The 72,089-nt window shown below is 40.2% G+C and overlaps 3 protein-coding genes across 5 annotated transcripts in view; 2 read left to right on the top strand and 1 right to left on the bottom strand.

Annotated features, from left to right (window-relative positions):
- The window catches only part of med13a (mediator complex subunit 13a), a 229,515-nt gene extending 224,034 nt beyond the window's left edge, over positions 1-5,481 (top strand). The window contains exon 30 of the mRNA XM_039757031.1: positions 1,828-5,481. Within this exon, the coding sequence (XP_039612965.1) occupies positions 1,828-1,960 (133 nt within the window). The 3' untranslated portion in view covers positions 1,961-5,481. The remainder of the gene's footprint in view (positions 1-1,827) is intronic.
- Positions 5,482-15,597: 10,116 nt separating this feature from the next.
- On the top strand, positions 15,598-56,681 carry ints2 (integrator complex subunit 2). Its single transcript, XM_039757032.1, has 25 exons — positions 15,598-15,915; positions 29,006-29,311; positions 30,792-30,930; positions 31,981-32,083; positions 33,360-33,473; positions 33,723-33,853; positions 39,578-39,751; positions 40,059-40,282; positions 41,041-41,166; positions 41,717-41,788; positions 43,492-43,606; positions 43,987-44,055; positions 44,151-44,285; positions 44,635-44,811; positions 44,979-45,087; positions 45,203-45,307; positions 46,229-46,393; positions 48,614-48,815; positions 53,574-53,699; positions 53,882-54,086; positions 54,813-55,079; positions 55,206-55,313; positions 55,627-55,732; positions 56,059-56,235; positions 56,486-56,681. Exons 2-25 carry the CDS (start codon positions 29,019-29,021, stop codon positions 56,647-56,649), a joined length of 3,606 nt encoding a protein of 1,201 aa, XP_039612966.1. The 5' UTR covers positions 15,598-15,915; positions 29,006-29,018; the 3' UTR covers positions 56,650-56,681.
- Positions 56,682-66,198: 9,517 nt separating this feature from the next.
- Positions 66,199-72,089, bottom strand: part of akap10 (A kinase (PRKA) anchor protein 10) — a 54,802-nt gene continuing 48,911 nt past the window's right edge. For 2 of the 3 annotated variants that reach the window (XM_039757033.1, XM_039757034.1), the window contains exons 10-14: positions 69,447-69,611; positions 68,822-68,931; positions 68,546-68,628; positions 68,232-68,284; positions 66,199-67,947 (exon numbers count right to left, since the gene is read on the bottom strand). In XM_039757033.1, coding sequence (XP_039612967.1) covers positions 67,822-67,947; positions 68,232-68,284; positions 68,546-68,628; positions 68,822-68,931; positions 69,447-69,611 — 537 coding nt within the window. In that variant the 3' untranslated portion in view covers positions 66,199-67,821. The remainder of the gene's footprint in view (positions 67,948-68,231; positions 68,285-68,545; positions 68,629-68,821; positions 68,932-69,446; positions 69,612-72,089) is intronic. The other variant, XM_039757035.1, reaches the window with a different exon arrangement.

The following is a 72,089-nucleotide window of genomic DNA, read 5'->3' on the forward strand; positions in this document are numbered from 1 at the left end:
GCACTGTGATCATCTCACAACTTTTGGTTTCTTCTTGTTTCTTATTAACATAGTGAACCATGGACTTATTCATGCCATATTCACAGCCCATAAATGCAAAGGAATGCCCTGAGCTTTCTCCTTTTGTCTGCTGGTTCACTAGCTGTAGAACTTTGAACTAGTCTAAGAAAATAGCACTGCAGACTTTGCTTAATTTGCTTTACTGGCAGATGTGGAAACCTAAAAGGGCACTTTGCATACAACTAACATTTGCTAAATAATCTATCAATCACATCTATTGACCGTAAACAGTGTGCCTCCAATCTGTTACCAATGAACAAGTGCATCATTTAATTATAGATTTTCATTAGATTGCCAGTTCCTTATTATATTTCCTATTGAGAGGTTTCTTAAAGTATCTGGTTTGTATCTGTTTTCTTGGTAACCAACCTTTTTTGCATAATAAAAAAAAATTTGATCTTAAAAAAAATAAAACATGCAAATATTCAGTTAAAGTTTAAAATATAATCTTTATATAAAGCATATAAGCTCAATATAGTCAGAACATACATGTCAAAAGGTTTTCCTGAATAGAAATGACATTTGCTGTAAAATTCATAATTCAAAATTATTTAAAAGTGTACAGTACAGAAAGTAAATGAAGGAAACGTATCAACAAGAAATGATGCATCATGAGTGCCACCTTCTGGTCATTTTTTTAGCAAACTCATAATGTGGTATCTTGTGTGATATACTGGCCCTTTTTTTCATATGACTCTGTTTGTGTATATCTATGTATGTATCTGTCTCTCCCTTTTTTATTTATTTATGTGTGTGTGTCCACCTCATAAGATTAAATAAACTTGAATATTCTTACACGGTAGTCTTAAGTATTTGTTCTGCCTTTATTTTCATACTACAGAAGTTTTTAGTAAATTTCCATGTCATTATATACATGATCTGTGCAAAAATCTTTCATTTTGTTGTCTCCTGTTAAAGAACTGTATAGTGTCAGTATAGTCTTGTACACTACAGCCTTTGACAAGTAAGAAGATTGATTTGCTTGATGCACCTTACAAAGATACAATTTTATTTTTCATTGTAGGTGATTTTGTAGCAAGTATGTTGTAAAACATTCCTGCAATTACTGATTTTAAATAATTTAAGGTAACTTAGCTGGTTATGGTTTTTTTGTTGGTCTCTTTGTGGAAAATAATGCTAAATTTACTATCATACAAAGCTTATCTTATTGTATCATTACTGTAATATAAGCATTAAATATGTCCATTATGTTTTGCATACGGATAAATTATTTTCTGTGAATATTTTTGAAACTATTGACAATAGAGACAGCACTTCCTGCAGTAGTAGCTTCTATAACAATTTATCAGGAATTATGGCACTTAAGTGATATATAATGTATTTGCATACTGGCACATTTCATAAATTCTGAAACCAATGCTTCAGCCTCATTAAACCCCCTCAGTTTAAATTTCTCCTCTTATCCTGTTCCTTTTTGAGCAGGATGTTGGAAGAAACCCTGCATAATCTGAAATTATACACCCTACACCCTGTTCTTTCCATAAGTGCTGTATGAGCATGAAGTACATCTTCTCAATCTATCCAGTATGTTTTCACTTGCACTTCTAAGCACAGCATAGTTCAAAGGAATCCATAAGTAGGAATCCAATACAAAATACATTAAAAAAGAAACTTGCATTCATTATTTGGGAACAAACCTCACTATAAAGCAGTGTGGATGTTGTGTATTCCGTGTGCACTCTTCCCTTGTGTCTTGTATGAAGATGCTCAATAAGCCATTAATGTATTTCTTTATTTTTTCTACAGGTTTGTCTTGGAACAGTACAATGCCCTGTCTTGGTTGACCTGTGACCCAGCTACCCAGGACAGAAGATCCTGTCTACCCATTCACTTTGTGGTGCTCAATCAGATGTACAACTTCATCATGAATATGCTGTAAATCACATTAGCCCCAGTTCATCCACAGTTGAAAAATATTCAAAAGGGATTTTGTTTTGTTTATCTTCACTATTATTACCCCAATGCCTATTTATTGTACTATTTTTATTGCCATTCTTTTCACAATGATAACTACTTTGCTGGACTTTATAAGAATTTGGAAAAGTTAATCTCCCATTGCAAGTGAAGGAGGTGCAATTTATTTTCTACCACTGAAATAGTCTTTACATATTTTCATGTAAAAGATTGTTTGTTTTTTTTTTTTGGTTTTTTTTTTGTGGTGGGATGGAAATTTAGCTGAGGAAAAAATGTTCGTTGTGGGTTTTTCATATGTAGCCATCTCCTACTCTAGTTCATAATGTCTGCAATCAGAAATGTTACAAGTAAAGGGACGCTCTGTCTGCAAAAGTTGGATTATCTTCTCCATAAATTTATGTAAAAAAAATCTTTTTGGATGGTAGCTCCTTAGCACCAGTATCCAAATTAAATGCCTGCATCTATCTATTTATTAAGTTTTTAAATGTATAAATTGTCATATATTTCTTAACCTCTTTTATATTAAAAAAAATCCTAGAAGGTTTATACCACCTTCTTGCTTTAAAGCAGTTGGTCTAAAAATCTATGTAATCGTCTTAATTAAAAACAAAACTACAAAAAAAATTGCAGTAGATTGCTTTTAGAATATTATTTTTTGTAAGGGGATGACATATTTGTAATGTTATGATGTACAAATAACTCTGGGCTGGGTGATTACGGTTTAATGGATGCACCTCTGTGGGTGGGTGGGGGATGGACCATGGCTGAAGAGTATTTGTATAGCTATGAACTTCACTGTGTTTATTCTTGTGAGGGTGGGTGGGTACAGTTGTTCAATATACTATTTTATACCACATGTTTAAAGACACAAGCAAAACAATTATGTATACAGATAGTTATATACAAGAAATCTGGAGTTTTGCTAAACAGAGATGTGGCTTTACTCTTAAATTATAAACCTGTATGTTCAGTTTTTGCTACTGTGATTATGATCGCCTGGAGAATGGAGGGGAAACTAACTACACTCAAAAGCTTTTGGGGCTCAAGATTGTGAGGAAAAACCCCAGTTACACTATTTATTTTTATAATGGGAGTTAATATAAAGCAAAAAGATTGTCATAAAAGCTGTTTATTTTAAATAGATATTTGTTTTTTAAATATCCCTAGTTGGCAAGTGGATTACACTTTTCAAAATGAACTGATAAATTTCCATTTTTCATATTGTCCAGGCTGGGTCAAACACAGTTTGATACATTATAACAGACAGAAAAAGGTTTGTGTACACAAATGTGAGGTATAAAATTGTAAAACAAATCCTGTGGTGCAAACTAGATACCAGCATGAGGAGATGATTCCTCCTGTTCTGGTTTAATGGGAGAGCATAGCCATTGCTGTTATTATTTATTTTGTTTTGTTTTTTTTTTTTCTAACTCCCTCTGCAGAACTTGAAAATGTTCACAATCCTCATAAGACTATTTCAAGTTGTAAAGAATCTTGTCAAAGCAGGTTTAAATGGCTAGGGGGTGTGCGGGCGGGCGTGTGTGTGTGTATATTTATACATAGACACACAGACATGGATATAAGCATTGCTGTCAGGTCAGACGTTGTCCACTTTTATTTGTGTAAATATATATATATAAATAATAAAATGATGTCAACAGATTTTATTTGCTTCTACTGTACAAAAAGTCGTGCAAAGTTGCAACCAAATTGTTTTGTAGCAGTTAATGTTTCTCCAGAATGCACATTTTAAGAAAATTCTTCCTTAGAAAGGAGTGTTGAAGTTAGGATTTGAGCTTTTGAGACTGTTGGAGGGCAGTCCAGTAGCGTGCAGACTTTGAATACGACCGCTTTCACTGCTGCTGTTTTTCCTTTTTTTTTTTTTTTTTTCTTTTTTTTTCTTACTTATTGCAAAAATCATGTTCCATAACCTTTATTACATTTGCCTTTCCTACACTTAGAAGCAAACCCTGGTGCCTCGAATCATGTTTTTTGGACATCTTACATCACCTGTTTGTTTTGTTACTTTAAGGAAATTAGCCTGGTGCCTCTTTCAGAACAAAAACAGCCTGGTGACAAGCTTAGAGTGATACCAGAAAAAATGTCATCATTATGCACCAGTCAGTCCCTTGAAATGGACTCTTTAAAGCCAAGAGGCACATCTTCTGCCATTTGAGTTACTCGGAAGAAAGCTTGTGATGCTACCATTGCCTTTACTGAGGTAATAGCACATCTTTTTCTATAAAGAGTGCCCACTGACTTCATTACATCAAACAAGGTAATTTCCAAGTGTTGACTCTTTGAAAAGAATCAATGGTCCTAGTTTTTAATAATTTCTAATACATCATTGGAGCACTCCATGCTGCTTTGCCTGTAAAGCAGGCTCTATTGCTCATCCCAGTAAAGCACCAACTCCTTCATTTAGAGCTAGTCAGACTGAAATAGAACGCCTTAATAATTACATCCCTGAACACCCCCATTTCCCCACCTATGCTATGTATTTCTAAAACAGGCCTTTATACGTTTAGGGCCATGCCTGTATTTTAATAAAAACAATCAGGTGAGCAAACCAAATGTTCAACTCTTGAATACACACAGCTTTCATTTTTGTTTGTCTCTTTATATACATATTTTAATCACAGCAAAGGAACAAAGCACATCTTGTGAATATTTCTGCATTTTGTCTCCCTTACCAAATGTGCTTATTTCAAGACCATGAAATAAAAGGCTATATAGGTCCAAGTAAGCGGTCTGTAGAAAAATCTGAACCGATTTATTTTTTATTTAAAAGAGAGAGAGAGAGAACAGAAAACTACTAATTTATTTCAGGGCAATTAAATAAATTATTTTTATATTACTGTCATGTATTCCATTGTTGATTCAGAAATATTTAGAGGAAAATATGCAGAGTGTTTAAAAGTATTAAGGAATTATTTATCTGTGATGTTGGAAATGGGTAACACAATTGGCAGTTTTATGGCCATCTTAAAGGTGCTCCAGCTTCAGCTTTGCAGTGATCAGAATTAGTGTGGAACTTTTAATATTCTAATTTAAAAGGTGCAGATTTCACCCCAATTCTGAACAAGGCGGCGCTGATCTATCTTCCCTTGGAAGTACTTGGACCTCCTAGAGCCTTTGTTTTCAGGTTTTATACTTTCTGCCATATATGTGTAATGTTGTGAAAATGTGTCTTAAACTTGCTTTAATTAGGAGTGAATAAAAAAAAGGAATAAAAATCCAGCTTAATTTTGAGGGTGAGGGTGGGGAAAGGACATGCAATTTTTTGTGTGGAATATTTTTTTTTTTTTTTTTTTTTTTTAATCTGACCACAATCAAATTGTAGTCTAAGGGGTTTTATGGAGAAACACTAAAGCTGCTCTCTGGCCTGGAAGCTGAGAATTGTACAAATTGTGGTTAGAAGATATTAAAGTTCATACTTTTTAAACAGTTTCGGATGAAAAAAATAAAATAATTTATTCATAAATATTGCAGTCTCTGTGTGTTTCCTCTAATTTTCAGTGTTCCTACTCATCATCAAAACCACCTTTATGGACATTCATTACACAATCCACCCAAAGAGGGTGTCAAAGATAAGTATTTGTGTTTGAGCATTTTTAAACCAGTAGTCATGAGGATCATAAGACAAAGTATGCAAGTACACCGGTCAGCCATAACATTAAAACCATCTGACTAATATTGTGTAGGCTACCCTTGTACCACCAAAACAGCAATGACTTTTTGAGGCGTGAACTCCATAAGACCTATGAAGGTCTCCTGTGAAATCTGGTGTCAAGATGTTAGAAGCAGATCCTTTGTCCTGAAAGTTGTGAGGTGGTGCCTCCATGGATTGGACTTGCTCTTCCATTATATTCCACACATGCTCAGTCGGATTGAGATCTGGGGGAATCTGGAGACCAAGTTAACTCCTTGAATACCTTTTGTCATTATACCTCAAACCATTTCTGATCCCTGCCTAAAGGGAGGGGCCACTGCCATCAGGAAGTAATGTTGCCAGGGGTGTATGTGATCTTTATCAATCTCAAGGTACTGTAGGTTGGCATGAGTCAAAGTAATATCCACATGAAAGCCAAGGCTCAATGTGTCTGCTGGCTTGCCTTCTTCCCATATGGCATCCTGCTGCCAACTCCCCCCCAATAAAGAACACAGTCATCTGTCCATCTACATGATCTGAAAGAAAATGTGATGCATCAGACCAGGCCACCTTCTTCTATTACTCCATAATCCATTACAGATGCTAGCATGCCCACTGGGGGTCAGCATAGCACTCTCAACTGGTCTGCAGCTATATACAGTAGTCCCATACACAGCACGTTGCAATGCACTGTGTGTTCTGACACCTTTCATTGCCAGCGTGAAGTTTTTCATCAATTTGTGCTGAAGTAGGTTTTCTGTGGAGTAGCTGCCTTCATTCCTTACTTGCATTAATGAGCTTTGAGTATCCATGACCCTCTCGCCAGTTCACGGGTTGTCCTTCTGTGGACCACTTTTGGTAGGTACTAACTACAGCATAACAGGAACGCCCCTCAAGGCCTGATATTTTGGTGATGTTCTGACCCAATTGTCTAGCCATTACAAATTGGCTGTTGTAAAAGTCACAGTGAATCTTATGCTTGCCCTTTCCCCCCAAACCCCACCTCCCCACCCCCTGCTTCCAACACATCACCTGGGGTCTCATGCATAATACCGTGCATAGAATTCATACTCTAACATGGCGTACGGACAAAAGTGAAAATGTGCTTACGCACAAAAAAATCCAGATGCATAAATCTGTGCGTTCGCCAACTTCCACGTTCTTCCACTACATAAATCCCGGTCAGCATGAAAATTAATGCATGTGTATGCGCCTGCTGTCCCACCCCGCCTTCTCCCAGACTTAGTCTACTTTGAATTTTCAAATCAATATAAATCACTCTTAAGCTCAGCATTCAGTGAAAAGGCAATGGCAAAAGCAAGAGAGAAAATAGAATTTCAGCGAATACCAAGTGGAGGCAAGGAAAAACAGACTATTTGTTGATTTAAACAGTGGTATAAACAACAAAAGGAAGTTGATCGAGTGACATAGTGTCGGAGAAACTCAAAAGCTCAAGTTCACAAAGTCGCACAGTGCCCAAAATAAAAAAGAAGTTGTCAGATATCAAAGTCGCTGTAAAAAAGGAGAGTTGTAGCCCACCGTCTGAGTGTCATATGAAAGCTTATTAGAGTACAGAGGAAAAAAGCACGGAATGTAAACTTTAATCTTGAAACTTCCACTTTAATCACGTAGATTATTTTGTCATTAAAGTAGAACATCATAACCTTCATTTTTAAATCATTCAAATTACCAGTTTCTCAAATCCCATCGTAACTAAAGTAGCACGTTAAATGCTTTGTTTTGTATTTGATCTTCTATGTGCTCTGTACGTGTGAATCACTACATGCTTCTTAAATGGGCTTTCTCTTCCACCGACAGGACACAGAATCCATTACATTTGTGATATTACAGCTCTCTGAATAATTAAAATACTGAGATGTATACTTGATATCATTTTCATGATGATAAGAGTTAAAGCATGTTATTAAACATGGGAACACGGTGGTGCAGTGATTGTTCATGCCTCATGCAAGATGCTTGCTGCGCCGTCCGCGACTTTTGATGAAATACTTCATTGTAGCTGTATTGTCTCTTTCAAACGTACTAACCTCCAATTCCTGTCCTTACTTTTCTTTCTCCAAATACCCAATCGCCACACAATCAGCTCTGTAACAGACGTTAAGCCATCTGTAAGTACGCTAGAACGCTGATTCTTCAAAACTTTTAAGGAACATTGAAATATCTTTGTAGTACATGTTTAATTATTCTATCCTTCCAGTGTTGCGCCAGCACAAGTAAGAATAAAGCGTGAGGCAGGAACAATCCATGAATGGAGCGCCAGTGCCTCACTAGCGCTGCAGCACAGTGTCCTCACATGTTTATTTATTAACAATATAGGTTATTTAAATGAAGTTAGTTTTATGTTGCTGCATTTCATTTTAAAAATATCGTCATCATATGTAAATACGTGCTTTATAAAGTGGCTCAGGTTGTGCGATATTATAACTGTATCGCAAGTTTACAGTGAGGTTCTCAGCTCTCCGCAGCGCGCCTGTGGAAACTGAGAATAATAAAGTGCTCATAATTGGCGATTCCATAGTGCGGAATGTTAGAATTCCAAACTATGTTAAACCAGCAGTTAATGTTAAGTGCCTTGCAGGGGCCAAGATTTCTGGCATAAAGGCTGCATTGGACCGTGTTGCCGACGATGAAGTATCTACCTTATTGCTGCATGTCGGCACTAATGATATTTATTTACAGCAATCTGAGGTATTAAAGCGGAACTTCATCTCTCTATGCACCAAAGCTAAAACAAAATGTCGGAATTTAATTGTATCTGGTCCCTTACCAAGATTGTATAGAGGGGATGTGATTTATAGCAGATTGCATTCCTTTCACTGCTGGCTAGAAACCTGGTGTGCAAATAAAAGCATAGCATTTGTGAACAATTGGGATGATTTTTGGGAAAGGCCTGGATTTTTCAGAAGAGATGGTCTTCATCCTAACTGGAGGGATCTTATGTATTATCCCAAAATATGGCAGCAAAACTGCCTGGTTGACTGATTAGAGCACCATCCAGGCCGCAGTCATGTGATCTTAAATCACAGGCTGTTGTTTATCCCACCTGTTATTTTCCTGAAGCTGTTACCCATAATCCCTGTTGTGGGGCATCCAGTAAATTTAGTCTTGAAACAAACCATAAATTAATTGATAACCAAAAAATAAGGTGTATAATTAGACCAAGGGATAAAACCAGACACTCCACCAGGGGCATCTGTAATAGAAATTTAATTCAAATTAAAACAAAAAATATATCAGCAGTTCAGAAAGAACCATGCAGTTTTAAATGCTGTTTATTGAACATTCGCTCTCTTGGCACTAAAGCTGTTTTGGTAAATGATATAATATTAAGTACAAAATCTGATCTGTGTCTTCTTACTGAAACCTGGCTTAGTAAATGTGACACTGTTCCCTAGCTGAGGCGTCACCAGATGGATACTCGTTCCTTCATAAGTCTAGAGATTCTGGTCGAGGAGGAGGCCTTGGAATAATTCATTGTAACAAAATGCAAATCACTCCTAAAAATTTAGGCAACTTTACATCCTTTGAGGCATTCATTTTAAATATTAAAACAGATTCCAACACAATTATAGTGCTAGTCTACAGACCACCAGGGCCATATTCATTGTTCATGACTGAATTTAGCAACCTTCTGTCTGATTTGGCTATAAATTATGATCACGTAGTTCTGATGGGGATTTTAATGTACACATTGATGTGGAAACTGACACTTTTAGCAAATGTTTTACTTATTTGTTAAATTCAGTAGGATTTTGTCAGATTGTCAAAGGTCCAACTCATAATCATAACCATACATTAGATTTAATTATAACTTACAAAGTTGAAATTCAAAATTTAAATATTACTCCATTAAATGTAGTTATTTCCGATCACTTCTTAATTACGTTTGATTTAGTTCTGCCCATGCCAGCGCACTCGCAGATTAAAACAAAGACAGTGCGACATCTAGATTGTAATTCTGCTTCAAAATTTATAGATACCTTGAGTAAGTCGAGTGTAATTGTGGAAAACCATTTAGATCAGTTAACATCAAATGTAAACGTGGAAAACAATTTAGATCAGCTAATATCACATTATAATGTGACCTTGAGAGATGCTCTGGACACAGTGGCTCCCCTAAAACAAAAGTGATCAAAGCACATAGAAACTCTCCCTGGTTTAATGAAAATACTCGAGCTCTTAAATTAGAGTGTCGAAAACTGGAGCAGATGGAGAACAACAAAGCTACATGTCTTTCAAATTGCATGGACAGAGAGTGTTAATAATATAAAAAAGCCCTCTTTAAAGCTCGCTCAGAATACTATTCTACATTAATAGATAGCAATAATAAAAATCCTAGGGTACTTTTTAGAGCAGTGGCTAAATTAACAAATGGGAATTCAGATCAACAGTGCAAAATACCAACAGATATTAGCAGTACAGACTTTATGAACTTCTTCAATGAGAAAATTAAAAATATAAGATCCCAGATCTCAGCATCACAGTACAAACCAAATACTAGCTTAGCAGACCCTGCTCACATTGCATTCAGCACTTTAATAATTTTAATCCTGTAACTGAGCAGGAAGTCTTAACTTTAATTTAAAATGAAGCCCACTACTTGTTCCCTAGATCCAGTGCCAACAAAACTAGTAAAAGTGCAATGGATGTTCTTGTAGCACCTATTCTAAACATTATCAATAGTTCATTATTGCATGGCACAGTACCTGATGCACTAAAAGTGTCAGTCATTAAACCTTTACTTAAAAAGTCAGACCTAGACCCACACATACTAAATAACTATAGGCCTATTTCAAATTTACCATTTCTCTCTAAAATACTAGAAAAGTAGTCGCCAGTCAGCTTCAGTCACACCTTACGCATTACAATTTATTTGAGAAATTCCAGTCTGGCTTTCGCACTGGTCATAGTACAGAAACGGCACTAACACGGGTTGTAAATGACATTCTGATATCCTCTGATGAAGGAAATTCCACTGTAATTATGTTGTTGGACTTAAGTGCAGCATTTGACACCATTGACCATTCTATTTTACTGCACAGGCTAGAAAACGATGTTGGGCTTACAGGCCCGTGCTCGCTTGGTTCAGTTCTTATTTATCAAATCGATTCCAGTATGTACAGAAATGTGCTGACAGTACTCCATCATTATACACAGAAGTTCAATATGGTGTCCCGCAGGGCTCAGTACTGGGACCTTTACTGTTTTCACTTTACATGCTTCCACTGGGATCTCTCATTAGGAAACATAATGTTAATTTTCACTCGTATGCAGATGACACCCAGTTATACCTTTCATTTAAATCAAATGAAGTTTCTCCGATGTTGTCTTTAATTAGTTGTGTTAGTGAATTAAAGGAATGGATGAATGAGAACTACTTGTCTTTAAATACAGATAAAACAGAGATGTTAATTGTTGGAGGGAATGACGCTGATCACAGCAATATTTTGTCGTCATTTAACTCAGTTGGAATCCCAATTAATTTTACTGAATCAGCCCGCAATCTAGGAGTTATCTTTGACTCTAGCATGTCATTTAAAGCATATTACAAAGTCGTCCAAAACATGTTTTTCCATCTTAAAAATATTAGGAAATTAAGGCGCTTTCTAAATAAACAGGATTGTGAGAAATTAATTCATGCATTTATCTCTAGTAGGATTGACTACTGCAATGCGGTGTTCACTGGCTGTTCAAACTGTTCTCTATACAGCCTCCAGTTAATCCAAAATGCGCTGCAAGAATTATTACAAGAACAAGAAAATATGAACACATAACCCCAGTTCTTAAATCTTTACACTGGCTCCCAGTTAAATTTAGGGCAGATTTCAAAATCCTCCTTTTAACATATAAAGCATTAAATGGCCAAGGTCCGCTTACTTGTCTGAACTTATCATGACTTACAAACCTGAGCACATTAAGATCTCAAGATGCCGGTCTGCTTAGGATTCCAAGGATTAATAAAATAACAGTGGGAGGTCGAGCTTTTAGTTACAGGGCCCCTAAACTGTGGAATGGTCTTCCTGCTTCCATAAGAGATGCCCCCTCGGTCTCAGCCTTTAAATCCCGGCTGAAGACTCACTACTTCAGTTTAGCATATCCTGACTAGAGCTGCTGATTAACTGTACATACTGCATCTCTGTTGTTAGTCATTAGCACTATAACATAAGTAACATGATAATTATATTTGAATACTAACCCTCACCTATTCTGTTTCTTTTCTCGGTACCCAAATGTGGCCATTGGTGCCACGCCCACCTGCCAAGTTGTTTGCCTGCCTATGGTAAAGTCATCCCTGATGGAGGATCACAGGAATCATGGGAAAGAGAGGTCCTTTCATCGGAGCAATGTTTCAGCCGTGGCATGGCCAAATGGAGATGCAGCTAGATGGATGAGGTCTCCAGGACTCTAAAAATATCCAAACCTAATTATGTCATATCATCTACTGTTAAACCGTAATTCTAAAATTTTTATTATGCTGTCTTAAGGAATTGTTCTGTTGTGTATATTGTATTGTATTGACCCCCTACTTTTGACACCTACTGCACGCCCAACCTACCTGGAAAGGGGTCTCTCTTTGAACTGCCTTTCCGAGGTTTCTTCCATTTTCCCTACAAGGTTTTATTGGGAGTTTTTCCTTGTCTTCTCAGAGAGTCAAGGCTGGGGGGCTGTCAAAAGGCAGGGCCTGTTAAAGCCCATTGCGGCACTTCCTGTGTGATTTTGGGCTATACAAAAATAAACTGTATTGTATTGTATAGGTAATTGCACTAATAAGTACAAACAGTTCTACAAGGAGCACTTGATGGACTAAATGAGTATGTTTAGAGATCTTGGGATGAAACTGTTTCTGAATCACAAGGAAAGGCTCTGAAGTGTTTGCTGTGTGAGAGCAGTTCAATAGACAGCATGGCCGAGGCAGCGTGTGCCGGATGCTGTATACTGATAATTCTCTTTCCGATCAGCTGCAGTAGAGCTGTAATTCCCCACTCAGATACAGCGATATAAATATTCCGAGTGGTGCAGTGAGAGTAATATGGAAAAAGATGATCTGCTGTGGCAACCCTTAAAGGGAGCAGCTGAAAGAAGAAGGTGCAATGAGAGTAACAACGCTAAAGCAGCTATGGTATTTAGAATAGTTTGACCATTGTGTGGACCATTATATTGTTACAGGTTAATTATAATCAGATGCATTAAACTAATAAACAATATGCAGTTAATTTCAGTGTATTTATAAAGCCGTGTCAGGGATGTGGATCTAAAAAAGAAAAGGAAACCACACTGGAACAGTAGCACTGCTTTGACGCTGGGTGCCACCAGTCTGCTAAACTGAGCGCAGAACTTGCGTACAACAGGGTATGAGCTACTGTTGAAAAGTGTGTGGCTTTACTCCAAGTTTAGGTTTTACACATCGCGATTTGAGCGTGGAATTGTTCATACGTAACATTTTTGTGCATACGCACCATTTATACATGAGGCCACTGCTCACTTGTTGACTAATATACCCCACCCCTTGACAGACACCATCAGTGTCCTTGTCAGTGGTTTTAATGTTGTGGCTGACGAGTCTGTACTGACTGTTTAGGCCTTACAATCAGTTTACACAATTATGGTGTAACCCTTCAAACAATATAGCAATTTCTGACTCATAATTTGAAAGATGAGCATTAGATGCACATATAAAAAAAAAGTAATGCTAGAAACCATTTTTAGGAACAACTACATGTATTTCATGTGAACTAAAAAATATTTGCTTTTGATTGGTGATTCCAAATGTGATGGGGTGGGGGCCGTTTTCCTGTCTTGCATCCAGTGCTGCCTGTTTATATCACAGTAGACTGGTGTTTCTTTCCACACTGATAAACAGAAAAAGATGCTGTGATGTTAAAGTGAAAACATCTCAAATCCATCTCCTAAATATTCACCCCCTTTAAGTCAGTATTATGTAGATGCACCTTTGAAAACCATGACAGTCTTCGGTCTGTGTGCACAGGTCCCTGTCAGCTTTGCATGTCCAGACATTGCCATTTTTTCCCCATTCTTCTTTACAAAACTGCTCAAGCTCTCTCAGTTTATATGGACATCGTGAGTGAACTGCCTCAAGCCATTAGTTCTCAGTTGGATTGAAATCTAGACTCTGAAATGGCCATTTCAGGTGTCTTATTTATTTAAGAAAATGGATAAAACCTGATATATGTACATTTCTACACAATTTATAAATCAATAATCATCTTGTAAATGTGTGTATGTGAGTTCACCTTCAACACCGCCCTGAAACATCCCAATTGAGCATGCTTATCAACCACATACATATGCAGTCACGATGGCGCTTTGGCTGGTAGTGCAGCTCCCTACTGATGCATTGAGACCCCGCTATCTACATTCAAGGGCATCTGGCTATTCTCCACAACTGAGCGTGCAGGATCACATGCACTCTGCTCCAGCAAAGGCATAAGGTGCCACCATCTGAGCAGGTAACCACGATCGTCTGGCACATGTAATGACATAAGCCATATGAAACACTGAGGATTTCACCACTTACCTTACCACCTCGTTCAGAACAGTCTCAAAGTAGGCAATGCTACATTGCTTCAAAAAAAAGAATCATGGGTTGACCAAGACCACTGAACCACAACTTTTATCAAACCTCATCTTGGCATCACGGGTGACTTAATGTCACTGCTTACAGTTAACAAAAGCAGCTTCACTCTTGCTAGGTGCCCTTATTGAAATATGAGTGCAGTAAAGTGCTGCCAATTATGTTAGGAGAACCAGACATATTGCAGATTGACTTATGTTGGCTAAAACATATGAAAACTGAATTTGTTGCTTTGTCAGTTAGCTCCAGGTTGGATGAGATATTCCTGACAGGTCTGCTCACTCCCGGATGGAGAACTGACTGATGAATAACCAAAAACGTTCTTCACTGCAACTCTGTAACATTGGTTCTTGTAAAAGAGAACTACTGTGCATCACATATGTCACTTTTGCGATGTGATGTTTGTCACGTCAGTTCGCATTCTAATAATGACACGGTGATCTGATTTATTATCCACGTGAGTTGGCATTTATCTGATTGGCTGCCTTTCCAAGTTTCTCCGAAATGTTGTATAAACAATCAGAGTTGACATAAGTATACGCATGATACCCCGTCAAATTTTCTTACATAAATGCCGACGTTTCCGTGGGAAGTTGCATATACACATTTCAAGACTCTGTTGTGCCCACGCAAGTTTTATAAATGAGGCTTCCAGGGGATACTCTGTGACTTGGAAATTTTCTTGTCTCCGTCTCTTGCGCCTTTCGGTCACATTTTGCCTAAACTGCATGGAGTGTTTTTTTCTCTTAAGATTATTCCACGCTACTGCTCATCACAAGTCGGACCTTCTGATGAAGTGCACTTACAATGCCATCTGACACCCCAGACAGAAGAGCTCCCTTGGCCTAATGATGTGATTTCTAAAACCAGTTGGCTATATCAGAGATGGTTTAGGTGCGTCATGCTCATGAGACGAAATACATGCGCAATCAATTTTAGTGCTTTATATTTATATAATGAATTTATTCCACTTGACAGAGATCTTTTTTCTGGTGATCAGTGTCAAAAAATCCCAATCAAATCACTGCGATTCAATGTTGTACAACAATAAACTGTGAAAACTTCCAAGGGGCGCATACTTTTTAAAGGTACTGTATAACAAGAAAGAAAAAAGACAAACGTCTTCTAATATACCTGAATACGCGGATGTTATATGTCGCCCGTCCGAAGCAAAACACCACACTGAGATGCTTGAGAGGTGTAGCACGGCGCTACATGGTCTTCCATATACTGTAATACTACTTTTTGAAGTTAAAGAGCGGCGGATGAATTTGTTCGCGGGTGGCGGGTATTCAAGCTCAGGCCGTGTTGCCTGGCGCCCTCTAGAGGCGGCTTCGCAACGCGTTGCTAATGAATGTCGCTCCAGCCCAGTTTGCAAGCTACTGAAGTAAGGAAGCCTCTGTGTTTGGGAGATACTCTGTTCAGACTTTAAGCAAGTAAAACAAGGAACCCTCTTCGTCTGGCACAAATATAAGACTGCCAATGATGTTTGATTTTTATTTTTTGTCCAAAAGATATGATTATTCCGGCAGTTCCATATTCAGAGGGCTGTGAACGAATCCGTCCATGAGAATAAGGAGTGACGGAGAAGGACAACGCGAGGCCGGGGATTCACACTTTTTGCAGGCCGCTGTGTAAAACGGCGTGCTTATAGGTGAGCCAAGTTTATAAATGTAAAATTCGTGACGATAATATGTCGCTAATATGATAATGTGAAAGTTGTTGGACGTTTATGTACTGAATGCGAGTACGAAGGAAACTGGGCAAACAATAAAACGCAAAGGAAGGGAGGCGTTAAAACGCAGTGAAAGCCAAGCCGCACGCAAAGTTAAAGGCCGTCCGAGACATCTCGTTTTTACGAAGGAGCCCACCAAAGAAGTGCCCCTGTCTCTCTAGCTTCGAGTGTTATTATTTTTAAATCATTTTATGGGCGGGCAGAAAGATTATGCGGGGTTTCTACAAGAACAGATCGGCTGCAGATGCACTTTTCGTTTCTCCGTATGCTGAGGTTCAAATAAGTGCCGTAGAAATCGGCAAGCGGTCGGCTCGCAGCTTCATGTGCCGCACAAGCAGGCGTTCCATTAGCCGCTGTACCTGTCATCTTACTGCCCTTCTCGGAGGGGAATTAGACGGTGACGGCTGTTACTGCATCTCGCTTTTAAGAAACCTAAAGTTCCTCGGGTTATGTACTTGTTCTCTGCACGTCTTCCAGATGATGTCCTTTTGACGCTCGGATTTGAACCCCTTCAGGATGCGCAGAGCACAAGGACATTCGCACTTGCCCGTCTTCCGAGACACCAATGAGGTATGCAAAATATAACTGAGAAGATGTGTTAACGTATGCTACATATTCTTACCTTCAAATTGTTTGACGAGTAAAACCAGATTTATTGGCTTGATGTAGAAACGTGTCACTTGCTTCAATCCCAGATTTTGTAGCGCCCTCGCAGTAAAACAGGCAGACAACGGATCGAAAGCATACATTAAATGCAACAGACCCAAAAAATAAAACCCTCAAAAATCACAGGCAGGGCAGATATGATTGAACAGTTTTGCAGGTGTCAGCATGAATATGGCTACTCCGGCCACCAGGGTAAAAACGGACTCTGCATCTCTTGCTGCCCATGCAAGTGGCTGTGAAGGATTTCTGAGGTCTTTAGCCATTGGGGTGGTCTCGGGTCTCACTTTTATTGGGGGGATCCACAAATTTGACCAAAAAAGTCACTTAATAACATTCTGGCACACTATAATTCAAAGTCTCACATAAATAATATATATTACAGAATGCTGTTTTGAAGTTGATGTTGTAACCACGCCACATGCCACCCTGCTTGAAAACGGGTAAGCCAAAAAAACACAAGAGAGGAATGGCTGTCTCATTCTCTTTACTACAGCTTTGATTCCAGTCACATTTATGTGATTCAAAACAACAAACTGGTTAAAGCTGCAGGGACAAAGTGGATGAAGAAGAGCAAAGCGACAAGGGGGAAAGATTTGGATTGTCTGATGAGGAAAGAATCCTTGCAGGTAACACAGAAAACGGTTTAAACTTTAATAAGGGGAAAAAGACAGTATCTGTGGCCCATGGCGAAATTAGCACCCTCGTTCAGGCTTAATAATCAAGAAAGCAAGTCCACCGACGGCACGGCTTCTAAAAATCGGATGCTAACCTCTGGTGTCATAACAGCTTTTATCGATTACCAGTAACGGCATACTGTACGATAACGTGCAGTGAATCCACTTGACGTGAGCATTCCTAGTTTTCATAGTCTTTCTCTGTTTAGCATTTGTTTGCTCAGAGGCTGATGCGCTTGCTGCTTCCTGAGCGGCTCTTCTTTTCTCCACCTTAGCGGCCCGCTGCTTCTCTTCTTTCGCCGGCATCTTTACACGTTAAAACTGATTAAGTTAGTTTTTGTGTTGCAATTACTTAGTACGTACTTACAATTACTTTTACAATTACGTACAATTACTAGTACTTAGTTTTCTTTAAATTTTCACTTAAGCTGGCATTTAAGTCTTCAATCTGAGTCTTGAATGATTAGCGAAGCTGGTAGGGAATGAGAACGGCGCTCATACGCATGCGCCGCCCTGCTGCACCCTGCCGAGAGTTGATTCTACAATGAAATAAAATAAAAATAAAAAGAGTAATACAAATCATCACCCTGAAAGCAGATAGGAGACATCACGTAGTAGATGTGTACCAAATTTCAAATCAATAGGTGAAACGGTTTTTGAGCTACAGGTGATTTAAAATCCTGGACAGACAACAAACAGCCACGGTAGCGTATTATAGAAGACGTGTTGTGTGCCAAGCATGCATTACGATAAGGAGAGCCCACTAAGGAGACTGTCCCCCGAGCCCAGTAACCGTGAACTGCCACAGGCCCTTAATAATGCAGTAAACTGAACAGAGTTGTGTTGCAGTAATAGTGCTAAGCTGACCGAGTGCCATCCCAGGGTGGTGTTATGCCGGCGAATACGTGCTTGGCCGTGCACTTAAAGAAACAGATGACCATAGATGGAGACATCCAGGCTGTCCAGATGATGATGACGCGTTGCCTTATCGATAGGTTTGTAGTGTCAACATCGTCCTGTAGTACTTGTATGTCCAACCAACATTTAACCAGTGCTTGAAGTGGGCCAGTACGCAGCAGAATTAATTCCATACTCGCACTTCGCCGTTCTTGCCTTATGAGAGCCGTCAGTTAATGAATACATACCGGCATTTTGCCCAACATTAGCAACCCGGGCGTTTGTATGTTAAAGGGGAGCGCTCCACATTAACCCCGGATCTCGGCATGCCTTTGAACCTCCAAGGATACATTACCCCACAACACCCTTCCCCTTTTCCCTTTAATTATTCATTGCGCACATCGTGAAGTACCAGCACTTGGTTCGTTTTGTTTTTTTTCTTCACTGCTTCAACCACTGAATGCCATAAATCGATACAATGCACCATTTCTGCAAATATTAAAGGTGAGATTGTTGTCCTGGTACCATCAAGTCCTCATGTAAACCTCTTCCCTCTAAGCCATCTCATCATTGTTTGGTGATTAGGCTTATGATGCTGGTGTCACTAGTCAATTTTAATGATGGAGTTTGGGCTGTGAGTCAGAGACTTACCAAGGAGTACAGAAGGGAGTTCTGCGCACTACTCTGTGGAGGGCCTGTGCCAAGGTTCGGTTTAGAGGACATGACACGGCCCGTGTGCACAAGCTGGTCTGTTGGTTAGGAATTCCAAAATCCATTTGCAGAAGGTAGCACTGAGTCCCAAGTTCAGAAGTTTAGTGATCAGCTTTGTCGGTAGAACAATGTTAATGCTGTAAACAGGGCTCTAGTGTAATAGTTTTTATTATAAAGATGTGTCAGGATGGCATGAAGCACAAGGGATACGGCATCCTCTGTGGACCAGCTATAGAGAAATACAAACTGAAGGCAGTGCAGGCTATCTAGAATATTTCATTAAATGTGTCCTGTCACCTGTCTCTCAAAGTGATTCTCAAAAATGGAAGTGTATGGTGTATTGTACTCTTGTCAGTGATTGTTCCTAAATATTCTTATAGCAACACCAACGCGGCACTCTGCCCTTTCATTTTGATGAGAGAGGGAACTATCAAATGTATATCTTTATCCTTGGTGTTACAATTAGCTGTTCAAAGAAAAGCCACTTAAGAAAATCATCAAAAATAGGTCGGTGACTGTCATCCTTAACATGTAAAGACCAACAATTGCATAGGCCCAAATTGATCTTGGGCATCTTGGCTCTTTCTCTGTCTTTTGCAAACCTCAAGTCCACAATCTTGGTGTTATCTTTGACAGTAACCTCTCTTTTGAATAACAAGTTAATTCTGTAGTCAAGAGTTGCTTTTTTCAGCTTCGTCTATTAGGTAAGATCAAGTCTTTATTATCTTCTAGGGATCTTGAGAAAGCTACTCATGCTTTTATCTTTTCTCACCTTGATTACTGCAACAAGCTGTATTATGGGATTAGCAAATCCGTGATATGCAGGTTACAGTTGGTCCAGAATGCTGCCGCTCGCTTTCTGGTTGGGGCAAGAAAGTCTGGTTCTGTTTCTCCAATATTAGCTTCTTTACACTGGCTGCCTGTCAGTTTTTGAATCAATTTTAAAATCTTGTTGCTAGTTTTTAAATCTTTACATGAGCTTGCTCCTGCCTATTTATCTGAATTGTGTGTTTTCCACCAGCCATCTAGAGTGCTTAGATCTTCTGGTCAGTTGTCTCTTGTTGTCCCTCATACCAAGTGTAAAACTAAAGGGGACAGACCGGGCTTTTGCAGCTGCTGCTCCTCACCCGTGGAACTCTTTACCTCATCACATAAAGGAGTCGTCTACACTCACCTAAAGGATTATTAGGAACACCATACTAATGCGGTGTTTGACCCCCTTTCACCTTTAGAACTGCCTTAATTCTACGTGGCATTGATTCAACAAGGTGCTGAAAGCATTCTTTAGAAATGTTGGCCCATATTGATAGGATAGCATCTTGCACTTGATGGAGATTTGTGGGATGCACATCCAGGGCACGAAGCTCCCGTTCCACCACATCGCAAAGATGCTCTATTGGGTTGAGATCTGGTGACTGTGGGGGCCATTTTAGTACAGTGAACTCATTGTCATGTTCAAGAAACCAATTTGAAATGATTCGAGCTTTGTGACATGGTGCATTATCCTGCTGGAAGTAGCCGTCAGAGGATGGGTACATGGTGGTCATAAAGGGATGGACATGGTCAGAAACAATGCTCAGGTAGCCCGTGGCATTTAAACGATGCCCAATTGGCACTAAGGGGCCTAAAGTGTGCCAAGGAAACATCCCCCACACCATTACACCACCACCACCACCAGCCTGCACAGTGGTAACAAGGCATGATGGATCCATGTTCTCATTCTGTTTATGCCAAATTCTGACTCTACCATTTGAATGTCTCAACAGAAATCGAGACTCATCAGACCAGGCAACATTTTTCCAGTCTTCAACTGTCCAATTTTGGTGAGCTCGTGCAAATTGTAGCCTCTTTTTCCTATTTGTAGTGGAGATGAGTGGTACCCGGTGGGGTCTTCTGCTGTTGTAGCCCATCCGCCTCAAGGTTGTGCGTGTTGTGGCTTCACAAATGCTTTGCTGCATACCTCGGTTGTAGCGAGTGGTTATTTCAGTCAAAGTTGCTCTTCTATCAGCTTGAATCAGTCGGCCCATTCTCCTCTGACCTCTAGCATCAACAAGGCATTTTCGCCCACAGGGCTGCCGCATACTAGATGTTTTTCCCTTTTCACACCATTCTTTGTAAACCCTAGAAATGGTTGTGCGTGAAAATCCCAGTAACTGAGCAGATTGTGAAATACTCAGACCGGCCAGTCTGGCACCAACAACCATGCCACGCTCAAAATTGCTTAAATCACCTTTCTTTCCCATTCTGACATTCAGTTTGGAGTTCAGGAGATTGTCTTGACCAGGACCACACCCCCAAATGCATTGAAGCAACTGCCATGTGATTGGTTGATTAGATAATTGCATTAATGAGAAATTGAACAGGTGTTCCTAGTAATCCTTTAGGTGAGTGTACAATTGAACTGTTCAAAACTAGATTAAAGAATCATTTCTATTCACTTGCATTCCGTGACCTTCAGTAATACTGATGGTTTCCTCATTGTGATTATGTCACCTAACTTCTATTTATTATTTATTTTATTTATGTTCTTCTATTTTACAGTATTTCTATTTATGTTAATTGTATGTTTTTTTCTTCCTTTATTGTAAAGCACTTTGGCCACAGCATTCCTATGTTCTTTAAATGTGCTATATAAATAAATTGACATTGACAGTCATCCTCAGATTTTAAGATATGTTTGTCCTTGTGTGAACTCTGGCATCCAACAGTATGGAGAATAGACAGAAGATGAGGCCGACAGCAACATTGAGGTGACCCAGTGACTGAAGGTTGCCATGTACAGTATATACTGTTAAGGGTTGCTTTAATGATAAAATAGTTAATTATGACTTTCATTGGATATAATAGCAGATAATAATTTAGTAAATAGCAATTGCAAGTAGCTTATGGAACCTTCAAAGTGCTCATACAGTGGATGCAGAAGTGTATCTGTGGTGTCCTCCACCTACTTCTTGGCTCTGATTGTCAAGTTTGCAGTGGTCCGGGTAGGCCAGAGTTTTGTTCACTAGCTTTCCCTTAAAAAGTTTTAAAAATAGTTTCATGATCCAGTAATATAAGGCAACCAGTTAGATGCACAGTTTTGGTGAATGGTGTAACACTGGCCAGTTTCCAGAGTTTGGGCATCTGTTGCAATTCCAGAGACAGTAGTAGCAGCAGATTGAATGGAGTTGTTCTGTGCAGTAGCGTCCAGGTTTTCTGTTTAATTAACAGCTTTTTGGTTTTAGCTTGTTGGAGAAAAACGTTGACAACCACTTGAATAAGAAAGTGCTGACTCCTAGCTCCAGTCCTTAGTTTAGCCTTTTTCTCCATAATCTCACATGTAAAATCCTTTGTTTCAAACCTTTAGTATAATTCACTGAATTTCCGAGGCAGGTGGTAATCCATACTCATCCCTAGAAGTTCCACTCTGTTATTGTTTTCTTGTGAACGCCCGTCATCATTGTATACCAGTTCAAAATGAATCCAAGTTGCCAGTTAGCTAGTCCTGGTCTTGTTACATCAGCTTTTCAGCCTTGTTAAACTTTATCCATTTTTTCTGTATAACTCTCTCTGTTCTGCTACTATTCATTGCTATTCTTATTTATCTGTTCCTGTAAATCTTCAATCAGTCATGATTTGTCCTTCAAAGGTAGCTTGACAGATCATACTTTGAAATTATGCCATCCTTGTACAATGAGAAGTATTACTCCTAATGGCTGTCAGTTCATTGATATCCACACACAACCGTTTAAAAGACATTCCAGTGAGTGCATTTGAAACGGCTTCACCAGCACTCATCTCCACACTTTTCATGCCACATTTTGATTTATTGAATTATTTGTTTTTCTCTCTGAAAGACTTTCATGCATATAGGTGTGAGTATAATCCCAGTGGGAGGTTAGCTCTAGATTTATATACACTATTAATGCTCCCTTAGCATTGGTCAGGATAATATTTTGATGAGTAGGAAGTGTGACATACTGTAAAAAAATTAGCAACAATTTCTTCAGTGAGCACAAATTAAAGTCTCTCAAAATAAAACTTGAATTTAAGTTTTTGTAGTACTCTGATGATGTGAGTTGATTGTGTTGCTGAAGCAGCCAGATGTATAATATATACATCTGGAGACAATCGTGTGAATTTTGCTTAAAAGCTGGGTGGGAAAAATAAGACGGTTCACTGAATGTGACATTTCTAAAACAATCCAATGCCTTGTGAAAGTAGATATGGTGATCAGAGGTGCTCTCACAAGCCTGGTCCAATAGACAGCAAGCTTCTGTTTACAATGAACCATCTACAATTAAAAACCTTACTGTAGCATCAGTTTATACATTGGCATTCGACAGCATCAGTAGATGAATGGTGAACGTGAATTATACATTGTCGCAGGTGCTTAGTGTGCTCTCTGTTATTCAGTGTTGCAACAATTGTGTAGGAGTCGATGCAGGATGAAAAGAATTGGCAGCTATATTCATGAAAATATGAAATGCAAAATATGCATTTGAAGTAAACCGTGTGTCACACTCCATTAGAAGTACTTTGCTGTTAAGAGAGCTGATGATGAAGAGCCCTGGAGATGCAGATTTCAGTACTCAAAACACCTGAATCACCAAATCTGCCTAACGACGTCAGTAAAATAAGGAGAAGGCTGCACTGCATCCACTATTCTTCCTGCACATTTTACCTAAATAATAATGTAATACTAGGGGGCTTCGCCTGCCAAGCCCCCGGCCTGCTCTATGTGCCAGCCACTTTGCATCACTGCCATTCGCGTGTGTGGATTTCACTTCCACTTTCACGCCTTATCATTGGGAAGAAACACTACTTTTCTCTGATGGCAACACAAATTAGACCACGGGTGGGCAGATTCAGTCCAGGAGGGCCGCAGTGGTTGCAGGTTTAATTATTTCATTTCACGGCTTGTTTGTGCTTTAACTCTGCTATGTCAGGTAATTCTCATATCCTAGATTTTTTTTTCCTTTCTAAGGATATCATCCAAATGATTTGCAGTCTAAAACAGACAAGTTAATCTCAGTCCTTCACTTTTCTTCCAAGTATTTCATTAAACCCAATAGTGCATGATAAATATACACGGGTGTAAATGGAAACAAGCTAAATGGAGAAATGCTGGTTTCTTTTGTCATTTGCATCTTATTGATAATAAGGAGCAATTAAAAACCAAGACTACAGCTGTTTAAGACTAAAATAAGCAATAAGGGTTCAAAATCTTAACGAGCGAGACAACTAAAGTGAAGCAGAAGTTTTACTTGTGCAATAAGTGCTTCTTATTAAGCAACTGGCTTGGAACAAAAACCTGCAGCCACTGCGGCCCTCCAGGACTGAATCTGCCAACCCCTGAATTAGACGATCTACAAGTCTCTGACTTAAAGTTTAAAGCCAAACAATATCTACATACTTCTGTCATATCACCTATGTCCATATATTCAATCTCTTTTCGGTGTTGTGTTATTTCACCGAGTAATAATTTTTGTTTGTTTGCGCTAATGCGATCTTTGCTATCATTTTTTTTGAGACTTTTGAATTGTAGTACTTTCATTATCTCTAACCTATTCTGCTTGTGTATTGCACCATTTTCTGAACCTCTTTACGACGTTGTACTTTGTCAGCCACTCTATCTCTTATTTCTGGCCCCAGGTGTGGTTAAATCCCTTGGCACAAAGTCTCATCTCGTGGGACATGAAATTATCTCTCTGAAAAAGTCTTGTCTTGTCCCAGGCTAAAAAGTCTCATCTCATCCCAGGATTTTTTTATATAATAGAGAGAAATATAATAATAACTAAAGAAATGTAATATTACTACCTAATTAAAAATGCAAACATGCCATGACAAAATAGCTGCAGTGTTTTAACACATTGTATATCCTTAGATCACAATGCTTATCTGCACTGTGCTTGCTGCTGTTATGTCATATAGTGATGCAATAGTCAAAATGACATAAAGATACCATTGCAGAAGAGGCAATTCTTGTGTGTATGTCTGTCTGTCTTCTGTCACAGCTCTCATTACAACATGAAAATTAATTAAGCCTTAGTTACCTTGTGTTACTGAGCTCCTTATCTAATCTAATTTATCTTTTTATTTTCTCTCCACATCATCTGTTGTTCAGTATCTTTTGCTTTCTCCCTGAAGCCCATGTAGCAGTTTAAAATGCATGGACTGAAGAAATTGGAAGCGGGTGTTTTAGGAAGAAGTCCTGTAGACTTTCCAGCTCAGGATTTTTCCGCTATTTACTACACACTTAAATGGGTTGTCCCCAGGTATGTAGTCTCGTTTGAGAATCTCATCCAGCACCCACTCTTGAGTGACCACTCATGACTGTAATAAAAATTTGGTGAAGGTTCTTTTTGCAAGTTGAGTGCAGCAAGGGTGCCAGCAGTTGGTTATCCTTAATGCTCAATTTTTCTTTGTCTGTTACTGATTTACATCATGGTTTATTTATACAAAGGCAAAACACCACTGTCATACAAGTTGGTGCATCAAACCCATTAATACAGTACAATCCTTCTTAACTGGCCTCACATTAACCGGCCGACGGATTAACCAGCCTGTTAAAATAAAAAAAAATAAAAAAATGTAATCCTGAGTTCTTTATATGTATGCACTTCCTTCTTTCCTAGAAGGTGAGAGGTATTTTGAAACGAGCAAACAACAAAACAGTGTTCAAATTAAAGTGCAGTGTATCGCATGAATTAGTGGAAGTTAAAATCCATTAGTATAAAAACAAGTCCTTTAAAAGCAACACAAACGAGGTTAAAACAATGGATAGAGGCAGTCTCTTAAAATCCAAAGCGCGGTGTCTTATTCTTTCTACCTCGTGGCTCACCTGCTTCTCCCATCGGGCTTCACAACAGGGGAGTCACCCTACCTGCAGGTGCAGCTGCCTTCCACACTGGTCCGGTAGCCCTCCGATCCCCGGCTACGTCGGGCTCCATCTGGACAGAGACTTGAGTTCTTTCCCCAGCGGCCAGGGCGCTCACACTGGTGCTAAACCAGCCCAAAGCCTCCACGACGTCCGCTGCCTTTCGACGGCGTCTTCAATACCGATCACTCCAGCTCCGTGATGGCTCAGCTGGAGCGACCGCTTTCTTTAGCCCCACCGAGTGTCAGCCAAACACTCCTCTGCAGGGGTTCACCTCCCAGCTACCTGTCTTTGCTCCATTGAATCTGCTCTTTCTAGCTCGCTGTCCTGCACCGGCTTTCCTCTACCTGATTTCTTCTCTATTAACCTCCCGTTCTTTCCTGTTCTCCCCCCTAGCCGCCTCGTGCTTCTATTTATCACAGTGATGTGGATCAGATGTGGCAATTAGCAGTTCCCAGGAACAATTACGGATGCGGACGACTCCTCACCTGTGCACTTAAGCTAGCATCACCCACATTATGAATTCCCCGGGAACCGATCAGCCACACATACCATGCCCCCTCGCTAAGCTGCAATTATTTATTTAAAAAGTGGCCTTTTTTACTTGGGCTGTGGACCCGCTACACCACACTGTCCAGTCGTTGCACGAGAAAAGAAATGGTTTCTTCAGGAACATCGAAGAGGTACAGTACATACCTTAGAAATATTTTTCTACATGAAAATAGGTATGCGTCGGATTAATCAGCCAAAATGGCAATAGACCATGGGTCCAGTCCTGAGGTGGCCGGTTAAGAGGGATTGTACTGTAACCATTTCATTATAAATATAAGTTTCAGTCAGCCAGTGTTCTGTAAGTTGCCATAACAGATGCATCTCTGTAATTGGATTGAAGGCACACATGTGCCTGAATGTCATTCAGTTTATTCTGTAAAGACTGAACATTTGCCACAGGAAACATCAATGAGGATGGTAGTGTTCACCTTCACTTTTCTCAGTCTGTTTCAAATACTTCCTTTTTTCTCTTTGTTTTGTGGTCTTTCTGATTACACATTCATTAGGACAAATGAATTAATTAAAAATAGCAGCGTGATATACTAAATAGTTGGGTAGTAGATATAAAATTGAAGCCATTTCTATTAAAACAGGTAATGTCTGCAGTTTGTAGTTTATGTGGGCTGGTTAGGACAGGTGAAAAGAAATGCAAATCATAAGAATAAACAAATCATCTTGAACTTGCTTGCTTGTCTGCAAAACACTTAGAATTAGGACTTGGGCAACAATACTGAAGTGCTAATATATATATATGTTGTGGCACGTGGCTGGGGGCGCCCAGGAGGACCAGAGGAGGGCTTGTGCCTCCTCCAGACCACGAGGGGGTGACCGCCCTGGTTGTGTTATGGGCCACGGGTAGAGGGCTTGAAAGCCCAACCCTGTAGGAGCCCGTGGCCACCGCCAGGGGGCGCCCCAATGCCTTGGGAGCCCTGGACCTCAGCACTTCCGGCTGCACAGCTGGTGCTTTCGCCACACCAGTGGAGGCTCCTCAGGAAGCACCTGGAGCCCATCCGGGGGTGTATAAAAGGGGCCGCCTCCCTCCCTTTGATGGCTGGAGTCGGGTGGAAGAGGACGAAGCTCGGAGGAGAGGAGTGGAGGTGGTCTGAAGACTGTGAAAGGCATTGTGTTGGCCAGGACTTAAAGGGGTGATTGGTGCTGAGGCACTGGGAATGTGCACTGAACTAATATACATATATAGTATATATAGTTTCAGTATCGGTTTAATCTACAGTGATACTTAGCCTAATGTGATGCTGAAATACTTAAAAGCAAAGCTTGCTGTTCTCCAAATAAAGACTGTCACAGTTTGAAAACCCACTACATCTGACTGATATGCACAACGACACTAGTGAGAATGGAGGATTAACAACGATCATGATCTGTAATGCAAGAGAGAAGTGGTGATTTCTGTTGCAACCTGACAAGTCTCACAATCAAAGTTCCAAAGATTAGGAGGTGCTAAGTTGTAATAATGCTGTTCAATTAATTGAAAATGTCTTTGGAATAATGAGTAACCTCGCATCAAAAGATTGTGGGTATATAGTGGATCAAATGGGTTAAGCAGCAGTGAAATGTGTGACAGTAAAGTTATGTGTTCAGTACCCCACTCTACTTCATGCAACAAAGCAGTGTATCTTTTCATTGTCACTTAGAATTTTTTAAAGATTCTCATCTTTGTGAACTGAATGTTAAGCCCATTAGGTGAAGTCTGTAATAAACATTAGCTAACAGTGTTATATACATCTTTTGAGGACTTGTGGAAATTTACCCACTTAAAACGTTAATCCAAGATGCACTAATCTTTCAGCTTGTGAATGGAACTAGCTGACTTTAGTTCTTAATGCGTGATCAACTAGTAGTATTAGAACTTCCCAATTTTATGTAGAAAATGTGAATACTAGCCTTGAATGCATTACAGCATTGTGGCATTTAATTAAAGTACTGCTACAGCTTTTTAAACTGGGCAAGTCTGTCTTGCTCTCCAATGCTTGCTTTCTGCCACACATTACGTAGCTTGAATATGCTGATAATGTATGACAACATCCTGAAAGTGGTCAGCACTATCCCTGCTATGTGAAGAGTCTATAAGAAACCAAAAGTATGAGCATTCATGTTTTTGTAGCAAACTCGTTATATGCAAAGCTCCTTAAAACACATTAACAGCCCTGTCTATTGGTTTCCATTATCAATAGTCTGTAGTTTTTAGGGAAGTCAACAAGCAATACTACTAACTGAAAAAACAAATTGTGCTTAAAGTTGCAAAATCAGTCATTGGTTTCAAGTTGGCCCATTGGTCTTCAATATTAGGGTCTTGTTTGATCTACCCTTTTAAACCAGGACATTCTTATCAATTAATCCAACCTGTTTTTGTCCCTCACTGCATTATCTATTGCTTTTAATAATGGTAAAGAACAAGAAATAGAAAATCCATTGTAGCTGAATGTATCACATCTGCTAAACTGTTACCATCATTTTGATATTAAAGGTTCAATATTATTTTTTGTGCTGTTAACTTGATTTTTGTGTGTGGAATAAAATGTGTAGGCCAAACAGTACTCAAGCTTTACTCTCACATGGTTGTACATCTTGTTGAGCAAATACCAACTCAAGATGCTCTTTTATTTATTGTTTGATTTTGTTTCTCTCTCAGATTCTGAGCAGATATGTCGGACTGCGAGGGATTTCAGTTTGTCAGCCCCTTTGCTTTTGAAGCCATGCAGGAGGTCAATGTGGTGCGACTAGCAGCCCTTAGCGATCCTGAGTTAAGGCTGCTGCTTCCATGTCTGGTCAGAATGGCTCTGTGTGCACCTGCGGACCAGAGCCAGACCTGGGCACAAGATAAGAAACTCATCCTTCGTCTACTGTCAGGAGTAGAGGCCGTCAATTCCATTGTGGCCCTGTTGTCGGTTGATTTTCATGCCTTGGAACAAGATGCCCGAAAGGAACAGCAGCTCAGGTACTGGTATATGTTAGTGAAAATTAGTGCTTTAGTGGGTAGTGGATGTGTAAGCTTATGTAATTATTCATACAATGCATTTTCTGAAGAGTCAGCACACATTTTATTATTTTACTTTGTGATATCTATTTGTCAGAGGAATCTGTGAGCAAAGTGACACACCATCTATGGTCTAGTGACCCACGTCCTGCTTATAGAGGAATCAAAGCATTATGCACATCCAAATATGTTCCTCAGGTAGTTGCGGTCAGGGTGGCTGATGGAATGGTCCTTGAGGATTACACTGCAGTTATGATCCACTGGGCTGGCTACTTTGAGGAGCTGTTTAAAGCTGATTCTCATGCTAGAATGTTGGATGTCTCTGGGTCCACGGTTCTTCAGGCTGATCCTCAAGTTAGCTGTGAACCACCCAGTCTTACTGAGATTGCACAGGTAGTGAACCAGCTTAGGGTAGGGAAAGCTGTGAGGATCTGTGGTATCCGGGATGAACTTCTCCAGGCTGGTGGTAAGGCTGTCCTCCTGGCATTGCAAGCAATCTTTGCTTTCATTTGGGAGATGGGCCTCATCCCAGCTGACTGGCAAACGGGACTGTGGGGCATCTGTTAGTGAAGAAAGATTCACTAATCTTCTTGGAGTCAATGAAGGTTCTGATCAGGGCTGTTGAGAAACTGAGTGAGGAGTCTGAGTGTCTGGGCTTGCAAGTGTCCTGGATAAAAACCAAGATCCAGGCCTTTAATGACCTCTTAGGCACAGCCATCAGCAGTGTGTCTATCTGCAGAGAGGTTGTCTGTCCTTGTTGATAGGTTTACTTACCTTAGCAGTGACATTCATGTCTCTGGTGCTTCTTCCTATGAAGTCAGTAGATGGATTGGGAGCGCATGGGATGTGGTGCTCCCAATATCTATGCAAAAGTGTTAGTCTTTAGAGTCCTGGTGCTTCCCGTTTTGCTATATGGTTGCGAGACATGGATGCTATCCAGTGTCCTGAGATGAAGACTTGACTCCTTTGGTGTACTGCATCTCTACAGAGAATCCTTGGGTACCGTTGGTTTGACTTTGTGTCGAATGAGCGGTTGCTCATGGAGTCCCAAATGAGGCACATACCTGCATTGTGAGTGAGCATCAGTTATGGCACTACGGCCATGTGGAACGCAACAGATATATGGTAATTTCTGGGGAGTGGGGACTGGACTAGGTCTGCCTGGGGGTGTTGCCAACCAAGATCCTGAGGTGTTTCATCGTGTGGTGGGTGCAGCAACGCGCTGTACCAGTACATGCTCCCCAACCTGAACCTGACATATAAGGACTCGGAAGTAATGCAGTGGAGAGTTCTGTTTGATTTGGAGAAGGCTTTTATGGTGTCATTCATGCTGTGTAATTTTCATTGCAAGTAATAATTGTGTATGGCAGGCAGATGAGTTATTTAACACTTCCATTTCTTCTTCTGACATGCTCAAAGTATATTATTTCCTCATTTCTAGACACAAACCTGGTGTTTCCAATGGAGATGGCATCTTGGTCTCTCAACTTCAGCATGGCTTGACTTTGGAATTTGAGCATAGTGATCCACTTCGCAGGCTGAGATTGGTTCTTAGTGAGCTGTTGGCCATTATGAATAAGGTTGGTGTCTCTATAGTCTTGTTCTTTGTAAATCATTTCAGTGAAAACATCCACCAGGACCCTAGACTTTATCTACACTGAATTATGTCATGTTAAGGCATTCAGTGTTTTGAGAAGAACAGGTGGACATATTGGTTTATGTTTAAGAGAAGCTCTAAGGAGATTATGAACGCAGTGTGGAAAATCATTTTTAAGGGTGATGCAGTGGCATTAATAGAAAACAGAACATGTTTAATATAAATAGAACTGTCACTCTTTTACTGGTGTCTGACAGAACTGTGGAAGGTGATGTGTGTTAATGGTTAAGGCAGTGGTGTTTACACCACAAGACTGACCTTGAACAGGTCATAACCCACCTGCACTCAACTAACTTAGTCCTTGTATGTCACCTGGAATAAAGTGTTTGCCAGATATTCAGTAATGCACACATTCATGTTTTCCTCATGTGCACTCAGTCCAGTTCAATGTCACATTGTGGCAGCATTGGGTGCATAGTATGAAACAGCTATGGACCAGATACCAGACCATTGAAAGCCAAGTATATAATTATAATAATAACAATATTCACATTTCAGTCTTTAGCAGTGTCTTGTAAGCCATCTTTTGAGAGGATCAAAGTGAAGTGCTTGGCAATTTAGTGGTTAGTGTTGCATCCGGACAGCTTCAGGAGTCCAGATTTCAGTCCCGGCTCAATTCCTGATTATGTGGAGTTAGCAAATTATTCCATGTCAGTTTGAGTTTTTCATCTAGTTAATCTAGATTTCTCCCACAACCTAAAGATATGCAGATTAGTGTGATCGATGACTTTCGCTAGGGGTAAATATGTGTGTTTGTGCAAGCGCATCCTATCCAGAGTTGCATTCTGCTTTACACCTGAGAAAGTTTTCATCTCCCAGTGATGCTGAATTGGATTAAACATGATCCAGAAATAAAGAAATGAATAATAAAGTGCTTTTATTACTTTCAGTTTAGTTCACCCTGTAAAGACGGGCCTCATACATCTGCCCAGACAGTAGTAGTAGTATGTTGATTTTATACTCCTTTTGGCAGGTGTCTGACTCAAATGGAGAGTTTTTCTTGAAGTCTTCTGAGCTTTTTGAAAGCCCAGTCTACCTTGAAGAAGTAGCAGATGTGCTTTGCATTTTGCAGGCAGGTAAGAGAAAATTAAGACATTAATCTTAATAATTGAGCTTCTGTCCATACTTGACCATATCTGCTTAATGTCTAAAGAATGTTCTGTAAGACAGTTAATCTAGAATTCGCCACTGGTCTTTTACTTCAGTTTGCTTATATGGTGGTGTATGTGTTCTCTGTTGTATCATGAAGTTGAACATTTCTGCTTTAATTTAGAAAACCAGTGCAGAATGCAGATGTCCACTGAAGCTAATCTTCGTTTAGCACACTTTGTATTTCAGTTTATGGTTATGAAGATTTTTGATGAACATTACTTTTATCCTGTCTTTTACCATTTTAAAATGTAATCCTGCCAAAGAGAATACTGTGAAAAATACAATGAATGTATTTTTTGTAACTCACACTGTGGTCTTTTCCTGCTTGGATGCTCTGTGTTGTTTTGTAATTGGAAGTTTGCAGTTCCACTTTGTGTTGCTAGATGGTGCTGTATACAGTAAATCCCTGTGTTGGTAACTTTACAGTATGCTTCTAGAACTCATTGTTGGAGCATGACAGACATTTCATATGAATGTCAGCCAAGCATCCAGTGGCTGAAATGTAATGGAATCCAAAGATAGCTCCATGGTTGTATACCACTGGCCTAGTCATGACTTTAAAGAGAAGTTCTCTTTCTGCACTGAGCATAGGTAGCTCTTGTTGAATGAATTCAGTAAATATCGTGCTTGCCACCACTAGCTGCCTTAAAAGGAATCTGAAATCAAGCTTTACCTCAGTGTTTTGTTTATTTTACTATATGTTACAGTAGCTATCCTATAATGATAATAAATCACTTGTATTTAATTTAGCTGTTAAGGCTATACTTAGAGCCACTTTAAGTCTGGCAGCAGTGGGCAGGGTTGTTGCCTCATTGATCTGGCGTCCTACATCCAGTCGCTGTCCTTGTAAAGTTTCCAGTTCTGCCCTATGTCACCATGTTTTTTTTTTTTTTTTGGGGTAGTCTGGTTTTTATTCCGCCTCCAAAAGGTGTGCATGTTAGATCAATTGGTTGTTCTTTATTACACATGTGGGTTTTTGTGCAAGTGAGCCTGTAATTGCTTGGTATTCTGTCCAGAACTGGCTCCCACCTTGTGCCTGATACATTCGGAGTAAACTCCAGATGTTAGAATGTTATCAAAATTCTAAATTGTGTTAGTACTTCCACTTGTGCAGACACCTGAAAAAAAAAAAATCTATTGTCCTGACATACTGCTGTTTACCCAACCAATAATGCTCACAACAGTTTTTATTTCTTTCAGAGTTACCTTCACTGCTGCCTATTGTGGATGTTGCAGAGGCCTTGCTGCATGTTCGAAATGGAGAGTGGTTCCTTTGCCTTTTAGTGTCAAATGTTCCTGACAGTTTTAATGAAGGTGCATTGCAAAATAAACACAAACATTTTATGGTGAATGCAACTCGGGATGAACATAAATGTAGTTGCCATCCAGCAGTCTAATTGTAGTCCTTCTGTAGTGCTATCCACCTTTATTTTGCCATATACAGTAATTAAAATATAATTACTAAAGATACTCGTGACTGGTTTGTTTTAGGATAAAGTGGATTTTCCTCTTATCAGAGAAATCAACACCTGATTCAGCATTACTAAATTTAAATGTCTTTAGTTTGTAGAGGATTAATCAAAAATGGGGAGCGTCAAGATGAAGAAAGCCCAGGAGGACGGCGGAGGACAGAGGCTTTGCGGCAGCTGTGTCGAATGAACCCTTCACAAGCCCTGAATGTCCGTGCAATGGTGGTAATGTATCTTTTAAGATTATTTAATGAAATGTTTCTAATATGTTGATAACACCTTCAAGGTTTTGAAGAAGCATGTATTATTAGTTTGAAGAAAGTTGTTTTTTTTAATACAGTGTATATATATATATATATATATATATATATATATATATGTATATATATATATATATGTGTATATATATATATATGTGTATATATATATATATATATATATATATATATATATATATATATATATATATATATATATATATATATATATATATATATATATATATATATATATATATATATATATATATATATATATATATATATATATATATATATATATATATATATATATATATATATATATATATATATATATATATATATATATATATATATATATATGTATATATATATATATATATATATATATATATATATATATATATATATGTATATATATATATATATATATATATATATATATATATATATATATATATATATATATATATATATATATGTATATATATATATATATGTGTATATATATGTGTATATATATATATATGTGTATATATATGTGTATATATATATATATATATATATATATATGTGTATATATATATATATATATATGTGTGTATATATATATATATATATATATATATATATGTGTATATATATATATATATATATATATATATATATATATATATATATATATATATATATATATATATATATATATATATATGTGTATATATATATATATATATATATATATGTGTGTGTATATATATATATATATATATATATATGTGTGTGTGTATATATTGTGAACGGTACCCGGGCACAGACAGGCGGACATGTTGTTTTGACACCACCACACGTTTATTTACAAATTATTTACAATTATTTGGTCACCAAGACCCCAGTTCACTGGTCACAAAGACCCCAGTTCATCGGTCACAAAGACCTAGTCACGTGCACAACACCCCAAACACCCAAAAGTCCTGGCCACAATGCCTTTCTTCGGGCCGCCTCCACTCTCCACAGCTTCGTCCTACCTCCACCCGACTCCAGCCCTGAATGACGGAGACGGCCCCTTTATGGAGGACCCGGATGAGCCCCAGGTGTTCCCGGCAATCTTCTGGCCACGCCCAGCGCGGCGGAAGTGTCGACTGTCCTCCCGCTGCTCCCGGCACCGCCCAGTCTTCCCCCAGCACTTCCTGGTGTGGCAGGAGTGCTGGGGAAACAAATCCCAAGGCATTGGGGCGCCTCCTGGCGGTGGCCACGGGCCCCTACAGGGAAGAGCTTCCAAGCCCTTGACCCGTGGCCCCCAAAGCAACCCGGAAGGCGAACCCCACGTGATCCAGGCCGGGCTCTGACCCTCTTCCGTCCCTCCTGGCGCCCCGCCGGGTCATAGCCCCTGGCATCCCTGACAGTGCCCCACAGCCAGCTAAGACCACTCGTGGGTAAGAGCGACCCGCCCGCGAGGGCAGCAGAGCCCCGAAACGGGTCCCACTCGAGGATAGCCGGGGTCCGGCCCCGCACTCCTAGCAGGGACAGGGGCGGAGACACAATCTGCACACCAACCCATGGTGCATCCCTGTGCCTCGCACAGGTTGTGCTCCCCTTTTACCGGCACCCCGGGGCCTCCTCGGTAGGCACCCCCTCCGGGACCTCCACGCCTTTGTTCTGAGCCACTCGCTCCCCGCTGGCTCCTCCAGCTGTGGCGCACCTGCGCACCGACAGAAAGATCCTTCTGCAGACGGCCCGACATCAGAGGGCTGTTCCGCCACGGCGGGCTCCTTCAACTCGCCGGGTCCGCCCCTACAAAGAGAACACAGGGGCAGAACCGCTGCCAGCACCCAGCTCGCGCACGCGACGGGCAGCGCTCTCCAACCGCACCCGGCACTTGCCTGATCGGCACCCTCTCCGCGCTTCCGTGTCCTCTCGATGATGGAATCGCCGGCACCGCCCGCCTCTCTCCGCCGCCTCAGGGATTCCCTCTGCTCTCCCAGAGGGCAGCCAGCCACACGCTGCACCCAGCAACGCTGCTCACCTTATCGGAGGAATCGCACCCAGCCTCTTAATCCTCCCTTTACTTCGGACGCTTGACGATATGCGGCTCCGTGATACTCAACACGAGCCCCTTTCCCGCCTGCGTCCAGAATATATCGGAGGAATCGCACCCAGCCTCTTATTCCTCCCTTCACTCTGGGACGCCATGACGGTTTGAGACTCCTTATGGAATAAAAGGCGCTCTGTCCCGCCTGCGCCCCTATAGTGCGGAGCAAGACCGCAGCCGACTCGGGCGGAGGGCGCTAGGACCCGGGCACTTAGCAGCCCGCGGTCCCTTCAGCGCCCTCTCGACTCCCCTCGCCGCAAGATGCAGTCCGCGGCGCCAAGACTTCCTGTCGGAGGGCTGCTTACTCGAACTGCTCATTGTCTTCACAGCCTTTTCAGCAGACCCTCCCATATGCTTTACGGAGTCGGCTGTACTCACCGCCTCCGCTGTACCTCTCCGCTGGAGATTCCAGCGCCGCCGCCCCGCTGCCGATAGAACGTTTCAGCGCCGCGAGCGCTTCCTCTCCAGTACCAGCACCTCAGCCCGGAGGGCACATAGCACCTGTAACACACGCTGCCCGGGCGGGCTGAAGGGACGCCCAGCTCCGCCAAAGCAGCCGGCAAAGACAGGAAGTTAACCGACGCTGAGCCTACCTGACTGTCGGCCTCCGACGCCGCCACTTCCTGTGGGCCTTCTCCTCCGCCCAATCGGGTCTCCCCTGCCCGTGATGGACATTCCTGGTCCCGCCTCTCTACAGTCATCGGCGGGCACGCAAGACACACCGCCCAATCGCGTGCCTGTCAGGGGAGGGACTTCGGTCCGCGCCATCTTGGCTCCCTTCTGCGGCGGGCGACGCGCTTGCCGGCAGCCTTGCTGTTGCCAGCGCCTCTCGAGCTGCAGCGCCTCCCTCCTTCGCAGCCCTCGCGCTGCCGCTGTGCTGCCGGAGCCCGCAAACCAGCATGCGCCCGCCACTGACGCTGATCCTGGAGGTCCCTGCCTGGAAAACAAAATACACGCCCGCCCCTAAGGGCCGGCTGCCGATAGGCAGGGAACTCACCTCCCAGGTCCCGCCAAACCGAGGAAACGCCCTCGGCGTGGCCTCTCTGGACGCCATGCCGCCCCGGCGCCCCAGCAACGGCGCTGCTGTTGGAGACCGCTGCACTCTTCCAATGCACGCCGCCCGCCCGCTTCAGGGAATAACGGCCTCCTGCGACTCCCTGGCGGTCCGTGGGTTCTTTACCCAGCTGGGCTGTGTGCACGCAGCCCCAAGCGTAATGCGGGTGGGGTCCCTGCTGCACCGGGCCGCCCACAACAAAATTTTTATGAACAGGTCTCCGCCTTTGAAACAGGCGGAGCATCCTGCCGACTACGCCAGATGTGAACGGTACCCGGGCACAGACAGGCGGACATGTTGTTTTGACACCACCACACGTTTATTTACAAATTATTTACAATTATTTGGTCACCAAGACCCCAGTTCACTGGTCACAAAGACCTAGTCACGTGCACAACACCCCAAACACCCAAAAGTCCTGGCCACAATGCCTTCTTCGGGCCGCCTCCACTCTCCACAGCTTCGTCCTACCTCCACCCGACTCCAGCCCTGAATGACGGGAGACGGCCCTTTTATGGAGGACCCGGATGAGCCCCAGGTGTTCCCGGCAATCTTCTGGCCACGCCCAGCGTGGCGGAAGTGTCGACTGTCCTCCCGGCTGCTCCCCGGCACCGCCCTAGTCTTCCCCAGCACTTCCTGGTGTGGCAGGAGTGCTGGGGAAACAAATCCCGAAGGCATTGGGGCGCCTCCTGGCGGTGGCCACGGGCCCCTACAGGGAAGAGCTTCCAAGCCCTTGACCCGTGGCTCCCAAAGCAACCCGGAAGGCGAACCCCACGTGGTCAGGCGGGCTCTGACCCTCTTCCGTCCCTCCTGGCGCCCCGCCGGGTCATAGCCCCTGGCATCCCTGACAATATATATATATATATATGTGTGTATATGTGTATATATATATATGTGTGTATATATATATATATATATATATATATGTGTGTATATATATATATATATATATATATATGTGTGTATATATATATATATATATATATATATATATATATATATATATATATATATATATATGTGTATATATATATATATATGTATGTGTATATATATATATATATATGTGTATATATATATATATATATATATATATATGTATATATATATATATATATATATATGTATGTGTGTGTGTGTGTGTGTGTGTATGTATATATATATATGTATGTATACACATATACATACACACTAGTGGAACTCGGACCTCTGGATCTCAAATTAAAGGGAATTGAAATAGATGAAGTCCACCAATATAATGATAAACCTGATTATTAACTATGAACTCTTGGGGTGTATAAATAAAGGCTCCATTGAATGTCAAAGAGAAGTAGCTGTTGATACTGTATATGTGTTGTAAATAGTTTCTTTTTTCACTTCCTGTGCAAGTTATATATGCAGGCATTTAGTCTTCAATATGAAGTTAAACTTGATTATGAATTCTAATCATGTAGGCGCCAGTGAGTAATCAATAGAAGACCCCATTGATAAGGGGTAAGATAAGGGGTTGTTTGTGCTGAGTATGTCTCGTAGTTCATTCTTGCACTTCATGTTGAAGTTATGTCTTTTACTAAGTGTGGTGATTTATACAAACCAAGCAGTAGTGTTCCATTTTGGCAACACATTGTTTAGTTTTCCCCCAGAAAAAATATCGCTCCCCAGTGAGCATGTAGTCGATCCAGCTTTCCCAAGTATTGTTCATATAACAAACATTGATGTGTGGTTGTAAAAGCAGCCTTTGTATGTGGGTAGAAATTCTGAGGCTTCACAGTAAGTGATAAAATGTGGCCATCATGAAACCCAGCAGCTCAGGCTGCAATGTGTAGGGTGCTGCCACATTTTTTGTGAGGTACCAACATGCCCGACTTAGTTTTGGTTTGGTAGTGCCTGACTTAGTGTGTGATGAATTCTATCAGCCGGCCTGACCTACACAAGTTGCCAGCAGCATCTATCGCCACATTTCTTGGAACTTTGGGTCAGGTGGTGCATATTCCTCTCCTGAAACGCAGCACTTCTGGTCATCCTGCTGAGATTACTGAAATGCCATGTTTTTGTGCAGGACATGCGGCATGATTGCCCAACTGATGTCTTTATGTCAGGTATGTTGTACATTGCATGCTTTTGCACTACGCCCCAGCTAAGTTGCACGATGTGTGCCACTGTGCTTCTCTGGCAGCGGTATGTGTGCCTGTGTATTTCCTGTCAGCCAATATGCTCTGTCATATCAGCACTTACTGTGCAAAGAAGTTGAAACCCAAAATTGGGCCCACTGTGACCCACACGTCCAATTCCTGAGCCGTGTGTGTGTCACGGCACAAGCTGTCAACTGAAGCTAAGATCAAACTTCAAGGGCCAGAAGTGTGAGGTTTTTTGCATGACAGACAAACAACCCTTAGCATTTAATACAGTATATTATATCATGGAAATACTGTATATAAAATCTGCAGTAAACCAGTTCTCTCTCTTTAAAGAGTTTTTCAAGTTATAGCACCGATCCTTTCTTCTAGTAGGACTGAGGTTTTGCTAAATTCTGTTTTGTGTAGGTGGAGCAGTGCCATCTCCCAGGTCTTGGTGTAGCTTTGACACTCGACCATACCAAAACAGATGCTGCAGATGATGCAGTGAGCAACCTGGTGTCTTTCATTAGTGGCTTGTTACTGGGCACAAATGCAAAAGTACGCACCTGGTTTGGCATGTTCATCCGAAATGGCCAGCAGGTAAGAGATTCTATACCTATGTTAAAGGTTATTGTTATATTTGATTTATTTATTTTTATTAAACACTTTGTTTTGGTAAATTCAAATGCTGACTTTGATTCCATCATACATCTTATGAAAATAAATGACACTGTAGAATGACTAAAGTTATGACTCAGACATTGAGCTTTAGTTTGGATTTTCCATTTCATTATCAATCAAAACTGCACTAAACATTTCTCTTATGTTTTATTTTTAATCTAAAATATATCGCTACTTTGTCTTTTGTGTATTCTAAAAATAATTACACCCACTTTTTATTCTGCAGAGAAAAAAGGAAAGCTCTTCAGTTCTGTGGCAAATGAGAAGGCAGCTGCTCTTAGAATTGGTAGCCATCCTGCCGCGATCTAGAAGTACTCATGTCCCAAATGACAATGATGTGGACACAGAGCAGCCGCCATCTGGATACTCTGGGCTCAGAGAGGAACGTGTCGTCAAGGCCAGTGCCCTCTTGCGTCTGTACTGTGCACTAATGGGGATAGCCGGGCTCAGGTGCGATGAAGATGCAAAGTCCCCTTGTGGCAGTAGAACAGGAGTGTGCACTCGGATTTCAGTAGTGTGACCAGACATCCTGTTTTTATTCATTCTGTCCTCTTTTTTTTAACGGGATGGTTATTTCAGTAATCACACACAGTACTCCAAGGGGGACTCCAATACCCCGTTTTTCTTTTTAATAGACATCTAAATTGTTTGTTGAAGCATACTTTGTAGTTTGGTGTCCCATTTTGGGACTATGTAAATCTGGTCAGCCTGGGTTTCAGGAAATCCATATTAATTATTTTCCCTAACAATTAACTACTTTATCACAAGTAAAGTGGAATGTGATTTACAGAAGCAGAGTTTCACATCTCTTATGTTTTCAGAATGTTCTATACATACTAAAAGGGTTTAAATTATATGTGTAACAATAGATTTCACATTACCTCTTTTAGATAATGCCATTTATTGTCATATTTACGTATCCATTTCCTGTTCTCTTTCTGATATGGACTCTAGCAGTTTTTTTTTTTTTTAACTCAGCATGATCTTATTTACATCTATTTTTGTGTCTTGTGTGTCCTTGGTCTATATAGTTTATATTAAACAATTTTCAGTGAAGTGTTACAAATTTTTAGTAAGCAAGTTTAGTTTTTGTCTGTATTGTATATAAAAACAGTGCAGTACTGCCAAGAGTTTGAGTGCATGCATTTAATTTTCTTATTGTCCAATGAAATGGTGAGACTAAGCTTTACCACTCTTCTTCACTTTAGGCCCACAGATGAGGAGGCTGAACAGCTACTGCAGCTCATGACTAGCCGGCCACCTGCTACTCCGGCTGGTGTGCGTTTTGTCTCTCTCTCCTTTTGCATGCTATTGGCCTTCTCGACACTTGTCAGGTAATGGGGTTAACTTAAGTAAATAAGCACAAAAAAAAGAAAAGTTTGTAAATGTGTGCGGCTTCCCAAAACTCTTTTCTTCCATATTGATTCTTGTGTTTTTTTTTTAATCTAAAGTGAATAATATCTAACATAGTTACATTTGGACTGCAGAGTCAACTTATTTATATAATCTCCTGACTTTCTTCTTGGGTTGTCTTTAGACTGATGACTATTGCTGAATTTTGATAGCTATTTAAGAAATTCCATATGACATTAATTCTTTGTTTTGTGACAGGTAGTTATAATCCATTAAATCTTTTATTAATTTTTATCCATTTGTGATTTGTTTTCCAAAAAACTCATACAGCAGCTATCAAATGAGTTTAGTGGGTCAACCAAACTCCTCTTACTCATTTCGCCATAGGACTGAGGAGATGCTTTTGACAGACTTTTTAGCACCTTGTGTAGTTAAGATTAATGAATCAATGTCCACCTTGGATAATATTTATCTCTTCATTAACTATACATTTGTTTTGTTTACATTGAAATATACTTTTTGGTTTTCCAGCACACCAGAACAAGAGCAGCTGACCGTTATGTGGCTAAGTTGGATGATAAAAGAGGAAGAGTACTTTGAGAGGTGCCTTTCAATGTTATTTATACACATTTATTGCACTAGAATATTAGACTTGCTGTTTTGTTTTTTTTAATAATTTCTGACCTGCAGTGATTAGATGTGCTGCCCTATGCAGTAGCTGGTATGAAATATAAGAGAGGCCGAGTATTAAAAATGACACTTCCGGTTTTGTTACTTTTCAGGTAACAGGGCTACATCTATGATAACTTGTTGTCAATTCTGCATGCTGTGCCTCATTGCCTATTGTGCAATTTGTGTATACTTGTTTATACAGTTGTTGGTTGACCTTACAATACTTGGGCGAAACATCTGGACACTTTTATAGAATTGACAGCAGGTCTTTTTTGTAACATAAAATAATTAACTAATTTTATAGAGGAGGCTGTATTTCCCCCTGCTCTTTAGATGCAAAATGCCTTAGAGAAAAAGAATGGTGCTATAATTGAACTAGATGTGGAAGACTCCCTTAGATTTACTCCACTAGATGTTTATATCCACATCCTGTTTGAAAATTAAACCTATTTTCCAAATTTTTTTAAATTAAACTTTGAATAATTAAGAAGGAATGCAAGGCTATGGAGCCTATGTTGATAGCAGCATGAGTCATGTAGTCACCAATGATGTACAGGACTCCAGTCTTCCATTTGGAACATTTGCATTTGGCCTCCCAATGAGACAATTTACAGGCATTAGCTAATCTAACAAAGAAACTAGGATACCACCGAAAACATTCCAACTGTGAATCCAAACCAAGAATTGTGATGCAGCCATGGTTCAGCACTCCTCAACCATGCCACCATTCACTGCCACTGAGTAAAGCTAAACAAAACCATGCATGTAGCAGGAGCATCCTGAGGTATCTGTGCAGTGCAATGTAGCGAATATTTTGCAGTTTTTACTATTATTTTGTTAGGATTATAGTTCACAAATTAAAAAGAAGTTTTTTCTAAAACAGCTAGCATCAGGTGCTTGGGAGATGATCATACTGGGTTAAGACATAAGGATTTTGTCTTGAGGTTATAAAGGTATTTTTTTCCCTTTATCCAATGGCCTTCATGGTGCTGGGATTGTTCAAGCTAGTAATTGGGTTTTAGAACCCGTAGCAAGCCTGCAAAATGTAATCTGTCCACTATGAAATGTGCTCTACGTGTTCAAGTTAGACTGGTATTTGATATTTTTTGTTGCTCAAAATAATGTTTGTTTTGGAGGACACTCCTAATTTCTCTTTACTGACTATAGATGACAGGACAGGTTCACTTTTGTTTTCATATTACATTGGGTCTTAATAAAGTAAGAGCTCTTCAGTGTCTTTGGCAAAGTATACCACCACGTACATTTTCCTGTCTCTCTTTAATTTTCATATCCAAGTTGCTGATACAATACTTTTATTAAAATCAGCAAACAAAATAATGTGAAATATTAAAAGAATGCAGCACATTGATGTAGTGGTAAGCACTGCTGCCTCACAGATCCAGTGTCTTTGATTTTAATCTCCCATTTGGTCAGTAAATGTGTGTGCAGTTTGCATGTTCTCCCCAAGTGTACAAAATCTTTCCTCCAGGCAGTCCTGGTTTCCTGTCAAATATTTGTTGAACTGGTGACTCCAGATTGAGTGTGAGTATGGGTGTATATGTGAACGGGTCCTGAGAAAGTTATTCTTGTGTCATGTTCTTTGTACTAAACAGATTTTATTTTGGATATTACAGTGCTGCAGGGGTGACTGCATCTTTTGGAGAAATGCTTTTACTGGTTGCCATGTACTTCCATAGCAACCAGCTTAGTGCTATTATAGAGTTGGTCTGCTCAACGTTGGGAATGAAGGTATTTATCAAAATAGTGTTCTACTATTTCAAAATGTTACAGACAGCTTTTTAGGAATTAAATGTATAGGATCTTTTTAACTTAGTAGTTTATATGAATATTTTTATGTTTTTTTTTTTAGTTTATACAGTACATGTTATGCACATGTTATTGTGATAGAGTTTAATAAAAAGGGACATTTTCACTCATATTTTAATAACTCATGAACTTGAGATGATGTTTGAAGTAACATGAATGTGCAGTTGTGTGTTGTATGTAGGATTAGGGGCAGATTAAGAAGTAAAATTTGAAGGAACGGTGGCGGAAAAGCAAGTCTTCAATGCTAGGTACTATGGAATTAATAAAATGTTACTTAACAAGTACATCTTAATTCCATTTAGATTGCTATCAAACCAGGGTCACTGAGCAAAATGAAGACTATCTTCACGCAAGAAATCTTTACAGAGCAGGTATGTCTACTTATTTGTCAAATCTACAATTTAATTAGCGCAATTTTCAAGCGGATTTGCCCCATCACTACTTCTCTGTCTGCTTCTGCTTTAAGGTGGTAACAGCTCATGCTGTCAGGGTACCAGTTACCAGTAATCTCAGTGCCAACATTACTGGATTTTTGCCAATACACTGCATTTACCAACTTCTGCGGAGTCGGGCTTTCACCAAGCACAAGGTTTCTATCAAGGTAAGAGAGTAATATTTCTGTGCTAAAGTGAGAAGGTGGCATTCAAACTATTTATAAGAGTAAGTGAAGTAGGGGAGTCTGAGAATTATCAGCTTAATTATGAAATGTGCTGTGTATTACGTGATGATGTGCATTTTTCCTTATATTGTAAATGTATTGTGCAGGTGCCTTTTTTACTAGAAAATGCATCTTGCATTGTCTACTCTGCATTCAATAGGGATGTGATATTGTTCATGAACAAACAGCAAATTATAAATTAATTTTAATTTCTGTGATCCACATGTTCAGGGTTATATTCTTCTTTATAATTGTTTTTCCTGATGTTATTCTTCACTTGATATATATATAGGACTGGATTTACAAGCAGCTGTGTGAGACGGCTACCCCACTGCATGCCCAGCTGCTACCACTCATTGATGTCTACATCAACTCCATCCTCACTCCTGCATCCAAAGCAAGTCCTGAGGCTACCAATCAGCCCATCACTGAGCAGGAGATCCTTAATGTTTTTCAGGGACTCACAGGGGTTTGTCATCCACACTCTTATTTTCACCATTTTCTTTGTATTGAGCTATTTATTTTAATACAGCAGTACTTGGTAGTTGTAACTTGTGTTGAAGTGGTTAGCATATGCACAATCTGTTTTCTTCAGTAGCAATTTTCAAATTAAACAAGGTCTTGATTTTCTGTTAGGGAGATGGTAATCGCAGTCGCACACGTTTCAGCATCACATCCCAGCTTCTGGTCCTGTACTACATTCTGTCCTATGAGGAAGCGTTACTGATAAATACAAAATCCCTCGGTATGTTGCTGACTAGTGAAATGTCTATACCTCATTTTTTGTTGACAAAATGTTTCAAGTTAAATACAAAGAGCTAAATAAGGTTCAGGCTTTGAGAACTGGTCTTGTTTTTCAGCACTGATGCAGAAGAAGCCAAAGTCTTACTCTGCAGCTCTTATGGATCAAATCCCTATTAAGTATTTGATTCGCCAGGCTCGAGGACTGCAACAGGAGTTGGGAGGTGAGTGACAATGGTTATAAAAGCCCTGTAAAAAATGCTTGTCATTTAAATACTGTACTGCATTCCATTGCTGAATGTGGCGAGAAAAAGAGGGAAGGTATATTTATTGTATTTATTTATTTTGAGTGTTTCCTCCTCCCCTAATTTAATCATGCTTCGCTCTCGTTACTGTCTCATCTTAATTATTGTGTACAAATCAATTGATTTTGCAGCTTTTTTCCTTCCCATTTCAACACGTTTATATCTTATTTAATATGTAAATGGAGGTATACGAATATAATGCACCTATGATTTTTATGATTGTGCAATTCCTCGGAGTACAGTGCTGCTGCTGTCCGATTGCTTGATTTAACATAAGTAAGCATGGATTGGACACGTCTGATGTATTTCTGTAGTAAAATGAGGACGATATAGAATTACAGTCTGAATTTATTTTTAATTTTAAAAGTATTTGGAGGTTGTCTTGTTATCATCTAAGAATGATAAGGCTAATAATATGTTTATATGGTACAAACTCATAAAAGCAGGCCACATGTAGTATATCACTTAATCAAATGTTAGTCACAGTGGAAAAAAAACAACAAATAGTTGAAGGTTTTCGAGCAGATTTAACACTTTTACAAGCATCAGTCTATGTGGGGCATGTTTTCCAGCAATCCCTTGATTAAATGTCAATTCATGTGAGTCATTTTGTCAAGTCAGATTGTTATTACACGCATTTTAACCTGTGCAACTTTTTTTTTTTTTTTTTACATTTGGACATCATCTAAGTAGACTGCTAGTTATAAAAAAAATATGTGGAAATGTCTTAGCTGCACTTTGAATCTTAATAAAATTAGATTTTATTGGGATTTGTGTGAAAACATGGACTTAGCATTACTTTATCCTTTCATATGTATTCTATGATACCTGTTCTTGTAGGTCTTCACTCTGCCTTACTCCGTCTTCTGGCCACAAACTACCCTCACCTCTGTATGGTGGAGGACTGGATTAGTGAGGAGGAGGTCACTGGAACAGTTCCTCTTTTGAGAAGGATTCTTCTTCCCAATAATGCCAAACAGTATTCTCAGAAGCAGCTTCATGAAGGTAGTAATTTTCTTCTGACATTTTTAGTAACCTTTTATTTTGGCTGCTGTTTTAATAAAATACACAGAAGGCAACTTATTTGACTAATATCTTTAAATCTGTAGAATGGGTGGTGGTTACGAAGTTTTGTGTTTATTGCAAAAGTATTACATAATCCATTTTCCTACTCTTCAGTTGTGTTGGAGGCCACTAGATTAGTAGAATGATCATTCAGACAGCAACCAAACATGGTTGATTAATAAACATTATAATACATCTGACTAATAAGTAAAGAATTATAGATGATGAATGTGTTGTGTCCTCTAGGGGGTGCTACTGAGCCCTTAACTCCAGACACCATTGCACAGATACGTCCCAGGTTCAATGTCAATGCTTTTATTTAACAAAGTACCTTTCCAAAGATTCCTCCTCCAATTTCTCAGCTCAAACAAATCCTTATCTTTGCTTTTCTTCTGCTCTTTACTCCTCTACTGTTGGCCGACCCTGACTCCCTGGGCCAAGTGGAGGGGGCTCTCTTTTAATTCACAATCTGGGAGTACTATCGGTGCTCAATCTGTTGCCTCCAGGAAACACTTCTGGGTTAGGCCGTACCACCCTGGTCACTCAGCACTCTCCTTGGTGGCTGCCACAGAATCTGACTAGACAGGCGTATGGGACCACAACTCCCATTCTGGTCTGTGGGCATCCATACCAGTGCCCACCAGATGGGATGCTGCCACCCCAAAGTATGGAGAAATGATCTGCCCATAGCAGGAAGGTTCCCACTGCCCCCTATTTCTGGTCCCCAGGAAAGGAACTACCAACCAGCCTGTTCAGGTCCCTAACCAACACGTTGTACCTGCTTACCAGAGCATCCCTCCGACTTCTTGGCACAGAGAAAGAAGATTGTGGCTTTCTTCCTGACTATCCCTTATTTTGGCTTCCAGGCCAGGTAAGGGAGCATGAACCAAACTGACCGGGACTCTAGCTGGTTTGTCACAGTATTTGTGTGTTTTCTCACTTTCTTAAACAGAGCAAAACCATATTAAATTTAGTTTTTTTTACAGAATTGAGCACCCAAGGAAACATTGTTTTTCAGTTCATTTTTGTCCAGTGCTGTTTGCAAAGTACAGGCTCATAGTGCTTGTACAAGTTTAGAGCTATAATGCAGTAACAGAAACCGTTTGGCCATGCTTCATTTCCATACATCAGCACAAAGGAGGCTAAAGACACTCTGCTCTGAATGCAAGATTACTCTGTTTTAGCACAATAGAAACATTTTGATGAGAACAGGCCATTCATTTTGACAAAGATTTCCAGCCATATCTACCTAATTCATCCAGAACATCATCATCTCAGGTTTTGAAAGTCCCTAAAGTCCTGCTGTCTACCATACTACTTGGTGTGCTTATCCCAAGTGTCTATCGTTCTCTGTGTAATGAAAAACCTCCTAATGTTTGTGAGAAATTTACCCTTAACAAGTTTCCAACTGTGTCCCCGTGTTCTTGATGAACTCACTTTAAAATAACAGTCTCGATCCACTGTACTAATACCCTTCATAATGTGAAACACTTCAATCACGTCACCTCTTAGTCCTCTTTTGCTTAAACTGAAAAGGCACAGCTGTTTAAATCTATCCTCATAACTCATCTCCCTGTAGCCCTGGAAATTGGCCTCGTTGCTGTAGTTGCTCTGCTCTGGACTTTTTCTAGCACTCCTTTATCCTTTTGTAGGCTAGAGTCCAAAACAGCAAGCAGTACTCCACGTGCAGCTCACTAGTGCATTATAAAGTTAATCATCATAGTCTCCTTTGACGTTTTGTTGTACTGTAATGTAAATTTGAACTTGCTGATCCAGCTTAAACTCTGTAACTGAGTTTTTTATGTGTTAGCCAGCGATGTGAATGAACCTTTAGCCTTGATTTATTTATTTTTCTGAGCCTGCATTTAAATGCAGTGGCCAGCATTCTTCACCTTGCAGCAGATATGTGTGAGTGTGTGATTTCACACTGGCAGCTCAAAGATGTAGAGCAGCAGTAAGTCTAGCAGCTGTGTTTATGGCAGCAAAAGACCTTATAAACCTGCATGTATAGCGTTCTTATTTGATACACAGAACTGTAAACCTGCAAACACTCAGTATTTACAAAATTCTAACTGGTTACTCTTTTCATCTTAAATAACAGAGATAATGTACACTAATACATTGACTGGCTTCCTCTCATGGAGACTTTGTTCTTTCCAGCATTCCAGATGGTCCCAAGCAGTACTACTTGCCTGATGCAGATGTTGGAGCACCTCTCCCTATTGTCAGCCAGTGACTTAATTTTGTACGCAGAGGTGCTTACCTCAAATATGAATCAGCTGCTTAATCCTGGCATTCCACGAAGGGTTCTTCAAACTGTCAGCAATCTCTGGATGGTTCTTAACACTGTGATGCCCCGAAGGTAACATGCTTTGGTCTTTGGGAAAAATACTTCATTTTGGTAGCCTTTATGTTAGAGTTTAGCTCTGATGGTAGGCCTAGCAGCTTCTGCATAAACTGTTAGAATTGGCTGGTTCCTGCCACTTACTTTGTTTGCATGTGTGTTGCAGAGTTTCACATATTCAACAAGAACTAATGATTTAAAGTAGAGCTGCACCAGCAGGGTTTGGTCTCCTCCTAGAGTCACATTTGCACATGAGGGCAGCTCCTGATAATAATTCATTTTAATATTGTGTTTTTATTCTTGGATATTTTTTAAATGAGTACTACTCATTTTAAATGACTGCTGGTAACTTGGTGTACACAATCACACACCATTGCAAAGGCTAATAAACCCAAAGTGAAATGGTATTTCACAAATGAATATTGAGTGAGTGTGTGTGTTGTTTTTGTTAAAATTATTAGGAATACTAGCCGTCCCCTGCAACTCTGTCCGTGTAGTAGTGAATCAGGACAAACTTTAATCATTAAACAAACCAGTATCACTAGCTAAGCAGAGGCAAGGTACACTACAAAACCTGACTGGCTTCCCACTCCCCGCACAGCCTCTGCCTCAGATTAGAGCGAATATATCGCTCCTGCAAGCGAACTATGAGTCTTGGCACAATGAGAGAAGTCGCAAAATCAACCAGAATGTTGAAGCAAATTATAGAAAAAAAACCCGATCTAAATCCGTCAAGTAGTTCTCTCATGAAAAGCAGACAGACATACAGACAGACAGATGTTGGATTTTATATATATATACCATGCATCTGGAAAGTATTCACAGCGTATCACTTTTTCCACATTTTGTTATGTTACAGCCTTATTCCAAAATGGATTAAATTCATTTTTTTCCTCAGAATATATATACAGTATTTATTACATTGAGTATGCATGAATGAGATGGGGAAGATTCAAATGGATGGAAAGGTTTATTTTGCTGTTTCACACACTGTCTCTCTAATAGCATTGGTACAGAATTCCATGGGGTTGATTTCTTTTGCCTGGTGCACCCTGTGCTATGGGACACACAAACAGAACTAAACACGTCTTCAGGAAGTACATTTGCATATTGAAGATTAATATACAAAAGATTAAAGAGAGCACGAATTCTAGGACATCAGGCATTCCCTTATTGACACTGAAGGTACTTCTGACTTCAGAAATTATAGGGGGTCCACGTTAATCCAAGCTAATGAAGACAAAGTCTGTCTGACTCTTCGATTATTTCTCAATGTCTGCAGTGAAAAACTTTTACTGGCTGGAGAGCCAACATGATTACCTTCATGACTTTTTGGTCACAACACCTTAATCTGAATCTGCTTCAATAATCTAGTACTAAAATAAGTCATAAATATCAAATCCATGGGGGCTTTTACTGTCATATTTTTCTCTTCATTGCATAATTTATTTGTAAATTGACTATTACTTTATAGATGATAGCATGCTGTTTTCAGTGAGATCACAGTCCCACTGTCATAATAATCTGAGATCACACAGAAGTCATGAAGTATACATCAACTGGCAGTGGACAACTTTGTTAAATATTTAAATCTGATGTGTTTTTTGTTTTCTTTTTTTAATTGAAACTAGCTGTCCTTCAGAGATCTTTGCATTTATTTTCTGAGAATATCCTAAACCTTTTTAAGAAATAATATCTTAATAAAATCACAATGAAATGCTCTAAAAATATATATATTTTTAGTTTTTATTTGATGAAAATAACATTCCTTCTGATCAAGTCTAAGTTAACAACACAGAATTCAACCCCCATTCTAGAGAAAGAGGGGAGAGCCAACAGAAGGAGCAAATCTTTAAAACCGACAAAGGGAGAGTGTCCTTTTCTCAGATATAATTGCTTATTTGTAAAAATTTTATTAAATAGATATTGCCATACTTAAAAAATAAATAAATAAATTGAAATTTGAACAGATTCTCAAAGCCAGAATTAGATTTTTTTAGTATAGAACATGTTTTACCCCCGATTTTATAAAAAGTGGTTTGGGGGGTTTTCCAGTTAAGCAGGATAAGCCTACTGTACGTGCTAGTAATGTGATACAGGCAACTGCAGTCAATTTTCCTTCTCCACTTTTAAGCCCATGTGGGAGTACACCAAACACGGCCATTAATAGATTAAGAAGGAATGTCATGCTAAGACTGTCTGATAGGCATGCAAAGATTTTGGTCCAAAATGATGTTAATTTGGTGCAGGCCCAAAACGTGGCCCAGTGAAGCTGGAGCTCAATTGCAAAGTTCATAGGCTGAATCGTTCCATTTTACATTAGATAAATGTGATCGATGAAAGATTTTAAGTCGAATGAATGCTTTACACATACGGAGCTAGTGTGTATTCTATGCATGGCTGCCTTCCATCCCCACCAGTCCCTGGGATCTTTGAAAGGGAGAAACTTTAAAATGTTTTATATATTCTTAAGATGCTGTCCCAGTTTTCAAGATTAGTATTTCTTCTGAAATAGAAATGGGTGTAAATCAAAGTTAAATATCTTACCGAGATTCTGATTCCCTATTGATATATATATATATAATTTTTCTTTTTAGTAATTTAGATGCAGTTTTAATATATTTTTAGGATAGGTGAAGAACACTAAAAAAATGTAATCCAGAGGGAGAACTTTTTCCATTTTACTGTTAGGCGTATATAGAATACAGTGGGATGCAAAAGTTTGGGCAACCTTGTTAATAGTCAATATTTTCCTGTATAAATCATTGGTTGTTACGATAAAAAATGTCACTTAAATATATCATATAGGAGACACACACAGTGATATTTGAGAAGTGAAATGAAGTTTATTGGATTTACAGAAAGTGTGCAATAATTGTTCAAACAAAATCAGGCAGGTGCATTAATTTGGGCACCGTTGTCATTTTATTGATTCCAAAACTTTTAGAACTAATTATTGGAACTCAAATTGGCTTGGTAAGCTCAGTGACCCCTGACCTACATACACAGGTGAATCCTATAATGAGAAAGAGTATTTAAGGGGGTCAATTGTAAGTTTCCCTCCTCCTTTAATTTTCTCTGAAGAGTAGCAACATGGGGGTCACAAAACAACTCTCAAATGACCTGAAGACAAAGATTGTTCACCATCATGGTTTAGGAGAAGGATACAGAAAGCTGTCCCTGAGATGTAAGCTGTCTGTTTCCACAGTTAGGAACATATTGAGGAAATGGAAGACCACAGGCTCAGTTCAAGTTAAGGCTCGAAGTGGCAGACCAAGAAAGATTTTGGATAGACAGAAGCGACGAATGGTGAGAACAGTCAGAGTCAACCCACAGACCAGCACCAAAGACCTACAACATCATCTTGCAGCAGATGGAGTCACTGTGCATCGTTCAACCATTGGCACTTTACACAAGGAGATGCTGTATGCGAGTGATGCAGAGGAAGCCTTTTCTCCCACAGCACAAACAGAGCCGCTTGAGGTATGCTCAAGCACATTTGGACAAGCCAGCTTCATTTTGGAATAAGGTGCTGTGGACTGATGAAACTAAAATTGAGTTATTTGGGCATAACAAGGGCGTTATGCATGGAGGAAAAAGAACACAGCATTCCAAGAAAAACACCTGCTACCTACAGTAAAATATGGTGGTGGTTCCATCATGCTGTGGGCCTGTGTGGCCAGTGCAGGGACTGGGAATCTTGTCAAAGTTGAGGGACGCATGGATTCCACTCAGTATCAGCAGATTCTGGAGACCAATGTCCAGGAATCAGTGACAAAGCTGAAGCTGCGCCGGAGCTGGATCTTTCAACAAGACAACGACCGAAACACTGCTCAAAATCCACTAAGGCATTCATGCAGAGGAACAAGTACAACGTTCTGGAATGGCCATCTCAGTCCCCAGACCTGAATATAATTGAAAATCTGTGGTGTGAGTTAAAGAGAGCTGTCCATGCTCGGAAGCCATCAAACCTGAATGAACTAGAGATGTTTTGTAAAGAGGAATGGTCCAAAATACCTTCAACCACAATCCAGACTCTCATTGGAACCTACAGGAAGCGTTTAGAGGCTGTAATTTCTGCAAAAGGCAGATCTAATAAATATTGATTTCATTTCTTTTTTGTGGTGCCCAAATTTATGCACCTGCCTGATTTTGTTTGAACAATAATTGCACACTTTCTGTAAATCCAATAAACTTCATTTCACTTCTCAAATATCACTGTGTGTGTCTCCTATATGATATATTTAACTGACATTTTTTATCGTAACAACCAATGACTTATACAGGAAAATAATGACTATTAACAAGGTTGCCCAAACTTTTGCATCCCACTGTAGCATGGCTTGTGCTGAGGAGAGGTCAGGCGGCTCCTCCTCCTCTTGTTCTTCTGTCTACTTCCACATCCATGAACTACTCCATATTTAGAGAAAAATATAGTGGTTTAGAACTTAGGAAAGGAGAAGATATCATTCTGAATCAAACGTATCACACTTTTAGAAGCCAGTCCTTCTGATCCCTCTCCACTTAAGTATACAGACAGTACTGAGTTTATGGATATTTTCATATTGCTAACATATTTGTTCCGCTCCCTCTGTTTGACAGCCATTTTTGTCATTGAGTAGATGTTAGAGTCCGCTCCTTGTAATGTGTGAAGATAAAGACCGTATTTAAAGAACACGAACAACCGTGCGGCATTTGTAAGATGTAATGTTAAGCTCATAGTAGCAGCTGTACAGCTTATTGTTGCTCATTTGACTTGCGTTTCTGTGCTTCTAGGCTGTGGGTGATGACTGTCAACGCACTGCTGCCCTCAATAAAGTTGCACCGGCAGCAGAAGTACACACAAAATGACCTGATGATTGACCCTTTAATTGTCCTGCGCTGTGATCGGAGAGTCTACAGGTAAGCAAGTCTCCGGCCTTTCTGAAATCAGGTGTGTGTTTAGACACTCGTGGGTTCCTTATGGTCCGTTGGCAGCTTCTCCTTTGCACAGTGTGCAGGTATCTGCAAACCTAACGTGAGTAGATACTTGATCAATTTAGATTTTTATATGGTGTTAAATGACTTGCCTGTTTGTTATATAGATGCCCTCCTCTAATGGATGTTACTTTGCACATGCTGAATGGCTACCTCCTTGCCTCTAAAGCCTACCTCAGTGCTCATCTCAAGGAAACTTCTGATCATGACAGCAAGCAGTCACAAACCATCACCAGTCTTGGACTGTCAGGTCCAGCAGAGGCCTCAGAGGTCACCCGAGAAGAGCTGAAGAATGCGTTGCTGGCTGCTCAGGTAGGGCCAAAAACAACAAAAAGATGGTAGTAAATGAATAGGAGCAAATTCCCAACAAGGACGGGTGAATATTCTTGATTGGATACCATGGACACAGATTCCATACAAACCCATACATGAATTTTTTTTCCCATGGTTCCTGGGGTCACAGCCCTTTTGCAGGGACATCATTGATAGCAGTTTGTGAGCAGCAGACTGATGTTTTAAAATGTGCCTGAGCTGCTGTTAAATTCATATCATAGTAAAGTGACATTTTTCTGAAATGTAGAAGTGAAAAGGATGTTGATATTGAAGTTTAAAATTCTCTGCAACTGAAATTGATTTGTTATTGCTTGGAATCGCCCGTGCCAGCTGTCTTATGACAATATGAGCTTGGGCTGGTGGTGAGTTTGATTATTGATAATTAATGGTGTCCACCTCCACCTCGAGTTTTAAAAAACCTTGCGTTTCTGCTCTCTTTCTTGCTGCTAGTGTCATGGACACGTGCCCCTTCAACCCTGACACCTGTTTTTTCATAAATTTGACAGTTATTGACTTATTGAGGGGGCAAAAATAAAACCAAATGAAGTGCTTCTCTAGGCAATTTGTTCAAATGTCAAATTCTCAAAGGAAAAACCTCATGCTGAACACCCACTGAAGTGAAGTGAAACGCACTGTGAAGGGACCCTTCAGCAACATATGCCAAAAGGGAGAAGACATTGATTTGGTTTTGACTGTTTTCTGCAGGACAGTGCAGCTGTTCAGATCCTTCTAGAGGTTTGTATGCCCAATGAAGAGGAGAAAAGCAAAGGCTATGGCTATGAGCCTCTGCCAAAGGGCATTCACAGTTGTGAGTTGAAGAAGGATGAGCCCCCCAAGAGCTTGTCTTCATGCACAGAAGGGGCAGGAGACAGCCTTCTTAATAACCTGCGGGAGGTGCAGTGTCTCATCTGCTGTCTTCTTCATCAGATGTTTATCGCAGACCCCAACATTGCTAAACTTGTCCACTTCCAGGTATGTCACAATTGCTCACTGGATTAAATGACATTCTCCTCAAAGATGGTGTGATTGCAGTGGTGGCTCATTTTGTTTGGTGCTTCCCGAGTTGTCCACAGGATTAAATTTGTTTTTTTTTTATAGGGTTATCCTCGTGAGCTGCTTCAGCTAACTGTGGCTGGCATACCCTCGATGCACATCTGTCTGGACTTCATCCCAGAACTCTTAGCTCAGCCTCAGCTCGAGAAGCAGGTGGGTGGGTGACACGATTTGTGTCTCTGACTTCGCACCACATGGCGGGTGTTTCAGATGCCTGGCCACGGGCTCAGGTGGTTTGAGGCTTCAGGCCTGTCCGGCTCTTTATGTTCCTTTTAGTTCTGTTACATCCTTTGCTACTTTAAGTTTTCATATTAAAGCTTTCTCCAATGTTGCTGTTGGCGTGCAGCTTTTATGTGTGCTCCGGTTAAATTATTTGTTTGCTCAAATTCAAAATGACTTTTTCTGCTTTGGATACAATTTGAGAATGCACACTTTTTAAGTTTTCATGTTTTCTTTTTATTACAAGATTTTTGCCATCCAACTTTTGTCCTACTTGAGTACCCAGTATGCCCTTCCCAAATCCCTGAGCGTTGCACGCCTTGCCATCAGTGTGATGGGGACTCTGCTCACAGGTACGTCTAATGCTGACCAACACCTGCTGTTCAGGCCGAAAACGTGAAAAAAAGCCTGGCATGTCCTGTTCAGTTTTCAGTATTGTGAATTTTAAACAGTAATTCATCTATGCAGAGAGAAACAGATACACCTCTTGGTACTTTGATCCCCTCCCTCAAGTGTTTCTTAAAAACTAACTGATCTTAAAATAACAAAAATAATTATTATAAAGACGACGACAAGCAGCTTAAAGTGAGAATTTAGCGGAGGGCAGCGGCTGCTCAAACCCAGGTGCCACGTACGCTTTCTGTGGCCTCACTTCCTTTTGTTTCTTTTATCTTCCAAGTTCTGACGCGAGCAAAGCGGTTCATCTTCTTCATGCCCACTCTGCCATGCCTGGTATCGTTCTGCCAGGCTTTTCCACCCCTCTATGATGACGTCACTTCATTGCTCGTACAAATCGGCCAGGTTTGTGCATCAGATGTGGCCACTAAAGCTAGCGACATGGATCCTCTGGTGGCACGTAAGTGTTGAGAACATCACATTTAATGTCGGCCATTTACTGCTTCACATCGGATGCTCCTAAAGCAAAGGGGAATAAAAGTATAAATCTAGAGCAATGGACCGTTCACATGTTCTTGCAAGCCGGAGCAGTTTTCTCCAGTCCATCTGCTGATTTTGCTGTTTGTGTTCGTCTTTATTTTAACATTTTAACACACTTGAGCATTTCATACTCCTGACTCTCTTTTTTTTTTCTCCCCCGTGTATTTCAGGATTGCAGCAACTGAAGGAAAAGCAGCACTGTGACAAACCCAAAGTGCTTGGAAAACACGAGCCCTGTAAAGAGCGGACAAATAGTGACCCGGACATGCAGCTCTGCTACCGAATCGAGGACACCTTCATGGAGATCATTCACAGCACCGCGGTCGGAGTGTAGGTGCAGGGTGACGGAGTCCAGCAAACCTACCATTTGATTTTTTTGGTAATAAGGCAGCAGCAGCAGCTGTATTAAAATGGAGCCAACACTGCCCCTCATTGTTCGGCTGCCTCCAGGACTGGCATTGCATTGTATGTTTCTTACAGTAGAAGCAGGACTCCCATGATGGCAAGTAACATTCCCATCTAAGAAAACATCCGAGAGAGAGTTGAATGCTGTGCCTTCTGTACAGAACGGGCCTTGGGAAGCCCAGGCTGGTGGTCGACGTTTGTTAGCACGTCCCACTTGTGTACCGGGGGAAGACGCACAGTACTTTTAATGTCATCTTTTATATATACATATATATATATATTTTTTGATGTAAAGATATTTGCCATTTTTGTAATAAAAAAAGTGAGCTTAGAGTCTCAGGTAGTTGTGTTTTCAGTGACGAGTGACCGCCAGCACTCATTACTCCTCAGATTTAGCTGACTTGTTCTCCTTTCCCCAGCACACTGACTGGTTGATCATGCCAAGGGTCAATCATTAATGGCCGCCATGCTCAACGTTACATTGAGGTGCTCTGCAAGCTGCTCCTGGGCGGGCAGGTGGTCACAAAACTGAATACATCAGAGCCGTTACCATATGATGGAGTGAAGTTCAACTGGCTCATCAGAGCGTCACTGCCATAAAACTGCGGGCATCCACTTACTTCAAGACAACGCAGTTAGCAAACAAAAATGAATGTTTGACCAGGACATTAAAATATAATGAGGGACCGTAGCCTCACGCCAAGGGCACTGTACTCCTGAGTTCAGTTATCGCTGCCAATCCTTTTAGTTTTCAGCAGATGCTAATGCATGCAATGATCCCCCCTAAAAACACACAAGCAGTGGCCAACCACCTCAACTTCGGTCTTGGGGGGGCTGTGGTGGCCGCAGGTTTTTGTTGTCCCACTTTTTATTATTCAGACTCCATTTCTGGCTGCTGAAGCTCAAAGTCACGCTTTTGTCTTTGATTTTAGTTGCAGAAAGTCGCTCATGCTGGCCTTGCCATTTTTAATTTCTTCTTGTTTAATTTTCAAATATTTAACAATAAGATGCAAATGATGGAGCTGCCTTGCTTCATCTACAGCTCTGTGTGCTCATCCTGACGTTTCTGTTTTAATAAAATGCCAGCTTGTCAAAGACGGGTATCACTGAAACATATTTAATATTTGATGTGCCTTTCTTCAGTATTCTTGCATGTCTCAGCCACTCTTGCCTGGCGCTCCTTCTCTCTGTCGTGTCCCCAAAAACCCTCCTACTCTGACCGTTGTAACTTTAAGCCACCTTGCACGCCTCCTGTCCATCACTAATGGTGGATGGACCCCATTACTCGCGGTGAAAACATTTGTATTCTTTTTTCACAACTGTCTCTCTTTAAGCTGGTTTGGATCGCACGCACCTTGTTGGCATTTAGTGACCCAACAGCACTCAATATGTTACTCGATTTACTGTCATTGAGGTGCTCCATTTTAACTTCTTTTTTTGTAAAAATAAAATTCACAATCAAGAGTTTAACTTCACCCTGTGCGATACAACAGCGTAGCTCATTACGCCTACCGCTGAGCCACCAAAGCCAAACCGACCAATCAGATTGCACGCATGCACTCGTACTGTTTTATTATATAGCAGATATGGAAGAAAAGAATGAGGAAAAGCAAAGGAAAGAACTTCGATTCTGCTTTGAGCCACGTATTATTTGGAAGATATCCACAGAAAGAAGAATAAATTGGGATGGTAGAATGAGAATACCAACAAGCCATAAAAAGTACCCTTAGTGTTAATGAAAAATGAGCCAAAAAGGAAAGCTTCGTCAAGTGTCCACTGCTGTCCTGATGCAGATTTACTGAAATGTTCATTGTGTGATACGTTTTGAAACGGTCACCAGCACACAGCCTGACATCACAGCTGGGACAGTGGACGTGTGCTACTTTGCACGCGTTTCTTATAATATTTTGAAAGGGTAGAATGTCAGTGCCTGATCTGCTCGATCGATCCACCCATTGTGTTATTGTTGGCTACCACAGTGCAAGGCTTAGTGACTTTCAAATTTCCCATGACCTGAATATTAACAGTTGCAGAATTATTAACAGTTCTTAGGGCTTTTTGTTTTCTTTTTGTCCTTTGACTTGACCATAATCGTTACGCATTTTTGCAAAGCTCCCACCAGCACCACAGTAAACCTTCATGCAACCAAATTCACCAGGCATATCACAGCGGTTCAGTCATGCAGTGCCGTATGCATCAGTTTGTCTACCTGTGTCAATGTCTGATAAGCAGTTCACAGTGTCATCACTATGGCTTGATTCAACTAATGGTTCAGTCTCATTTTGTTGTAAAACTTGTGTGTTTTGGTTAACACTCATGAATATTGATGAATTACTATAAAGTGGCACAACGCATACAGTACAAATATTCATGATATGAATGCTGACTTCTGTTCGGAGTCTATGCTGATGTCCTATTTGGGATTAACCGTATTTACACAGAATTCCAAGCCTGAGACAGCCACATATTAAGGAGCCACAGATTGACTTCTCATTAAGCATTTGGGCCAAAACCTGATCTACCCCCCAAGGAGGATGTGTCCATTGTGCTTTATCCTGTGAAAATGGGTTTAGGTGGTTGAGAGCAATGCTTGTGATGACCTTCACCTAATGTGTGACAAGATAACGTTCTCTGCCCCATTATACCAGACCCAAACTGCATGGGTGACGTGGATTCAAACTGCACACACCAAAGTCTGACCCTACCCTGTGCACATTACAACAGAAGTCAAAATCTGTCAAACTAGGCACCATTTCTGTCCATATGGCCACCATTGCTTCACCATCTGGGTGTTAATGGAACCTGACATGGTCTTGTGCTGCTGGAAGTCAGTCACGTGACGGCTGACACGTCCATTCTGTGTTGTAAAAAGCTGCCATCTGAATATCTGGGGCCTTTCTGGTCGCTGACATTTCTCATTACTGGGGGACTTTGGCCCACAGACCCTCATGCTCACTTGATGCCTTTTTTTCTTTTTGTTTATCACAACATTCTCAGCAAAACACAGAATCCTCACATTTGGCCCCATTTCAGTTTGCTTAGATCACACGTCTTTGGCCGTTCCACACTTTGGTCAAACAACAATGAAGGCCTTGAACACATCTACTGTACACACTCTGTGTAGTGAGTAAGGGCTCTGATACCACGTGTACCCTGAGTAAGTGGGCAAACATTGCAAAAGCTAATAAAGCAGCTACTTAATCTGACTACCGACACCAAAACAGACGAGAATATCAGAAATAGAAATCGGCCAGCACGGCAAAATTTGAAAAAAAATGCTTCCCTGCCACCAGTCACGTGACCAGTCAGCACTACTTTAGCCAAAATTGCCAAGGTGAAACAAGGTAAGTGGCGTGTGTGTGTGAGACAGTTGTCAAAAGGTGGGGTGGTTTGAGGGCCATTAGACATCCCAGTTGATCTGTCGGAGGAAACCAAAGTCCCTTCAGCTGTTGTCACATATGCAACTTCTAGTCGGAGGGGACATCTGATATCAGGACTAGGAATTGCCGGGGATGACAAAGTGCACAACGCTGTGGCAACTCAAATCGTCACCTGTCAATCTAAGATGTTTAAGAGGCATTAGCGATTCTCCAAAGGTGTAAAATATTTGGCCATTTCGGTACACTTGAAAGCAACAGCTGAACAATTCAGCGGCAGCCATCAACTCACATGCAGAACCATAGGTGAAGGGCTTAAGCATTTCACTCTTCTAGTGCTCCTGTGTAGTATAATTATCTCCTGTACCGTCATCAGTCCACACCTTGAACCTGTCCTGAACCTGTCATTCAATACATAAGACACAATGTTTCTCCGGATTTCGAAAGAGTGAGCCTGATATGGCCGTGCAATATGTAACAAAGAGAATGGAAAAGGTAGGTGCCATCTCCGGGCATGGAAACCACTCAGTAAGTGACAGTTCTTTGATCGATGGTGATCACCTCGATAGACATCTCGCCTTCTACCTACACGGGAAGTTGGAGAATTAGTGATGAGTCAGCGAGTCTGTGAGTGAGGGCTTTGCCTTTTATTAGTACAGACTAGCAGAATACCCGCGCTTCGCAGCGGAGAAGTAGTGTGTTAAAGAAGTAATGAAAAAGAAAAGGAAAGATTTTAAAAATAACGTAACACGATTGTCAATGTGACCTTTTGTAAGTAGTGCCTGGAGGATTCAGTGTGGAGAAACTCGAGAGATAGCGTGTGTATTAACTTGTGGATTTTTCTGTGAGTATTTGGTGGCAGCGTCACAAAGTCGCTTCTGTAACACTGTGTGCGTTAGCTGCGGAGCTCAGCTCAGAGCAAAATGAGATGAATGGGAGGGGTGATGATGACGTGACTCCCCCACCCGCCTTAACTGTCAATCCCCCACAAACACAGTCTCTCGGAATTTGCATAAGCACACCCCTTCACCTACAATTTTAACTTAGTTACAAAGTGATCAAAACTCTCGTTTATATCCTGCGTCCTCTCATTAAACTTGTATCCCGTATTACCTGTGGCCATGACAAACTCCAGCGGCAGCCTGTCTATGAACTTAATTTAAACTTTAGGTTTACATCGTGCTTTGTTTCCGAAGTAGCAGAACTCATGAATATGGTAGTATATGTCACTCGCTCGCTTCTTATTGTTTCGCTGCCTTCTCAATTATATAATGCATGTTTTCTTCAGCACTTTTTGGAGCTCTTCCTTCTTTTCTACGTACTGCGGTCACAGTCAGTTCACGTGATTACGTGGGCGGCGTGATGATGTCACACGAAACTCCGCCCCCCACGGCCATCGAGCTCAACTCCATTACATTATATGGAGAAAAATAGCTTCCAGTTATGACCATTACGCGTAGAATTTCGAAATAACTTTTGTAAGTAAGCTGTAAGGAATGAGCCTGCCAAATTTCAGCCTTCTACCTACACGGGAAGTTGGAGAATTAGTGATGAGTCAGTGAGTCAGTCAGTCAGTTAGTCAGTCAGTCAGTGAGGGCTTTGTCTTTTATTAGTATAGATTACTATGCATGTGCCCTTTTAGTCTATTGTTCCTAAACAGTCAGTACAATTAAGGGTTTACTTACAGTTACAACTAGTCAAATTATTCGGTGTTTCCTGGGTGTATTTGTGGAATAGGTTAAGGAAAGAAAGCAAAGGTTTATGGGTTTATTAAATGGTGACCATCTTGTTATAGATTGCTGTCCCATCCATCATCTGCCATCAGCTGACTCTACATCAATGTCTCTGCCATTGTGAACTGAGAATTTGTTCTTTTTTGATCCGTTTTGATTCCAGAATTGTGGTACCTTTTTGCTGGGTTGTAACCATGAATGCTATTGGTTCATAGTGCTTAAATTATGAAGAAAAGCTGACAAAGCAAGAGTTAAACAGTAACTCTTTGATTCTCCTTTGTGTTGCACTGCACTTACACTCTCAATCAGGGCTCACGCAACTCCCTCTGCAAAAGCACAAGATAACTCCTTTATATTATAACAGATAGAAGCAGCATGTGCTGTTGCCCAGGTAAGTGATGTTAAATTCTGGGGAAGGGTGTGTGTGTGTGTCTAAATTTGTGGTCATCGATCTTGTAATGTTTCTTGTCTGTATCGTCCTACAGCACCACTATGGAAAGTTTGGTCCAGATCATGTCGCTGCACCCCACTAGAGCTGTCACTTTTACGCACACTGCTGCCCACCCTCCTAGATCTTCCACTTACGGGTGCTCCACAGCTTCTCAACAGGATTGAGGTCAGGGAATGGTGGCCACAACAGGATTTTTTTTTTGTCTCCCTATATGCCCATAGCAACCAAGGAGTCAATGGTGTGGCATGGAATGGTGTTTTGTTGTGCATGAGAATCATTTAATTCCAGCAGGCACGATTCTTCTTTTTATACCAAGGCAGGAAATGGGCACTTAGGAATACCACATATTTTGTGGAAATCATATTAATACCCTCAGGGGCGCTAAAGGGACCCACCATCTTTCTTCCCAATATTCCAGCAAAAATCATCACTCTCCCACCTCCCTGCGAACGTCACAGTCTTGTTAGAACAGGGTGGCCATTTGCTGACCATGTAGTGTAGTATGGCTTTCATCCATGAACTAAAAAGGTTTGAAAATTAGTCCACGTATATTACTTAAGCCTCTGGAGGAACCTGCATCAAGAGGTTCTTGGGACTCCAACAGTTTTTTTTTTTTTTTAATAGCTAAGGGGCTCTGCCCCGCTTGCCAACCCCCGCACGGGCACTACCCACTTCACGAATCTGCCACTCACGTGTGGGGAAGCGAATGTACAATTTAAACAGATTGTTATTTTCATGGGAATTGTTACATATGTATAACAGAACTAACTATTTTACATTACAGCGAGTAATTAATCATAGTAAAAAATAATAAAAGAAAATTATGTTTCATGCCGCATTAGAGGTATTAGATGCGTTAAGTTTCCGTTCTGTTTGGCTTTGAAATTAACATGCAAATACCTTGTAAATGTACACTTTTACTGTAAAACGTTTTTGAATTAAATTTTCTTCAATATCACATTGAATTTTGATTCCATGTTGATAACTCAACGTATAAACTGCCTGTGAGTGAATATCGTTTTTTTTCACTCTAATAAATAAACTGACTTTTTCACTTGTAGATATTCTACAGGATATTGTAAGTTGATGTTTTCATCTCCACACCATCACCGCCAACTACTTCAGCATAGTCTATTGATACAAACTTAACCAATCTGTCATGTAACCGATCAACAATTTTCACGTAAATTCGTTTGACTTCATCATTTCTCAGTGCTAGGATTGCCCGTGTACTCATTTCTTCTGATGATAACCTTTGGGAGGAAATTCTTCAATAAGATTTGGACATAATAAGTCTTCTTTTATTGGAAACTTAAAGTGAGTAAAACATAAAAATGTATAAGAGCGGAGAGCTCAGGAACTGCAATTGACAAGAGCATTCACACAAATGAGAGGTGAGAGGACCGTGGGTATAATAATTGAGAGGAGGGCGGGACCTGAAAAAATCTCTTGGCAATAGTCTCGTCTCAAGACTTTCTTTTATAATAGAGAGATAATTGCATTAATGTGTCTGATACAAACTTTACTTAAGAACTGACAGAATTCAACCGTGCTATGAATTACTCACAAATATTTTCAGTTTGGTGATCTCGCTTCAGCTTTTGCAAAACATCAGTTGGTTTCTATGCCTTTTGCAAGACATTTCACTATTTCATGCTTTTCATATTCACAAAGATTTCTTCTCTCCCCATACTGTATGAGAACTGCAACCTGCTGAATACTGTGGAACAAACTCTAAGTAGGTCTTACTTTAATGAAGATCACATGGCAAACTAACAAATCTCACTGACCTCTCTGACAGTTATCTAAAAAGATTGGAGAAATAAAACAAGCAGCCACAAACCTTCACTTACAAACTAAAAACTAAATGTTTATTTTACTAAAATCTTACTCATATGTTACTTTCATAAAAATCTGGAAGCCATGCGATGGGCTGCCACTCACCTGATGCTGCTGGGATATAATCACAGAACTGTGATTTGGTACAAAAATAGCTGCGTCTGACTGCTGCATTTGGTTTGGCTTTGTTGCAAGTTTAAATGTCCTTATTTTGATAGACAACATGAATGATCTACAGAACAAAGTTTCTGTGAATATTTTATAAGCCCCAAACAGTGGCACGGGTCTGAGCGGGAGGTTGCACTAAAAGAGTAAGATGATACAGTTAACTCAAAAGCTTTAAAGTAAAGGCACGAAAGCAAAGTTGTCCATGTTGGTCCACACAGACATTTACAAAATGAAAACAGGACACAGTAATGGCTGACCTCCAACATGGCCTACTTGAATCAAAGCCATATACAGGTGCCGGTCATAAAATTAGAATATCATGACAAAGTTGATTTATTTCAGTAATTCCATTCTAAAAGTGAAACTTATATATTAGATTCATTCATTACACACAGACTGATGTATTTCAAATGTTTATTTCTTTTAATTTTGATGATTGTAACTGACAACTAATGAAAGTCCCAAATTCAGTATCTCAGAAAATTAGAATATCAATTAAGACCAATGCAAAAAAAAGGATTTTTAGAAATGTTGGCCAACTGAAAGGTATGAACATGAAAAGTATGAGCATCTACAGCACTCAGTATTTAGTTGGGGCTCCTTTGGCCTGGATTACTGCAGAAATGTGGTGTGGCATGAAGTCGATGCATGGAGTTTGCATCTTCCTCTTCACAATACCCGATAGATTTTCTATGGGGTTAAGGTCAGGCGAGTTTGCTGGCCAATCAAGAACAGGGATACCATGGTCCTTAAACCAGGTACTGGTAGTTTTGGCACTTTGTGCAGATGCCAGGTCCTGTTGGAAAATGAAATCTGCATCTCCATAAAGTTCGTCAGCAGCAGGAAGCATGAAGTGCTCTAAAACGTCCTGGTAGACGGCTGCGTTGACCTTGGACCTCAGAAAACACAATGGACCAACACCAGCAGATGACATGGCACCCCAAACCATCACTGACTGTGGAAACTGTACACTGGACCACAAGCAACGTGGATTCTGTGCCTCTCCTCTCTTCCTCCAGACTCTGGGACCTTGATTTCCAAAGGAAATGCAAAATTTACTTTCATCAGAGAACATAACTCAGCAGAAGTCCAGTCCTTTTTGTCTTTAGCCCAGGGAGACGCTTCTGACGCTGTCTCTTGTTCAAGAGTGGCTTGACACAAGGAATGCGACAGCTGAAACCCATGTCTTACATACGTCTGTGCGTGGTGGTTCTTGAAGCACTGACTCCAGCTGCAGTCCACTCTTTGTGAATCTCCCCCACAGTTTTGAATGGGTTTTGTTTCACAATCCTCTCCAGGGTGCGGTTATCCCTATTGCTTGTACACTTTTTTCTACCACATCTTGTCCTTCCTTCGCCTCTCTATTAATGTGCTTGGACACAGAGCTCTGTGAACAGCCAGCCTCTTTATCAATGACCTTTTGTGTCTTGCCCTCCTTGTGCAAGGTGTCAATGGTTGTCTTTTGGACAACTGTCAAGTCAGCAGTCTTCCCAATGATTGTGTAGCCTACAGAACTAGACTGAGAGACCATTTAAAGGCTTTTGCAGGTGTTTGGAGTTAATTAGCTGATTAGAGTGTGGCACCAGGTGTCTTCAATATTGAACCTTTCACAATATTCTAATTTTCCAAGATACTGAATTTGGGACTTTCATTAGTTGTCAGTTATAATCATCAAAATTAAAAGAAATAAACATTTGAAATACATCAGTCTGTGTGTAATGAATGAATCTAAAATACATTTTTCACTTTTTGAATGGAATTACTGAAATAAATCAACTTTGTCATGATATTCTAATTTTATGACCGGCCCCTGTATTACTGGGGTAACCGAATTGGATACACGGACTGCATTACTTTAACAGAGGAGGTCCGGCTGCATTTTCGTAACAATGAGATAAAAGAACAAAATGTGCAAGTTTCAACAATATATATTTGAAATTAATTAAATAGATTACAGATTAAGTACATGAATACATAAGCTTATGAATACATAGTAAAGGTACACAGTACCAAAGAAACATGGACACAGGATTTAATTATTTGTTTCTGCTCATTATTACCGAGAATCCGTAGTGAACCTCAAATGAAACAGTTATTCACTGAACAAGAGTCATGGAACGGGCTTTTGTTGAAAAGGAAAATTTTGCAAGTCATTACACAATACTCTAATTTCTGTGATCGTCATAAAACAGACATTTACTAGTATAAAGTTTTTTCCCCACAAGTGTCGACATTAGGAATACTTTGGGAAGTCATGGAGTGAAATGTATGTCAGTATGGGCTAAAAGCTTAAAAAAAAAAAAAAAAATATATATATAGATAAAACCAGCCTACTGGGGTTGCATGCCCATTCTGCAGCTTCTCTAACTGACAAGAGGAGCAAGTCTCGGGGGTTCACTGTGTCATGGCTACCATATTAGAAATTGCTTCCTATCTGCTTCTGGAGAGAATGGACTGTAGATGAACTTTAGTATTTCGTCCACATGTTTAACCATCAATTCATTTAAAGTTTTCCATTTAACAGGGACTTTTGTGTCAAATATGGACTTTACTCAGACAGTATTTGAGTTTAAACACATTATCAGCTATACGTGGTGTCCTCTGAAGCAGTCCTTTAAATGTGAACCATGATATCTTCATATAATAAATCAAGAAAAGCCTTCATAGCCGGGAACAGAGCAGACTTTCAAGTGAGCGTACTGTGCTGCTGCTGCTAGTGGGTCTCTCCAAGAGAAATACTGGATGACGTTATCCTTGTCCACCAAGTTCAGTCTTCCAGCTCATCTGGCCAGATGTGTCTCAAGGCTGTGGGTGACAAGGGACAATCAGTTGACAAGTTCAGCAAAGCAACAAAAATGAATACCCACACCAAGAGTAAGTCAGTGCAAAGTAACCCCGAGAGGCTTGGGGCCTTCTCCTGAACATCGGCTTCTTCAGATTTCTGCGTCTGTCATGGGATGTAAAATGTTCAGTAGCTCTGCCTTCATGCCTGCACAACTGCATGAGACTGTTTGACTAAAATGGCACTAGTTAGCCTTTCTGAACAAATACAGAAGGATAGATAATGGTGACCATGCAAATTACAAAAATCACAGTTAACCCACAAATAAGAAGTGTGTCAATTTGAATTAAAGAAAAAAGTACATTTAGGAAAACACAAAGCAGTTGTAATGGGTAGCTTAACTGAATGACAAGGAAAGGAAATTTTTCTGTGTTCTCTTTTCCTCTTAGTTTACACCATAGTAAAAAATATGTTGTGTTGCGTATATTTATCAGTGATGTTTTGCATTTGTTGTTCACGCAATCTACGCGAGAGCCTAGGCATGCCCTACAATCGTCCCAACATCATAGAATGATAATTAAGTCATTCTTTACACACACAAAACCCAGGGAAACCTGAAATTTTAGGGTGGAGAATGTAATGTTATACCAGTGTGGTTATGGATATGTAGCAGAAGAAGCCACAATGCATTGATGGAGTGGTTAGAAACTTTAGGTGAGACGGCACCAGCAGTTGCCCGACAGCTGCACTGTTAAGTGGCTGGCCAGTGCCATAGAAGTACCTCTGTAGACACATCTGAAGGTTCTTCATAAAGTGCCTGATTCATGACATCATTAACAATCATCTTGGCAATTTTCCATGCCATCTCTTCCTGTGCCTGAAAAGAAGAAAAGACAGACAACTGAAAGTCCAAATTTTCTTTAATGTAAAAGAGGAACTCTAATGCCAGGAGAGACTTTGAATAAACTTTAATTTAGTCAGTGATCATAGTTTATTTAAACAGCTCATGTTGTACTTTTAGCTACTAGAGGAAGTGATACTGCATAATAATGGTAAAATACAGCTGTCTTCAGTATTTACGGATACTTTATCTTCAGTTTCAGTATAGACAAACCACAGCATTGGCAGAACACCAAGACCTGCCAAAATTGGCACACACACCTCATCTGTATTTCCTTGCACCCATTTCTTCATGGCTTGAGAAAACATGGAGCCTGTATGAAACAGAAAGAGTAGTTATCTGAAGATGGAAGGAGTTCTGTAACTGAGAGCATGAAACTTTACATATTCCACCCCTATGATTTTGAAATCCGATCAATCAATTAAAAATTTAATTTAATGAAAAAATGACACAGTTCTTACTTATTAATGACTAACTTCTGTTTCCAATGTGAACTCTACATCAAATTGGACAATCAGAGCTACAGGGCAGCATATGCAGTTATTAAAAGATTTAATAAAAGAGGGCCACTTACCTTTTGATTTTTTAACATCTGGCTCCGGTTCAGCCTCACGGATAAATTGACCAAGCTCGTTCACCTTTCCAAAGGTCATTTTACTGTAAAATAATATTTCAAAGATGTATGATCTTACATGTTTGAAAAACTTGCCTAAAGTCTTGTTCAATAGTATGCTCCATTTTGGGTTGACTAAGTGATATGCACCATGTCCACTCTCTACAGCCTGCTTTAAACGCTAGACATGACATGTAGACACAATATTGTACGACAGGCCACAGACATTCAACTCACCCGGCATATGGCCGCTGATATAGAGATTCAGGGTCAAGACTTGCAATGTCTACAGTTATTGCTTCATCGAAGTTCTTCAGGATTTTAATGTTAGCTTTTTTGGTAGCTTGCTGTTGTACAAGGGGGAAAAATATGCATAAAACAAAAGAGATTGAGAAAAATTACTATCGTAGCTACATTAATGAGAGAATTAGGATGTAACAAACACTAAGTGATTATTGCATCTATCTGATAAAAAACTGTTTTGCACAGAGCAAAAGACTTAGTTATACAAGTCAAACAGGCAACTAAAACAGGGAGGGGAGTCCCTACTACAGGGAATGAAGTACAGCATTCATTTTTATCTTAAACAGTCCTACAGATGAAGGGCACCCTGAGGCCCACAACAGGTTCATTTTTTAATAGCTGCACTGATAAGAAAAACTTTAATGTTCAAGGATTAAAAAAAGTAACACTTACTTTGATCCCCTTGCCAGACTAACCACAAAACCTGCAAATATCCCATCCACCCACCCCATAGCAACTAATTTAATGACACTCCACAAGATTGTTGCCTATGACAGTCCCCAGTAAAACATGGCAAGACAGACACTCATTGAATAAGAATATATACATGTATATATACCTGAGCAGTAATCCCCTCAGCGTTTGTAGCACCAGCTTCACTGTCCTGACCAGTGATAGGTAACTGGGGATTTGTGCCATAAAACTCATCTCCTCGTACTGAATGGATCAGGTCATTTAAATATTTATAATAAAGGTTACTAGATAAAAAGCCAGGCATATATACCTGCAAGGAAGACAAAGTTAATAAAATCAAACTTTTTGTGATGCTATCACCCTTTAAATCAAAATTTAAAACATACTTGTTTAAATTGAGTGTCTCATGTTTCAAAAAGGAGCTTATCAAGTGCATGTCTTTGATTAGGTAGTCATTTGTTAATTTTCATCAAAAGAAGTTGAAAGAATAAAATGAAAACCAATTTAGCAGAATGGAGTCTGCTGTTAGGCCTATCTTTACACTGTGAAGATGACGCTTTCTTTCTAATCTGTACTGCCAATGATCTCCAGAAAGCACATTTTTGGGGGCGGCATTATTGGCCACAAGGCTTAGTACAATTTGTGTGTAAGCAGCAGGCTTCGGAAAAATATTACTCATGTATGAAAAAAGTCAAATTCTCTGATTTTTTTAACCACAAATGCTTGAAAAATAATGTTCAGACTGTCCATCTGCATCAGACACAGCCGTTGAAATGTACGAGGCAATGATAAAAATAAACATAAACATTACACCGATAATAATTTCTAGGAAGATAAACAACTAATTTACAATTTATAATTTCGTTATTAATCTGAATGCGTTCTTGCTCTGCGCAGAAAACATCCCCACCTATAACTTGTACCCTACTTTGGTTCTGGTTTTCGTAGTGTAATTATATTAAACTAATAATTAGAACACGGCTTATCAGTGAGTCTATACTATATTCTTGTCTAGTTGATGCTTATAAATGTATATAAAAAATATTGCTGTTTCTTTATATAGGAATACAGTGATCCATCGCTATATCACGCTTCGACTTTTGCGGCTTTACTCTATCGCGATTTTTTTTCTCATACACGCTTACGTCACTACGCATGCACTTTCTGAGAACTTTTATCTAAGCCCTACGATGGCTCCTAAACGTGCTGCTTTTTCTAAGCCTTCTGACAATAAAACTAAGCGCCGGAGGAAGATGCTTACTATCCAGGAGAAGGTGAAACTCTTGGATATGATTAAAGATGGCAATACCCTACAAAAGCCTCCTCACGCATATGAAAAGACAGTGCCAGCAACTGCCTTTTAAGATGTTCTTCAGCCGCGCACCCAGACACCCACTGCCTACTCCTAGTACTCCTTCAGCGGAAGAAGACAACGCACCTGCTGAAGATACTGCACCACCTCTGAAGACTCTCCTACTGAGGTCGTGCTTTCATAGGTTAGTGGTTATGTGTAAGGACTGTGTGTGTTTGTGTGCAATTAAATGTACAGTACAATAATCTACTATATAAAAGCGTTCGGGAATGTCCTTCCGTCCCATGAGTGCAAAGCGTAGCGGTATTCCCCTTATTACAGACTTACTACTTGCGACTTGAGGTACGAAGCGACGAGATGTGAGCAGAGTTCTGGTGCTCTCGTCGTTCCCTTGCTTTTATGTGTGATGCGCTGGAAAAAGACAAAATTATGTCTCTGGAAATAATGTTGATGGAGTACAAATGCCTCAACGAGTAGTAAATATCAGGGGAGATGGTGCTTGCTTATTCTCATCTATAGCTTATTTAGTGCATGAAACTCCGTCTTTAGCGGTACAGATTCGGGCTGACATTGTACGACTTTGGACAGGCACTTGAGGGGATAAAAAAAAACTTAGGTTTTCGGGAGATGTTATGAATGGGCACTTTGATGTTCTCATTCTCTACACTTACATGCCTGATGTACACATGGAGCGCACAAAAATTGAGGATAAAAGTCGGTCGTCTTAAAAGGCGAGTGCGCCTAGTAATATGATATTTGTAATGTCTAATATGTCTTATTTTCTCTTATTTTGTCTAATATATTGGGTAATACGAGTGTAATGGTGACTAAAGGGTGTTATTTCCTGTCTAGAGGGCTCTAATAATGTTAAAACACGTATTTAGAAGGTCGTAAACAGGTTTTCTATACTCTAACTGAGGAAATGTAAATAAATAATATAAAGAATCCTACTTCGCGAAAATTCATTTATCACGGTAGAGTCTGGAACGGATTAACCGTGATAAACGAGGGTTCACTGTAAATCTATGCAAAATGTATCTTAATTTTTCTCTATATGTCATTTTAATTTTCTATTTTGTCACGCTTGGGTCACAGATTTGCACAGAGACACAGAAGGTCATAGAAAAAAAGAAGGATTTTTATTCAGACATTTTATTCAAAACACATGAGCTTAAACGTGCTCCATGACAAGTCAGAGATGACAGTTCCGCTAGGAGCAGAGAGAGATAAAAGCAAACAATCAATTCCAAAACTGACAGGCGCTGCACAAGGCTTATAAGTTGGCGGAGTACCGCGCGAGGCTTGTATTACGCGTTATAGTGCAAGGATAAGGAGCAAAGTGAGGGTGGTCAGTGTTTCAGGGTTTGTGGTTTTCCCAGGGGCGTCTGTCTCTATTTGGGGTGCGATCAGCCCTCCAGCTCACAATTTAAATAGTTTAACATATTCAGATATGTTGGAGGGCGGCAAATTGAAGCA

The sequence above is a fragment of the Polypterus senegalus genome, chromosome 6, assembly GCF_016835505.1.
Source record: "Polypterus senegalus isolate Bchr_013 chromosome 6, ASM1683550v1, whole genome shotgun sequence".
NCBI lineage: Eukaryota > Metazoa > Chordata > Cladistia > Polypteriformes > Polypteridae > Polypterus > Polypterus senegalus.

Bases quoted from the DNA above. Each gene is read 5' to 3' on its own strand.
- ints2 (XM_039757032.1), top strand. From the start codon at position 29,019: ATGTCGGACTGCGAGGGATTTCAGTTTGTCAGCCCCTTTGCTTTTGAA. The intron at 45,088-45,202 runs GTATGTTGCTGA...CTTGTTTTTCAG, and splicing joins GATAAATACAAAATCCCTCG to CACTGATGCAGAAGAAGCCA. The intron at 45,308-46,228 runs GTGAGTGACAAT...CTGTTCTTGTAG, and splicing joins ACTGCAACAGGAGTTGGGAG to GTCTTCACTCTGCCTTACTC.